Raw genomic sequence first — 57,134 nt, 5'->3', positions numbered from 1 at the left:
TCCGATTTCTCATGGGAGTCGGTAGAAGCTTTTGTTGCTGCAATGGATTCACATTGCTTGTTCTGTCGTGAATCCCTTGTCTTGTCCCATCCTTCCGGATAACCAATTAGCTGATAACACTTTTGTTTAGAGTGTCCTAGACGCCCACAATGAGCACATTTGTTCCGTGAGAATCGATCACCAGTTGGCAGATTTCGTGAGGAATTATTTCGGGCAAGCATAGCCCCAATGTTCTCCCCCTCACCCTTCATGGCTTCCTTTCGATCAAACTCGCGTCTAACATAAGTATAAGATGTCTGGAGATCAAGTGGAGGTTCCTTTCGAAGGATTTCATCACGAACTTGCTCAAGCTCATCATCAAGACCACCCAAGAAGATATATACCCGTTGTCTCTCCTTGAAGTCTTGATATATTTTGATATCCTTGGCACAACTCATAACCACCATACTATGGTGGTCCAACTCTTGAAATATCTCAAACAACTCGCCAAAATAAAAAGAGATTTGTCTCCCGTTCTGACGTATACGGGCAGCTCTTTGGTTCAAAGTATACACTCGTACCTCATTCTTGTCATCCACGAGTGAAGTCTTCATAGCTTGCCATATAACCACTGCAATCGGCAAGCGGATATGGCGCTTCATCAACTCAGGCTTCATGGCGAAAAGAAGCCAACTTTTAACTCGTTGATCCTCAGAGAACCAATCATCATACTTTGGATCGTCTTCGGAGGGAGCCGTAAGCGTACCTCGAAGATATCCCATTTTCTTTCTCCCTGCAATATGCATCTCAACAGGTGGTGCCCATAAATTATAGTTGTCTTCATTCAACATGATACCGATTTGGAAATTGGAATTGTCGGAGTTGCTTCTTGAACCATTAGGTTGAACAACAACCAGAGGTGCAGTGGCAGGTTTGTCAGTCATCGTGAAGAACGAGGCTCCGATACCAAATTGAATGAAAGCACAGATTTGGGAGAAAGATGGATCGAATATTATTGATATTTTCTCACTATTACACAGTCTCAAGGTCTCCTTTAAATACACCATATACAATCCCTAACTACATGGAGAATCATCAATCACAACCTAACATTAGGGAGACTTAATTACAAGATTATACACTGCCTATAATTCAGATATTCCTATCATTAAGGAGCCGATTATAAACAAAGTCAACAAAAACAATATATTTAGTTATTTCATTGATCTTAATATGTCATATCATTGTTATAAAAGAACTAAATTTAAGTACAAACAATGGAATTCGTAAGCCAAAAACAATGGATTTCAATTAAAAAATAATTGATTTCAGTTTATGAAACAACACTTTGAAAATCATCCAGTTTCAAATTTGCTAAGCCATTTATGCTTTGAAAACCATTCCTTTAATTTTCAAATTTTCCTAATAAGTTGGTCAGCTTGTCACATAAATTTGAGATAGGTTGGGATCCACAACACCACCATAAAATGGGGATGTTGTTGGATTGGTGTAGAATAGAAATTACCTAAAATATGTTTTTGGATAAAATAGGAGAAAGCATGTATCCAAAACGGGATACACGGTTGGACATACTCTAACTCGTGACACTGATGATGATTGTGGTTGAACTAACACTTGTCATTCAATGATTGTTCTAAATAAAAAAAAGAGCTTGATTATTCCCTATTGGGCGTCTATAGGGAATTTCTTTATTGAGCGCGCTAGCAAAAATATAGAAAATTACTCCTATTGATCATGCAATTAGAGATATTAGTTCATTTGGTGGAGTTTATGAGCTAATTTAGAAGTTCATCCTCATCATCATCATTCTCCGAGCCTTTATCGCAAAAGTTTACAGTCGGCTAAATGAGTCTATGAGAACATCATCGGGAATCCATCATCACCAACAATATTCTCATTTAGGCTTATGTTCATAAGTTTGTCACAGTTTTACAGGAGTTGCCAACCGACCGTAGCCCTCCTCCTTTATCCGGGCTTGGGACCGGCTACAAGCACAAGTGGAGTTAAGTTCCAACCTCATACCCAACTAAATTATTAGAATAAGTTAGTGTATAAATTAAAATGTATGCTCTACCAAACGTTTTTACAGTTTATAAAATAACTTATATTTCCAAATATGTGCTCTACAAATATTTTTGACAACTTAAAAATTAACTTATTTTTTCCAAATATGTGCTTAACAAACAAAACGATATTGAGAAATTAAATTATCAAGAGTACTACTCATTCATTCAATTCTAAGACATGATGTTTCCTACAAAAATTAATTATTTGGGAACTCACACTATTCTATTTTAGATTGTGCTTCATTTTACCAATTTGCATAGAAAGAGGCCAAATCAGGCTTACTAGTGTATTATACATTGGAAAATGTTAACATTATGTAAGAATAGAGCAAAAATAAATAAATAAAGTATTAAATTTTTTAATTATTCCTTCATTACACAGAGAAAATAATACAATTCATGGAGAAAAATTTTTGGATAATTTTTGAACATGTTAGACAATAAGCTTGTATCATTTTCGTTAGTTGAACCTGCTAATTTCCACATTTCTATCAATTTGGTTCATCGGATTTTCTAACTCCGACTCCTTCAATTTCCTTTCCACTATCTTGAATTTCTTCTCCAATTTCTCTATGCCTGCTTTCAAGTACGTCTCTTGATTGTACAAGTTCTTTGACTGATCGATCTTCGGGAGGTTGAGGAACCCATTTAGAATTTGTTGCACAACTGGTTGTTGTGTGTGCATGCCATAGTGCTGCTTCATGTTCATTTGGATTGTTGATGATGATTACAGTGGTGACATGCCATAAGATGGCCAATTCACCAAATTTTTTCAGCAAGTTTGACCTCCTCATTTTTAAAGTTGCCTTTCTAGCAGCCCTATTTGCTATCCATCCAAGCCTAATTCTTCTTCTTGTCATGGTGGTTGTTTTGTTTTATTTTTTGTGCTTTAAAATACCAAATGTTGAGGGGATTTTTTTAACTAATTTTGTGTATGTAGTCAATCAATATCTTTTCAATTTTGGGTAAGATAACAAAAAAAGAATTGGGGATTTAAAATGTAATCATAAATCTCTTTCTATATGATAGGGATATAATTTGATATTTTTCAATCCAGCAATATATGTTAGGTTAATTAATTTTTCCTAGAGGGAAATGTTTTAAATGTTATTTGAATAATGGTTATTAGGCACCTATTGAATAAGGGTAGATATTATCAACAATATCTACATTTATTTAATTGATGCATAATAACATTATTCATGCATTATTCAAATAAGATTTAAGACTTTTCCTTCTAAAAGAAATGAATTAACTTACCATATATTGTTAGATTGTCAAATATCATATTATATCCGTACCATCTAAAAAGATATTTACCATAACATTTTAAATCCTCAAGTTTTTCTTTGTTATCCTACCAAACATTGGAAAGATGTTGATTGACTTTGCACACAAAATACTATAAAATTCCCCAACCTTGGTATTTTAAGCACAAGAAACAAAACAAAGCAACCACTATGGCAAGAAGAAGAATTAGGCTTGCATGGATAGAAAATAGAGCTGCTAGAAAAGCGACTTTGAAAAAGAGGAGGCCAAGCTTGCTAAAAAAAGTTAGTGAATTGGCCATCTTATACTATGACACTGCTGCAATCATCGTCAAAAGTCCAGATGATTATTAGCAAGAAGCAGCAGTGTGGCTTGCACAACAGCCAGTTGTGTGACAAATACTAGCTGGGTTCCTCGATCTCTCAGAGATTGATCAGGGGAAGAAAATGTTAATTCAAGAGTCATACTTGAGGGAGGAAGTGGTTAAATTGGAGAAGAAAGTCACAATGATTGAGAGGAAGTTGAAGGAGTTGGAGTTGAAAAATCTGATGAACCAAACTGACCAAGATAGGAAGTTAGGAGGTTCAATTTGTCAGAAGAAAATGCCCGCGATCTAACCATCTTCATCAATGGGAAGATTAAGGAGATTTGGAGTAGGATTGATGCTGAATATCCCAATGTAAGGAAAGAACACTAGGAGATTGATATTCATCACAATATGAGAAAGAGAAATTTACCAACTCTATATCCTCGTCATTCTAGTAGCTTCGGCTTGAATACCGATGGCACCCAAAATAATATTCAAAATCCAAGTTCTCCAATGTACAATAATGAAAGAGGAGATGAATCTACTAATAGAAATGATACAGGCTATTTGTATGATATTTTCAAAAATTGCCGAAAAAATTCCTCTCCTTGAATAGTATTATTTTCACAAAAAATGAAGGAATAATAATGAACGATAATTTTTTATATAATTTGTTCAATATATTTTTTTGACTATGTTCTTACATAATGTTTAACATTTTTGGATGTATAATAATGCAATAATCAGCCTGATTTGGACTATTTCTATGCAAATTGGTAAAGGGGAGCATAATCCAAAATATAATTTGTTGGACTTGTTCTAGATCAATGAATGGTGAAATCCCATGTGCGTCAAGTCCATTTTGGCCCTTTAAATGTATGTGTTGATTCGTTCTATTCCCTCAAATCCTCAATAAAAAAGGTGATCAAATTTCATGATGAGACGGGCTTAACAAATTTGATTCTATAGTATTGGGCAGATAAGGTATCACTAGATGGTTTAGGCCTAGCTTAAAATCCCAAATTCCAAACCTGGCCCAAACAAGGCAAGATTAAGCAGCCCATAGGCCTTCCTTCACCAAATTGAAAAACCTAGTTCTCCAACTCAAAAAACAATGCCTTATATATGAACTCTTATACCAATTAGAAAACATACATCCAAGTTCAAAAAATTATGCCTGAAAAAATAATTGTAAATTAAAACAAAAACAAAAAATTGGTGACTTAATGAATTGTAGACCCTAATTAAGCAATTTCTTCATCTATATCAATGGAAGATCAAAAGAAGTAGGGAGAAAATAATTGTAGATATTGATTCACAGATGCAATAGGAAGATTCTTGTGTACCTATATGTGAATGATAATATATTGATAAGATAGGATCAATCAACTAATCTTCCAAAAAAAATTAGTTTTAATCAAGGGATTGCATATATTAATTTTTTTGGTTTTTTTTAAAAAGGTAATATCATGCTCTTGTTAAATCAATTCAAAGTAATGAGGGATACGTACCTCTTTGGCGATCCATTATGGAAGAAATTCGAAATGGATGACTGCTTTCGACTCATGGATTGTATCACATACATACCGTTCTGCAAAGAAATTGCCCACCTTTTGGCCAGATTGGCTACACAGAGGGATACTCTCCTCCATTGATTCTATTGATTGATTATTTCCACTCTGCGAGTCCTTTCCCAATGCTCTTCTTCTTCCCACTTTGATGACACGAAAGAGAACCCTCTCCTAATGAAATGACCTCATGCCAGCGCTTTACGTTATGATGGATTTTGAAAGTGACAAGAGAGGGATGAGAAAGTATTGAAGAATAAGGGTTTCTCATAGAAAGAGTTAATGAGAATCTCAACAAGTTCTTGGGAGTTATATTTCTGGAGATGTTATTTTTGAATTTGTAATTTTTTAGGCTGCTAACCAACGAATGTGGTGTTATGTGTATCGTTTGTTCTCACCAAATGAATTGTTGGGCTTTATACATTTTCTAAAAGATGTTATTCTTGAGTTCATAATTTTCTAGACTACTAACTAATGAACGTGGCTTTATGTGTACCGTTTGTTCTTACAAAATGAGTTGTTGGGCTTTATACCTCTTTCTAAAAGATTTATACCTCTTTCTAAAAGATGTTATTCTTGAATTTGTAATTTTTTAAGCTATTAACTAAAATACTTGGCGCTATATGTACCGTTTGTTTTCACCAAATGAGTTATTGAGCTTTATACTTATTTTTTAAGAATCCTTTCAAGTTTGATTTGCTTGTATATATTATTATATCTTTAGTTGGAATATTTATATTAAAATAGGTTGAAATCAATCACCACGAAAGGGAAAGTGTTGTGGTTGGCAAAATCTTTAAGTTTGGAAATGAATTAATTATATTAAAATTTTCATTGGCCTCTTCAAAAAGAGTTAATTATATTAATTATATATAATTAATATATTAATTATATTAACTACTCCCAAAAATTCAAATCCAAAAGTCTCGGCTTCCTCTCTTCCTATGATTGAAAGAAATAGCCTGATTGATGAGTTTCATTGGATTTGAACGTAAATGGCAGATTAAATGCTGATGATATTTCTCTCTATGGCTCAGTTTTATACTAATCATGTTACGAATTTTGGACTAAACAAGAGAATTTCGATTTTGTCTGTAACTTTTAAGTTATATACTGAGATGTTTGCTGAAAAAAAGAAGAGAATTTAGAAAAATATAGAAATCCTGTTGTCTTGGTGTCAGCAATAACAGATATCATAAAGTCCAGAACTAAGGCACTCTCGAATAAAACAAAAACAACAATTTCATGAGCTATTGGGGGCTACTGTAGTTTTTTTACAACAGTCTCCGTTGTAATTTCATTATAGCCTCGAGTAAATTTTTTTAAATTTCAAAAAAATTATATTTGTATTTTGATCGTTTATACGAATCCCACGATATATCATTTGTACGAAACAGAAATCAAATTCAACATAAAAAAAATATAATAATTATGAACCGTTGCATATAAACTTAAAACTTTTTATGCATTTTTCCCGATGAATTTAATTTTTGTTTCAAACAAAAAATATATGGTTAGATTTTTTAAACAAAATACTACACATATAATTTTTTTATTATTATTTTTAAAAATATAAATTTTAAAAATTGCTACAACGGGGGCTGCTGTAATTTGATATACAACGGCCCCCAATAACTCCTATTTCATCTAAGCGAATAGTGATGAGACTCACTAGAATATGCACGTTGTCCCAACCTTGCTATTATTCATACCTCGGGCTTTGTCCTTTAGGTGGGACTCATATTGTATTAAATATATTGGGGAAGATAAAGTCACAATGATTGTTATTCAATGTACGCAAGGTCGAAATGGGTACACGACAACCGTTGATTCTACAGATAATCCACGATCCCACAGCACTCAATCCCTGTTGTCGTTTCCAAGTGTTCACTTGCTTTCTTTGGTATTATTTTAGATTTATTTGATCAATCTAGGAATATAATTTCGGAAATGTGATCCTTTAGGGATTCATCCGCTAATTTTCTTTTTCTATGCAATCATCACTCTTTGGTTTCCAAGAAAGTAAATTACCAACAAATGACAGAAGATTTGTAAAATCGTGAACTAACAAAGTAACAATTAAGAGGAATTATGATTGGTTGCCCAAAAACTGAAGGGAGAGAAATTGAATGAAAAGTAATTTTTCAAACTGTTATGATTTGCAGAGGTTGACCGGAGTAACATCCCTGAATTTTTTTTTCTAAGGCTATTTATTAAAAAGTGACCTTAAGTAAGCAAATATCTATCTTAGTGCGGTGTTTCATCCTTAGCACACTCAAACTTCCCAAGTAAGAGAAAATATTTTTGTTGATCAGATGGGGGATTGTTGGAACCATTACGTGTGAATGACTCAATAACCCAAAAAGACAAATGTGTGTTGCAAAAGTTCCGCATTGCTTATTTACCATTATATGAGTGTGTATCAATCAAAAATTATAATTTCTATATTAACCATGCATATTAAACACTTATTAGAAAAATATAAGTATTTTTAGTGATATATACATTATACTTATACTTTGATAAACTTACAATTTAAGCTAATTTTTTTATAAAAAAATTTGGGGGCTTATAGATTCGCCACGGAAGACGATTCAAAAGAATATGATAGTCTTGTTGTTTTGGCATCGACAATGACAAATATCATAAAGTCTAGAACTGAGGCGCTCTTGAAGAAAACAAAAAAGCAGTTTCTTCTAAGCCAACAGTAATGAGAGCAGAATATGAACTTTATCCTAATCTCACTATTCATTATGGCTTGGTTTGAAGGAGAGGATAAGACTCTGTATAAGATAATATTAGTCTTTAATGAAGTTATCGGTTGTTTAGAAGATTTTTAAAATACTTGGTATGGTATAACTTTAGGCTAAAATATTATATATATCCTTGGACTTTCACATTTTTCTCGATTATGTCCTTAAACTATTGTTTTTCTTGATTCTATCCTCAAACTATTGTTTTTCATATCGTTTATATCCCGAGTCAGTTTTCTGGGGTTGACTCCGACGAAAACTTGTTGTTCCATTGCTGAGCCTGTTCTTATGTCAGTTCTATTGAAGTTACACTCGTTAAGGTAGTTAACCATATGTGGGTGGATCCTCCCAGCTACTTCCTGCAATTTGGGGAAAAAATGTCATACACCATTACACACTAAAAAAGTTAAGATAAGGTAATAGTATTTTGGCATACCCTAAATCTGCTAGGATTATTGGCTTGTCCTGCATTACAAACTATATCTGGACCTCTGCCACTTCTTCCACCTGACCCTCTCCCTTTTCCTCTAGTATGTCCTCCTCTTGTTCTAGGTCCTCTATCCCTCCTTCCACCTGCCTCTCTCCCTCTTCCTCTAGCATGTCCTCTTCCTCTATTTTGTCCTCTGCCAATCACAATTCCACCATCAACTTGGTTTGAAGCTGTAACTTCAGCCTTGCAAGTCCTTACATTATGTCCTGTGATCCCACATCTATGACATCTCATTGGTGTGGCAACTCTACTTTTCTTCATTGTTGATCTGGTCTCATCTTGTTCTAGTCTTCTCCTTTTCTTAGGCCTGCCCAGTACTTTTTTGGTTCGTGGTGGCAAATGAGTCATCTTCACTATCGTACGTACTATCACAATCATCACTCTCATCATGGTCACTCTCATTGCCCAATGCAAGTGCACCCACAGACCCCACATCTACCATTATTAAAACCTAGCCACATGCAACTGTTAGGGAAAAGGACAACAAAACATAACCCAATATAATTACACAGTTGGAAAGCGATATTATAGAACCACCAAATAAAAAATTGCGCACCACTCACCGAACTTTGCAATGGGTGACAGAAATCCCTAACAAATGATTTGCCTCTTTGCCAGCAACTCTTCGTTCAATATTGTCGACGTCTGCAACGTTTCTCTTTCCTGCTTACGAAGAGCAAACGATGTCATATAAAGAAAACCCTAAAAATTGGGCGGAAAAGCAATAGACTTTCGCAGGCAATTGCATATACGCGTGTTAATTGATTTTTTTTAACTACACGTGGATGCCACGTCAGCGTTTTCGCTGGAGTCAACCCCGAAGAGCTGACTCAGGATATAAACGATGCGAAAAACAATAGTTTGAGGATAGAATGAATAAAAAAAATAGTTTAAGGACATAATCGAGAAAAAAGTGAAAGTCCAAGGATATATATAATATTTTAGCCTATAACTTTATACAAAAGTGTTTCTTATACGATGTCGGTCGTAAAATATTAAAACACGTCCAACTTTTTTTACAAAGCCTCTACATAGCGCGACACTTTTAAGAAGTGCAGTTAATTTACCCATTGACAATGCTTATATCCAAAAGTGTCATAAGTTATACACGACCGTTTCAACAAACGCCATAAAATTTGTCAATTACAACACTTCTCATTATAAGTGCCATATATTGTTCCGACAATACAAAATATAATACTTACAATACCTTTCATATATATATATATATATATATGAATATTATATGCAGATGCTTGTATAAAAAAAGGGGTTTTTATCCATAAGATCAAAACTTAAAAGTTATATTCCAACAAAGACAATCTAAAAAAACCTTTAGAAAAAAAGACAAAGCCTAATAACTTATCAAAATACCCTCCCTCCTTCCTTCTCCTCCTTTCTTCTTCTTCCTTGCGCCACCATATTGGAAGTTGGTCATCCGATCATCATTTTTGACAAACGAACTACCAAAACAAAGCTCTAGGTCAGCCCGATCAAAGCCAGTCATCACCAACAGTAGAAAATCACTTGAGTCCCCGAAAAAGCTTCGTGAAATCACGATCACCATTTGGAAAAGAGCTAGATCCGGCCAACGTGGGCAACCATCAACACCTCCAATCAACTCCACAGACCAAGGCGCATCACCTTTGAGGTTTTATTGCTTTTTTGAACTTTTTTTCCATCTGAAATCGGATTTGAATCTGCAGATATTATATCTGTTTCGTATATGATATTCTATATGTTTTGTATATGTCAATATTATATATGTTTTGTATCTATCAATATTCTTCTGAAATCGAATATGAATATGTAAATATTATATCTGTTTTGGATCTGTTATAATATGTTACCGGTTTTGGTCCTTTTGAAACTTCAAACAGATAATATTTCATTAAGGACAGATAACGTTTTAACAGAACATATAACATTATGACAGATATCAAATTAATCGAAACAGATAACATATCACATGCAGTCTGTAGATCTCACATCAGAACCAAAAAACCACGAAAATCACCACAGAAACTGTCGAAACTAATGATGTGATGACAGATCGAAGGAAAACAACAAGATCTACAAGTCTCGTGGTGAGTATGAGTAGATCTAGTTCTAACACAGCAAAAATCCGGTTGAAAAATCACTAAAAAATGTCATAGAACTCTCGAATAAGCCACGAGGGGTAGAGACGAAGCTTCTGGCAGTGAAGACGAAGCTTCCGGCGGAGGTCCAAGATGAATCATGTGCAGGATGCATGTGTCATGTTTGAGGATGAAGATAAGGGTATTTTAGACAATAAAACCGTATATTTTGACTTTTTGTCATTCTTGGAATATTAGTTCAAACTATATGAACTTTATGAAATAAAACTTTTTACAGTGTCCATATTAGAACAAACTTTTCCATGAGGGACTTATCCTTAATTTTCCCTATATAAAATGACATTATTGGTTGACATCAATCACAACACTTTCTTCCACAACTGCCATCATTACTAGAACAGCAGTGCTAGGTAGCCCATGGGAGCCCAAGTCTCTTAAACAAAATTTCAAAATATTTTAACTCTCAAAATACATGTTAGATTTAGAAAAAAAAATTATATATTCGGAATCAACCTATAAAGCACTTTCTAATAAGATTCATTGTCGATAGGTTTTACTAGTTCATTCTTAATTCCATTATTTTTTTTCCAATGGAATTACAAAAACAACAGATTCAGAATTGAAAAACAATGAATTCTGAATTGTGTTTTAAAAAAAATAATGGAATCTAGACTAAAAAAATGGATTCTGAATTGTGCTTTAAAAGACAATGGATTCTGCATTGTGCTTTCAAAATCAATGGATCATGGACTATGTTTTCAAAAAAAAAACAAAATTTTGGAATAAAATAGTGACATTGAAGTTTCAACTATGTACCATTGTATTTGATGCATTGATGAAGAAATTTCATTATTCAAAAGCAATGGAATACCAGTATAGACTATGGAATTGAACTTTGTGAAGTCTAATTGCATTAAAATGATATATTAGAACATATTTGTAGTTGGTTAAAATAATGGAATTGAGGTTAAAACACTGAACCAGAATGTTTTATCCATTCATGAAGTAATTCCATTGTTTTTGAAAACAATAAATTAGGCGCAAACTGAGACGAAATTTAATAAATTAGTTATTTCATTGATTAAAGCTATTCCATTGAATTTCGACTCATGCATATGGTTATTCAATTGATTAAATCAATGGAATAACTTTATTAACACGGCAATCTCAAGCCAAATCATGTTCTTGCAATAAAATGATCTTTACCTAAATCTCAAAATGCAACTAAATCAAACAAGAGACACAAATCATACACATAATCCATACCAATGTAAACACTAATTTAGTAAAGCACAAAAGAAAATAATAAATAGAATATGATTCTCATTTACACTTTCACAATTTGATGTTAAAAAAAAAGAGTAAAACCCTCTAGCCCACCAAATCAAAGGCGGTAGAACTTTCTCATTTACACTTCCACTTGACAACTAACACAATCAGAGACAGAACCATTGAAAAGCAAAAAAAGATCAAGACCAAGAGAACCGAAATAGATCAAGAGTTGCCAATTGAAAACGGGAGAATCAAAATACAAATAGTTTAATCGTAAATCCGACGAGCGACAAGTCAGATCTATAATCGTAAATCCTATACAAGAACTAAACAGGAGCTTGATCTTCACAGATCCAACTGAAGAGATAGTGAGTTTTTGAAACCTTTGCAGCCCACGATGGTTAATCAACAAACTTCCTTTATCACCGCTAGATTTGCCTTTCTAAAGAACAGTGGAAAGAGAGAGGGATGGAAGAGAGGGAGAGAAAGAGAATGAGGGTGGAGGACACAATAGGGTAAATATAAGAGATAAATATGAAAATTTTGAATTTTAAAATTTTTACAGCTTAACAATGATATGGATATGCCACTTGGACGCCATGTAAACTTGAGTTGTGTTGGATTGCCACGTGTTGGGCTCTATATCATTTTCAATCGATTTAGAAACGGTAAAAGCTTCTCCCCACAACACTTTTTTTAGTCATTCATGGTTACTTTTGCATCCTAAGAAATATATTATTATCTGGAATTTTAAAAGACAACATGCAATGCAGCCAGACCCCCTAACGTTTGATCTGATTTTGTAAACACAAGCTCCAAGAATTAAAATTCTTAGAGCAACAATTTGAAACAATTGCTCTCTTTTTCCCTAAAAGGCTTCTATTTCTTTTAATCTACTTTTCATATATAATCACTGCTGCATTGCCCTAAAAATATTTCAAGATTTCTGTTTCTTATGACTTCACATAAAACGAAGATTTTTGCTGAGACATCCATAATAAAAAATTCCAGAATCATTTAGATATGCATAACTGCTGAACAGATTAAAGGAGAAGAAAGGAGGAATGTTATGACGAAGCCATTCTTGTTACTTCACAATGCCTTTGAAAATTCAGAGCTAGCAGTGCGAATTTCTGAACCGGAACATGAGCCACATTGTGCCAGATGATAAACTTTCAACTGTTCTGTGCATGTGAAATGCCTGACGACGATGCACCAGCTAGTTTCTTAAGGAAAGAGACGACATCATCTGATGATCCAAGAAGAAACCGAGCCTTTGTCTGAGGGCGCCCAACAGCACAGGAAAAGTAGTTTTCTCCTTTGAGATCAAGGACATTCCACGACATCTTTTCTGGCGATGCCCGTCGCCCAGTTCCAGTGCTATGATTTGTATATTTCCTCTCACTGTTTGAAGAAGGTCGTTGCATCCTACCTTGAGATGATTTTGACCCGCTTCTACTGGGTGGAAGCTTCAAAGCTCTTCTTTCACCGGGCGATTTCAGTCCATCAGTTGGCTTTGCTCTTCCAATACCACTGGAATCAGAAGGGAGCTCAGGCTCGAAGAAGCTGTAGACATCTTCATCCTGAAGCAATGAAGGAACAAAAGAATCAGGTGCAAGACAACAGAAGTACAGTGAAACACGATTCCTTGGTTACAATGATTGAAGAGCAGGCAATAAGTCAACTAATCTCTGTGTTATCAAAAAACAGTCCACTAATCTTTAATTAGAACCAATTAGTTTCAGATACAGAGTAAAAACCTATGCTTTGCCCAATTTAGAGTCTTACATTGAAAATTATCTCAATGTGGAAAACTCATATTGTACATTGTTCCAAAAGTAAACAATTATCATTCCAACGCCCAATATGTCCCATGTAACTTATTAAATGGTTGAAAAAAACCTTCAGACCTGTACTTTCATAATTACAGTGATAAACCTACATTCTGCGAAAAGAAGAATGATCAGATGAGATAAAACTTCCTCCAATTGACTCATGCACTTCAATGATATTAATGTATTTTATATTCTAAATAAAAAAACAACCAAACTGTTGAAAATGGATGGAAACACTGGTTCTTGTTATCAGCTGTTAAATCCATTGAGCTGCTAAACATGTCTGACAAGCGGCCACATGCTTCACCTGTTCAATACCAAGTTATTTCTTCTATCATTCCATTACTATATTACTATATTGTGATCTCACGATATAGAAGAATTTGTGCGTATATTTCGTATTACAATGATGTACAATATATAGTACCAAGTAAGCCCTGATTAAGGGAAACTAAATCAATCAAGGAAACCTAATTCAAGGAAATAATCTCTTTGAATCAATTCCTAATATACACTGCTTAATTAGAGGCTACATATTCTCCTAATTCCAACATTCCCCCTCAAGCTGGTGTGAAGAGATTGACAAGAACCTGCTTGACAGGAGATGATTGAAGTAAAGAAGGGTCTATCAACTTAGTAAACAAGTCCGCAATTGAGCCGATGAAGGAAAAAAGCTAGGGGTGATAATGCCAGACTGAACTTTTTCATGAATGAAATGAGTCGGACGACAACATGATGATAGACTTGTTACCACAGAAGAAAGAAGACAAGTCTGTCAAAGGAATACCCAGTTCAGTGAGGAGAGAACGGAGCCATAGGAGTTCACATGTACCATGAGCCATGGCACGATATTCAAACTCGACTGATGAACGAGAAACCACTGCTTACTTCTTGCTTTTCCATGATATGTAGTAGTAAGAGAAACAAGAAGACGAACTATAGTAAGTTTAGCAACCGGAGCAAAAGTGGCTCCAAAGTCTTTTCTGGGAATCAGGGTGAAGCCATTGGCCAAAAGACGAGCCTTATAGCAATCAACTGAACCATCAACCAAATACTTGACATTGAACACCCACTTACAACCAATAGTGCGCTCTCACCAGAAGGAAGATCAACAAGGTCCCAAGTGTGATTATGCTGTGGGGCATCCATCTTCACTTCCATGGCAGACACCCACTTAGGATTCTAGAGGGCGGAGTGGACTGAGCGAGTAATAAAATCGGAGTCAAGTTGGCCAAGAAAGGTCTTATAGGAATCTGAAAAACAATGATAAGACAAATACTTGGCAATGGGATGGTCAATATTACTCGGAAAACCACAACGGGAAGGAGGTGACGATCATGAGTAGGATAATGAGGGCAGAATTGGAGAAAGGGAGGTATTTGATTCCGGAAAAGATGTTGGCGGAGGGGCAAGAGCAGACAGGCACCGAGTATAGACCTAATCAAAGGGAACGAGAGGCGATGCACCACTAGCAAACATGGAGTCGGTGTAATGGGAAGGTGAGCGAGACACGGGTATAAGAAGTGATCTTGGAGACAATGAATGATGTAGAATGACGAGAGAAGGTTCCAAGGTCGGTTTTGATATCAGAGGACTACCTGAGAAAAAGGGATCAGTCTTCAAAAAAGTAACATCCAACGAGTGATAAAAGCGGCGAGAGAAGGGATCATAACACCGATAACCTTTAGACATAGATAAATACTCGACAAAAATACAGCGAATGGCTCTATCATCAAGTTTGGTACAAGAGGGTCTACGATTTTGAACAAAGCAGGTACATCTAAACACAAAAAAAGGAAGGGAAACAAAGTAGTAACTGGCCAAAGGACATGAACGGGTGCGCGCCTTGAAGTGCCTGACTTGGAGTACAGTTGGTAAGGTATATGGCAGTAAGAACAGCAAAGTGCCAAAAAATTTTGGGGACATTCATACCTCGAAGAAGACACCGAATGATAGACATGATGTGATAGTTTTTAAGTTCCGTGGCACCATTTTGTTCAAGTGTGTAGGGGCACATTAGCTGTTGAAGGATCCCATTTTGACCAAGCTATGTGCGAAACGTATTGGTGAGATATTCACCGCCATTGTCAGACCCAATGTTGCAAAAATCGCTAGTCAACCGCTAGGTGGTTCACGGGGACTAGGGATTAATTGGATTAATCGGGGACTAGTCGAGGATTAATCGTTTTGAGTTTTTTTAATTATATATATATATATATATATATATATATATCATATATAAATGTGTAAAAAAAACAATATAAATGAAAAAAATCATTTAATCAATATATCATCTAAGTTCAAAAAAATCATAAACCATATGTTAAAGTTCAAATATATCATCCAATCAACATGCTCAATGCTCAATTCATTTCAGGAAATAAGTATGTTCACCAGCATTCAAATTCAACACGCTCAGTGCTAGACAAACAACTAAATGGAAACCATGCCAGACAAACAAATTCAACATGCTCAATGCTCAACTCAAAACAAAAGAAACCTTACCTAGTTACCTGAGTACAGATTACAGAGTACCTCTTCGAGCCCCTCCCTGTGTGCTGCACTGACCCAAGCCCTAGCAACTCCTTCAATCTCTGACCGATACCACTCTAACCGTGCTACTCAAGCTCGAAAACGGGAAGGAAGAACACTGGTTGTGCCCTTGTGCCGCGAAAATGGGTTATGGGGAGGAAGCACTGGTTCTGTCGTGAAAATGGGAAGGAAGAAGCGATTTTAGGGCTGCATTTTTTTTTATAAAAAATCCATCCAAAACGACGTCATTTTGAATGGAAAAATTCAAAAAAAAAAACGCCTAGCCCCAACTAGGCCTACTAGTCAAGGCTTCATCGAGTCACCGATTAAATGACCCGATTACAGGATGGGCGCAGCAGCCAGCGACGACTAGCAACTAGTCGTCGACTAGCCCGATTTTTACAACAATGGTCAGACCGAATGGCACGAACAACAGTATTGTATTGAGTTTTAACCTTATGAATAAAATTAGTGAAATTATCAAAAATTTCATATTTGTTCTTCGTAAGATAAACCCAAGTACAACGAGTGTAGTCATCGATAAAGGTAACATAATAACAGCATTGAGAAAAAGCAGTAGTGGGAGATAGTCCCCAGAAACCAGAATGAACAAGACCAAATGTAGCAGGAGAACGATGCATGCGAGGGATATATGAAGTGCGGGTATGCTTGGACAATTTACGAACCTCACAATGAAAGTTAAAGTTTTTGCACGCTTTATTCAAAGGCTAAAAAAGCCAACATAGATATTGAAAGTTTGCATGGCGCAAAAAAGTATGCCACAAATCTAAAAGAGCAATGGAAAAAACAAAGGAAAATCAAGTGGAAGGATCGAAAACTCGTAGTGCAAAAGCTTGAAGACTAGACAATGAGAAATCAGATGAAGGGGCTCCCCAAAGCAATAGAGGCCGATATGCTCAAACCCCCTGCCAAAAATCTTCTTCAAAGTCGAGTCCTATAAAAAACAATGGTCAAATAAGAAGACAATAGCACAACTCAGGTGCTTGGCAATCCGACTTGACAGAAAGAAGATTATATGTAAATTCAAGAACATAATAAACAGAAGGAAGAGTAATATCTGGGGACAAGCGGGCACTGCCCTGACTACAAATAGGGAGAAGTACCATCAACAGTACGGACAGATTGGTTGATAGGAGTAGCAGAAGAGGTGAAGGTGGAAAGCTCACCAATCATGTGGTTGTTAGCCCGAGAATCCAAAATCCAAGTGGGATGCCCTGACTTACCATGGAAAGCAAGAGTACCTACTACGATAACAGCTGATGACTGTAGCAGTGTAGCTGAGCAATATGGGACTGGAGTTGGCTCAAATATGGTGAAAGAGGACTATAATCCATCTCGGCAAGGGCACCAACAATCTTAAAAACATAACTCAAACAAAATATTGTACCAGCAAGCTTGTATGTGATGATAGGTCACTAAAAAAAACGCTGGCAGAGACCACCAAAGACGTGCTTCTGACAGAAATCACCAAAGGAGAGGCAGAGACCACAAAATTAACAGAACTGTGAATATTGACATCAGAGACCACCAAAGGGGAAAGATGTGCGATCTAGGTTGTGCGACAGCAAAGTGAAAGTTGGATTTTGAAGACCCACGCAGTACCCACGGAACTTGCGAGAAACCTAAGATTTTGAACAGTAGCACCCATGACAAACAGTAGTTGTGCAAAGGTGTGCGATCTGGAGACGACTCAAGACCAACAGAGATCAATGACTGATACGTGAACGAAAGAGACACGTGACCAAAAAGATGCGAAGCGATAGAAACACGCTGAACAGAGATCGATGACTGTAAAAGGGACGCTATCAGAGATACGCCGACCCAAAGGGAGGGGCGCTTATAGAGATCAAAAGACAACCATACCGAGATGAAGAGTAATATCCGAAAGATGGTCTCTATGAAACGAGACCAGAAATTGAGGCCAGAAACAACAAAGGTCTTTGTTAAGCAAAAGGAAACCAGAGAACTCACGACTAGAGTTTGAGCACCACCGGAGGAGACTCGCGGTAAGTACCCTTGCTCCGATACTAAGAAGAATAGAAGAATTTGTGTGTATATCTCGTATTATGATGATGTACAATATATAGTACAAAGTAAGCCTTGATTAAGGGAAACTAAATCAATCAAGCGAACCTAATTCAAGGAAATAATCTCAGTGAATCAATTCCTAATATACATTGCTAAATTAGAGGCTAAATATTCTCCTAATTCCAACAGATATTAGCTCATATTGATTGTGGCTGCCCATCGCGAATATTGTACTTGCAGATTAGTTTAAAGGTTTAAAATCAAAATAGGGAGGTTGTACGCTCCTTTGGCTAGCCCATGAACTTTGTCGAGTGTTTCTATCCCCTTAGAACTAAAGGACACAGATGTACGAGCCTACGGCGTACACTCCATTTTTGGTTTGCTAAAGACTGTCAGAGATCATGATACTAATTCTTAGTAGTGGCTAGATTTTCCAAGAGGCATCCCACTATTCTTTTAAGCAAAATAACTGATGATGTTCTTAGAATGGTTAGAGCTCCTAAATTCCCTATTTCCATGGTCATGTTTGTACTCTCTTACAAAAATAAAGAACATCAATAGTTTAGCTGCTGGCTTATTTTTTTAACTCTAGAGAGGGTGACGAGAGGAGGTTTCTGGACTGATATTACTGTGACACTGATAGTTGTCTTAGCAGCTAGCACTACAATCAAATCTATATTCCAGATCAAACTAACTTTTCAATCTGCTTTTGCTAAACACTTTTATTAGCCCTAATATGTAAAATGATCACCCAAGCCCCCTACGTTCTACATCATAAAAAATGCATTCGACTTAAACGTCAGAATGCGAATGAGTTGCAGAAGATTTGTGATCACCTTTCCTAAGAAGTGTCCAATACAAAGGACATAATCAATTGGTGTTGTCATTGATTTACTGTGAACAATCTCTCCCAATATCCGATCAATTGCAGCGCCCTGAACGAAAATATGAAACTGTCAACTATGGAAGCAAATATCAAATACCAATCCATACAAGGTAGATTGTTACCTTGGTAACTCCTACTGCTCGAACCTCAACTGATCGGCTACCCTGGACCACATCAACTGATGCGTTAGATATTGGACCTGTCCACAGATGCTGTAACATATCCCTCGCTTGAAGTCTTCCAAATTCAACATCTGCAACCGTAATAACATGAAGACATTTATGAAGAATGTATCAAGAAGGGGACGTAGCACAGAAAAGAGGGTGAAGGACAGCAAATACCTGCATACTTGTAATTCCATACAAGTGATGTTTCATGTTTTTCAAAATGTGATCGAGGTGTTCGATCCGTGAAGTACTCAAAGACGTGCTGGAAACAGATAGTCAATATGGGGACTTTGAGGTTGGAATATTCAATTGATTTGCAATCTTAAAAGAAAAAAGAGACAGAGAGAGATACCTTCACACTCTCAACCCATTCCATATTTAAGTGTTCTGGCATTGTTGTCATCCATTCTCCCTTGGTATGACGTAAAAACATCCCATGTTCGGCTGCCAACCACATGTCAAACTCCCTGTAGTTCTGCAAGGACACACAGTTATGACATTATAGATAGTGCGTAGCAAAAAAAAAAATGCATGAAAAATTAATCAAGCTCAATTACTTCATCTAAGACTCTCCTCTCACTCCCACTGAGAACGACCACAGTTGTCTTTCCATCACTACAAAGTGCAGTCAAAGATCCTTTCACCTCTGGGTGCAATTTGAGTTCCATTTCTTTAATCTGATCACCTCTTCTCCCTAGAGTGTCAACTGGTTCAGTCAATGTTGCATTAAATCCCTGAAGTAAGAAACAACCATCATGATGAGGAAATAAAAGAATTCATAAAACAATTATCCACCAGTAAAAATTTAAGTATAGAACCCAGTAAAAGAAGAAACATGCAAAACTATATCAAATTTCAATTTGTGACGAAGAAAGGTTGAAAAGAACAAGCAAAAGGGATGTTATCCTTTCACAAAATTTGACACATCAAAAGCACAAATTCACAGATCTTACATAAACAAATTTCTAAAATTACTAACAGAAGATAAAATAAAGAGTCAAATGGAAGATCATGTTCACCAGAAAATAAGTGAGCAAATATGAAGATATGACGCATCATAGAAACCAGATGTCGAAAAGTAGGTAGCTTAAGAGGAGTTAACTGGGAGAAGGAAAAAAATCAACTTGAAGCAATCATTTTAGATTGGAAAGCATAAACAAATGCACTTGCTTATGTATGGTGAAGAGCTCTAGGTTTTGCCTCTCTCTTGAGACTAACAACTATAAAGGTAATAGGTGGGGGTGGATTGAACTTGATAGGATTTCACGACCATCCATGCTTAAAAAGCACAAAGTACCAACAACTGAAAAAAAAATAGAATCCAGAGATACCATGGCAGTCGATTGTAAAATGCACAAGGTACCAACAACTGAAAGAAAAATTATTATAACTGTTCTAGCAAATGGCAGGGCAATTCCACATTTGATACGATGAAGAACCAAACAGTACTTTATGCAGGCATCTCCTCGTTGCTACATTTAATAAATTTCTTTTGCATTCAAAAACAGTACTTCATTTTACGTCCACATGAGCGAGACCTAAATATTTTAGTACCATTGCATTACAGGTTACAATACTGGCAATACTTGCTCCCATATACAATCTAGAGTGACCCTCACCCATCCTTCGGAAAGCGTGGTTTACAAAGTTAAATATTGTAAATTATCCACTCGAAAGTGAATTACGACCTTTCATCTCCAGAGGCCAAGGATAACTCGTGGAACAAAGATTCTAAGAGGTATTATGAAGCAGCGATTACATACATTAACGCATAAACTACCATGCAGGTACATTATTAGATTGTTTACAAACAACTTTAACCACGGTTTCTTGGCTAAGAATCATAAGCACAGGCTTGAGCTTACCAATATGAGCAGTCGGTTACAGGACTGGAAGTATTGTTCAATTGCCTTGTTCTCTGGAAGACCAGGTGGAACTTGCCTTGTCCTTAGTTGTGCCTCAACAACAGTGTCATTAAGTTCACTGTCAAGTAATGAAATATAATTGAAACTAGAAATTGTAACAAATTTATATGGAGTTTCATATTGTAATATTGTATGAAAGATGAAACTTTATCATCAGTTTAAGATATGGCATGCTCAGCGAACTTCTCTTTCTTAAGGATTCTTTTAATATAAAAAGAAACTAATATCAAACTAGCCACTCCCTAGATGCTATTATGTTGCGCTACAGACATATCACCAAGGCTGGATATTATGAGTTTTCTAAATTGTGCTGAGGAGAATTTATGGAGCCCAAAAGTCAGCAAGAGGACGTGAGACATAACAGAACACTACTCAATTCAGGAACCAGATATCTAAATCAAGACCAAATATAGTTATCAAGACTATTATAGTTATTCATCAATATGTTCTTCATGATGACGCAAGAGCTACTTCATCATCAAACCCAAAAGTTTCAGCAGTTAAATAACAGGCCAATGATTGGTATCAAGAACCCTCATTATTTCTGAGAACCAGACTTGTGCGAGCCCCAGATAAAGATGGGCTTGTGTGTGAACATGAATCAGGTAACTGCAGAAACAAAAATATACTATAAAACTCAGAACATATCAATAAAAGTTCTACCGAAATAGGTACTGCTAGGATTCAAACGCATTGTAACTGACACATGTACTTGGACTTATATAATGCCTCTATTGTTGACTTGCTTAACAACAGGGGTATAATGTATGTAACGTTGAACATATCAGTCCATATCATCCCCAGAGCTAGACATGAGCTACTATTCAGACGGCAAAGGATAGCTTACTTCCATCCAGGAAACCTTGGTTCAAGGCCACCCCCTCCCCCTCCCTCATAAAGGCCTTAAGTATATAATTAAATATATATACATATATAAATATATATAGATCCCGGGACTCAGATTTGTCCAGGAGTAAATGCTTCCAGCGAGAGACCCTAGTTCGCATCACTGTGGCAAGAAAAACGATGGGCCCGTTTGGATCAGTTTTTTTAGGAGCATTTATACTACTTACTAGTATAAATGCTAGTTGACAACCTGTAAAACCCCAAATTTTTGAAAATGATATAAACGAAATTCAATAAAAGAATTGGGTTAAGGATTTAATTTAGAAGAAAGTGGAGGGGTCGAAAGAGAATTTTAGAAAATATAAATACCTAGCATACGAGTATATGTATCCCTATATTCTTTTCATTGTAAAAAAAAAAAAAAAACTAAATACGTATAATTACAGCCTCTCACGAAGAACAGAACTTGGCTCACCCTCAGCCGCCGGAGAACTTTACCGAAGGAGACAATACAAGTCAAGGTGTGTGATGTTTGGTGGATTGAGCCGAGGATTAAAGAAATTGTAGGGAAAATTTTACTGGTGAGTAAACAACTCTAATAGGACTCGTGTTAATTGGGTGGATGAGTTGGTTCAACATGGATTGATTGTTGTCTGTTGATTCTTGATCTGGGTAAAATATGATTGGCAGTGTGTTAGGGGAGGCAAATCGGAACCGTAAAATACGTCGTTGGGCTGTTTTGACGGGGATCTAACAGGTGAGCAACTCACCTTGAAAATTTATGAAGTAGTATCTGTGACGACTTGGGATGACTGGGTGTCACCACTGTGATGCCGACCACGGTGGAACTCCGGTTCCCTTGATGATGGCCGTATGGTCATGTTAGATCCAAGTCACCGAAGTGGCTGGAGAAGTTACTGAGTCACCACAAGTTGCAGGTGAGTCGTGACTCACTATTGGTGTGGGAAAGACTTGGATGTTTCATCCCTGTAGAACATGGACCTGACTCCTGAGCTGGGAAATTTTCCTTGGCCCAAGTGTTGTCACATGCATGACAAGGCCCACGTTGGCCATAAGATGAAGTGTGGCCATTTGGCCTCTTGGCCATTAAAGTGTGTTAAAAAAAGAAGAAGAAGATATTCAGCTCTTATAGGTCATCAGCTACATAAAGGTCCTTTGACTAGATTTTGACTTGGACCATGTTTACTAAGGTTGACCAGTAGTTTTGACTAGTTAAATACTGGAAAAAAATATTCAAATAATCAGAATTTGTTTGAATTATTTAATGACTGCTATACGTCGGTATATTTTTTTAGGAGATTGAAGAGACGCAGTAGACGGTTTAGCTTTATTTGTACTGCTATCGAGGTAGGGGTTCTGATTATCTTTGGCTTCTAAATACCCAACTTTTCGATTCATTATAAATTTTGGGATATTATTCCCCTTGTTATATGCTTGCTTGTTGAACTCCTTAATGTCATTTACATTGGGAAATATTATCATTTTGTTGTCTCCGATTGATTCGTCTAGAGCTTGTTTTTGATGTTGGGAGTTTTGATTCCATGATATGTGCCATATGCTTTAAATTCGCTTCATTGGATTATTACTTGATCATATTATTCATTGAATCACCCTATACATGAATCAGGTTATATGGTTGATTGTATGTTTGGATGGACTGGGTTGTTGAGTGGACGTGTGTGAAACGTGATCACTGTTTGGGATTTATCCCTTATAAATATATTACCCATTTGATAGTACGAGGTATCTGATCACTATTGGGATTTATCCCCTTATTTGTGCCCATTTGATTGTACGGGGCATCGTTGTCGGAATTTATTTCCTATTCTATTACCCATTTGATAGTACGGGGTATAGAGCACCATGACCTCCGTGGAGGAACCCGGACTATCGTGTGGTATTGGTTGAAGGTGAATATTTGTGATGTTATGCACATTGGAATGAGATGTGTGTTAGTTTATTCATTTGTATACTTATACATTCATATGGATGGTGATGGTGGCATGAGCATGTTCATATTATTCCTACCTATTCTTGCCTTACTCTTGCGTTGTTTGTCATTGGGATTTGCTCTTTCAGTATTCCACATAATGGATATCGGAGTCCTTATCGGGTATTATACCCCTACTGGGCTATTTAGCTCAGCCTCTATTTTCTTTCTTTTCAGGTGAGGATGGGGATGGCGGCCAACATCCCGAGGCGTGAGCGGTTTCCCATGGATACAGTTGTGGTTTATGGGTAGCATAGAGTTTGATTATTAAAGACTTCCGCTTTGTTAAAGTTTAAAGAATTATTAATTATGTCTTAATGGATTTCTAAATGCATTTATTCATTTTTTGGGATTATATTAAATGATTTTGGAGGATTTGCACCGATGGTGTATGTTTTGGACAAATTGGTAATTCCGCAGACCCCCTCCGAGACGGGTCGTTACACAACCAAACAACATTTTCATTGCACATAATTTGAGGCACTTTTTTTGAACATTTTCTACAACTTTTCAAATGCTACTTGTTTGAAGCATTTTTATAGCATTTGAATGGTAATTGTCTCTTTCGTCCCCAGTAAAACTTCTTATGCCTATTATACCCATATGCTTTTATTGATAAATTAATTAATAAACAAATTAACTGTTATTAAAACTTTAACTAATTAATTACCTTTTAATAAATTAAGTATATTTAATTTTTATTTCATTATATTAAATTTAAGTAACTTTAAATTAACTATTATTTAAATTTTATTTGATTATATTAAATTTATAAATTAATTTTTATGTTTCGATACAATTATTTTTCTCTATTACAACTAAAATATATAATACCCCTGCACGTAATTTATCACAATATGCTACACAGAACAAATGTTTACAGCAAAAGTTCAACCAAACACCTACCTAGCATTCAAGCAGCATATCTGCTACTAAAATTGTCCAGCATTTCTGCTATCATCATTTCTACTGGAATATCTGCTACTTTACAACTGCTCTATCAAACTAGCCTGATGTTAGTTATGCTTGGAGGACCCATCCAAAGTGTCTGGGGTTTAATTCAAAGCACAAGGTTTCCCTTCAAAAAAAAAAAAAAAAGAGACCACTAGCTAAACTTAAGGGAGAAGAGATTATATATATAATCAGGTTGTTTCTAGTTGAGAGTTGGTTATCAAAAGTGTCTCCTTAAGTATAAAGACATTCACTCCTCAGTTGCCAATAAAAACATAAACAGTTTTTTTACTTTTTTTTTAAATAGGTGGATGAGTTTTTCCAAGCTGTCATCTTGGTGGAAATGTCCTGGGACCATGAAAAGGAATGCCATAAAGTTTTGTTACTAATACCAAAGCATAAAATAGGCACACAATTGATGATGGGGAACCTAGCTAGAATTCTATTGATGAGTCCTCATCTTAATTTAACTTGGAGATTTTACGTCATTAAAATACCCTGCTGTTTAATTTAGGGTTGTAAACAGTTGGTTATGGTCATTTTTTTTCGGTTTTTTGACACGAATTTAACTGTACCGACAATCTGTTATTTCAGTTATCGGTTGGCTCTTATCAAAGAAATATGTATTCTTTTTGAAAATATCCGACCAATTGAGTCAGCTATTGACCGTTACGGTTATTCGATTATTTTCTTATAGCCAGCCCTAGTTTAATTTACATAGCAAAGATATTTTGGACAGCCTAAAATTGTAGAATATTTCTGACTTTATATTATGCGTCTTTTGGATTTATCTTTACAATGCTCGGAAGATGATTATCGTCAAAGTAGTATTTCTTTGTTTTCTCTATTAAAAATTCAAGCGCTTAAAATGAAGAGAGAGTTACTAGAAACAAGAACACCTTAAATGATCAGGATCACCAGGAAATCCATATGAATATGCATGTATAAACAATAATATAACACATGAATGCGCACCTTTGGAAAAAAAAAATTCAATAACAAAAGGCCACCACTAGACGAAAGAGCTCCCTCTAACACCACCAACCTTAATCTGTGAAGAATTCTAGTAACGGAAACGAACAACTAAAGTCCTTCATTTTTTCTTTTTCTTTTTTTGGGAATATCCGAATAATTTCCTATTTCCTCTCTAAACCAACAAGCTCAGTAATTTTGCAATGACATATTTCTCCAACAACCATCATTGATCTAGAAAGTGTAAAAAGCACAAAAACATATTCATAAAATATCATGCAAGAAGAAATCCACAAATGCAATCCAGAATCCCGTAAATGATTTGCCACTAAACCTTTATATTTACCTAACAAATGTCTCAGCCCATTCTTGAGCAGTATGGTTTGTCACATGAACAAAATTATGCCGATGTCGCTTCTCTCTGTCCTCGGCCGGCATATTCAGAGCCAGACCAATTGAAGCAGCAACCTCTGTAATGTTCCATGGGTTCACCAGAATTGCTCCAGCACCCAGAGACTGTGCTGCACCAGCAAACTACAATACACATCTATTAAAGTCAGAAAGAAAATCCTAGGAAGCAGCGCACCATAAATTTTTTCTAATAAATGATTAACATTTGCTAGATCAGGTCATTTAAACTACAATAAACATCATAAGGTTTGGTTATAATCATCTATGTAAAACAGTAACTAAATTAAACAAGAAGCATTATTTGTCTACATGCTATGAGATGAAGTATCCTCTGCATGATGTGGCTGTCCAAAGGAATGGTTGACTCTTAATAGTCTTAACTACTTCGTTTCAGTACTTTCGTAAATTAATCGAGTGGTTAATACTGCAGCGTAACCTTGATTTCCTATAATTTTTAGAGTCTTTGTTGTTTAGGGTGGTTTAGATATTAGGATATTAATGTGGATTAAAGATTGCAGGAAGGGCTCCAGTTTTAGAATGGTTAGTGAGGAGTGTCCCTTTTAGTCGGTATGTAGTGCCATTTGAATACCAGTAAATAAAAATATTGAATTCTAAAATGCCTTGCTTAAAAAAATCATAAGAAAATGCATTATTTGTCTAAATGAAATTCATCAAGCCATTAATTATTAAAAGGGGCGCGGGATAGAAATACAATCTATGAAAGTAAGTTAAATATTCTGTTCAACGTTATTCTCCTCATTTTCTTACACAGCATCATAAATCATATAACAGTCAATTTTTCTGCCAACCTTTTTGAAAATTTCATTCTTCTTAATTTGGACTCTGCATCTGAATTAATCAGAGGGGATATATCTTGACAAATCAGAATAGTAGATATATCTAGGGAAAAAAAAGTTATAGATGTAACTCTATCTCGTCACTGACTAAAAAATCAGAAGTGATAAATAGCTAAATGACCAAAGTCGAAAATCTTTAAATGAGTTTAGCTTGTCTATGCCATTAACCATTAACTACCTCACGACCATCTTCACATACCTTTGATTTGAAAACCTTCAACCTTCCCAAAAACTTAGTCCTGTCAAGTCTGACTGAGATAAATCAGAATTATTGTTAATCTTCCTGGTAAATTCTCGTCTGAATTTGCTGGTATGTAGGAATTTTGAATATTATACTAATAAGTATTTCTATTAATCTTTCAATAGGTTATTTTCCTAAGTCAAGTCATAGTTATATAATGGGAGTCTTATTAATTTATTTTTTGGGAATCCTACTTTTGTTAGAAGGAAGTTTTTCTAGAATTAGTATTAGTAAGAGTCTATAAATATATGTGGTTTTAATCTCTCAAAAATGATGAATGAATGTTTAAGATTAGTTACTTTCTCATTCAACCCAATAAGGTAACTTGTTGGGTTGTGGCATTTCACATCATTATACATATTCTAACATTCCCCCTCACATGTGGGCTGAGCAATCCGACAGCCCAACACATGGGCTACTCTTACACAAAGCCCTCACTTGGGGCAACAACAAATGGGGGTTTGAATTACATTACATAAGCTAGGGTTTGAACCCAAGACCTACTGCTCCAATAACATATTAAGATTGTCATTCAACCCAATATATTTTTACATTGTCATTCAACCCAATAAGTTAACTCGTTGGGTTGGGGCATTACACATCACTGAATATATAGTTTTGAGAGAGTTAGCTAGCATGTGATGTGCTTTCGATTCTAGCATCTGATGTGCTTTCGCTTGTGTGATGCAATCTTCCTTTGGTGTGATGCCAAGGGACCTAGGTGTGATGCTTAGGTTCTCCATCTTTTCTTTACTTCATTTTCTCTAATCTCCCTGCGATTTCGGGTTTGTTTCTACTGTTTTAAAGCCCTAATTGCAAGTTGATTCAAGCCCTAATCATCCAAAAACCATGATTTAACCCTAATTGCCTAAAATCCCTCGCAAGAACCCTTAAGTACGAGGTCAGCGAAGTTTTCCTACATCACTTAACCTTCAATTCCTTGATGCTCAAGTGAATTCTTAATATCCTCATCACCAAAATATGAAAAAGGAAGTGCTGGCCGAAATGAAGTTCATAATCTCTCCTAAATTTCAAATTTAGACTCTTGATCTTTCCATATACAGCATAATGTTCTAAGTTTTAGTCCAATACTATATGTAGTTAAATGTCTTTGAATCTGTGACATTAACCCCATAAAGCCACAATGATAGGAAGCATCAGATCAGATTCATGTCTATAAAACCAACTCTTTTGATTCACCAAAGTATAATGAGGTGAATAAGTAATATTTATTTAATTTGACTTGGCGAGTGCTAGAATTCTCGTGTAATCATGCTAGCAATGATACCCACGAAATCATCATCATCTGAGCCTTTATCCCAAAATTTTGGGGTCGGCAACACGAGTCTATGAGAACATCATTGGAAATCCACCACATGTATTTGTTTTCACCATTCATTTCTATCATGGATCATACATTCATCCACTCCTATTAAATTCATATCATTTCTTATAACTTCAAGTCATGTCTTTTTAGGTCTACCTCGCTGTCTCCTACTCTCTCCTATAAAAATTCTCTCATTCCTCCTCACTGCTGCACCACTATCTCTACGTTGGACATGCCCAAGAAATAAATAAATAAAGTACAGCTGATTTGCTTACGAGCATCTAGAGGGAAAAAAGTATGCATAATCACAGTTTTTCCAAGTTCGGTAGTTACCTCACTGAGAATGAGAACCCCTTTCTTCGAGTCTTGGCATGCCACAAACTCATAACTTACAAGATTCATTCCATCCCGCAAAGAAGTAACAAGTGCTACATCTGAAATAGCATAAACTGGGTTATCATTAGTGAACTGTGGAAGAAGGGGAAAACAGGATTGTAACTGAAATTTACAGCAAGACTTCTTATGTAATCATGTAACACTAAATCAACGTACACGAGAGGATATAACTGCTAATATTCTTAGAATCAAAGTCAGGTCTGAAATTTCAACATCTGAAATTTAAGACTCCAAATGCAATTAAATTGATGAGTGCATTTCAAAATTTTCATATATAGTTCATCAACTACAATATTGATTTGAAATCCACAGTGATAGCACTTGTATAGCTGAGTTCTTAACATATATAAAAAGGAAGAAAACTTGAGAAACAATTAGAGGGATAGAAAAAACAAAGTGAGAAGTGTCTGTTTAATATATTGTGGAGGTATATTGTGGAGATTGTACCTCATCAAAACACACACACACACGTAGATCTAAATGCATGTGTATATTGTGGAGGTCAGCATAAACCCCTTACAAACATAGCAGCACTAAATTATTTCCTAAACTCCAAGTTTAATAAAGGTAAAAAAATATGTGATTTCATCCCCTCACTCTTCAACTAACTTCGCCAATCTTTGCATGTGCAGTATCTACAACCGCAGTCCTAACAATTATGTCCACAACCACTGTTTACCCTTTACCTTATGGCATATTCTCAACTATTGTATTACAATGCTCACTTACCAAAAAAAAAATCTTCTTAACCACTAACAGGGTCAGTGGCGCAAAAATAAAAGAAGAAAAAAAAAAAAAGAGAAACAACTTTCTATAATCAAAATTGAGAGCAAGAAACTTATCCCATGATGTTGCTTTTTCATGAGAGTAAGCTGCAGTACTTTCATGCATTATATAAATCAAAGTGAGCAGGTTGCAGTTTTTCTAGCATATATATTTGTGTGGGTGAATGTATGTTTGAATGAATAAAAAATATATAATTGTTAAATACATCCCACATTGATTAGATGTGGGTATTTGGTGCATAATATAAGCAAAACCAAATTCCTAACTAACAACAACTGGTATTCCTGGACCTCGTGGAAAATATGCATTAAAGGGAATACATATCAGTTCCATCAAATAAATAATGACAAAAGAAATGAGTCCGGAAATTCCAAACAAACAAAATAATAAGAGCTCCTTCCATGGAAACATTAAAAATTCATTTTCTTATTTTATTGGAAAAGAAACAATAAAAAAAATCTTACAATTTGAACTGTGAATTGAAGGCCTAGAGCCATCAAAGAAGGTGGAATGCCGAAAAAATATGTATCAGAGAAAGAGACTCAGGAAGTTAAGTTAAAAACTAATACCAGTAACAGCATAGAGCGCACACAATGCATGGAAATCGAGGGAGCGATCCTGTGGTACAGAAGAAAAGCCAATTTAGAATACATGCTTGGCTTGTCGATTATAATGCTCAACATCAAAACATGGAAGAGAAGGCACATAAGATGCGAACACGTTGAAATTACAAAACGCAGCTCCCGACTCTTTATTTATTGAAAAAGTTAATAATAACTTATATATAAATTATAAAGTCAAAGACAGACCAGGTGATGTATTGGAACAGCAGTCAATGTTCCAAATCTTCCATTAATGCGCCCAACAATTTCATGAACTTGGCTTGTAAGTTTTTGATCTGTGAATATGGCAAATGAGATATATTGATACAACAATTGTAGGACATAATAGCTACCTTGTGACAAGTGGCAAAAGGCTGCGTCAACTACTTATGACTGCACGACCTCAGACTACATGTAAGCATTTGAAAGTCAATAAAGCCTACGGCTAGTCAGAATTAAACTGTCGCAGAAGAAGCAAAAGTGTTTATCAGGATCCAAGGGTCCCCGACATCCCACCCTTCCCCTTCTCTCAAGGAGTACACATGTATTCATCAACAGATAGACCGTTTCATCAAGATCGTGTTGAATCGACAAATTAACCTTTGGTAGCAACAGGTAATGGATGTTCCTCATTTTTCTCCTTAAAGCTTGTAAACACATGAAACTACAAATCAGAATGTAGCTCCTTACACGGAAGAATCAATTTCCTATCCTTAACATGTGTTGAGCAGTTGAAGCAACACACAGCACCTGTAGCACAAATACTCCAGCAAGGGAATATCATTTCAGCCTCTGCTGTTAGACTGCAGATTAATCACACAAGTCCTGTTGTTTTTCTAACACTGACCAACCATATGACAGCAAATAGAGTAATGCAGCTACCCTAAAAATTCATTAGCCAATTCGAAAAATTGTAAAAGTCAACTAACAAACCTCTAGCAATCCATTCCACTCATATATATTTGCTTTCGCATGACACATGGTAGACTATATCCAACCCAACCATCACTTGGGAACACTATATCAATTGGAAAAATTAGATGTATCCTTGCAATTTAACTTTTCTATTCACTATTACAACATAACTAATGCTACTTGATTTATTTTTTTTATCGACAGCACAACTTAAGCCAATAGAATATAAAAAGAAAATAAGCCAAGAGGATATAAAAAGAGATAAATAAGCAACGCACTAAGCACTATTGTACAAAAAAATAGATAAAGATGTTAGCAATCATACACTCAGGAACATCAGTCCTTGTAGGCACCGCAATTTGCAACAGAACAACCTTATCACGCCAGGTAGGATTTTCCTCAAGAAATTTCTCAAAAGCCAGTATCTTTTGAGGAATTCCTTTAATCATGTCGAGCCGATCAACACCTAGCATCACCTGCCAATTCAGAGCAATATAATATTCATGTCAGATACTATATATAACTATGAAACATCAATCAATGAAGTAGCCAAGTACTCCATATTAGAATTTAACAAAGTAAAAACAGTAACTATAATAGCTGACATTATCGCTGCCTCCATATTTAGCTCTTTTTGTGTTAACCAAACCCTAGACCATGCATCATCATTAATAGGAATATCTACCCAATCAAACAGAGTGTCTACCATTGAAATTTTTTGCATTATAACCCTCTGCATTATTCTAAAGTAAAATATACAATTACTTTAGTGCATCTCCTCCAGTCCAATCCCAGCAAACCAAAAATAAAAAAGAAAACAACATGCTGCTGCTACTCAATAAAGCAAAATACACAGTTACTTTTGACACCAAAAAAAAATTGACAACAAAACAAAAGACAACCAAATTAGAGAAGCTTAAAGCATACAGAACAAAATCTAGACAAGCAATGGAGATATTCTTCACCACCCTCCTTTTTATTAACACCAATGCAACATTTATTCACACAATGGCCATGATTCTGTTGAGAATAGAGTACACCACACATAAGATAGCAAACAATTCTACAACAAGACGAAGGCAAGAGATCTGTACAATAAAACAACAAGCTCAAAGAGCAGGTGACCAAAAACATATTTAAAGATGATATAGATGCAAATTTCACCAACATTAATTCCTCCTCTAGCTTATTAGATTCCTCGTTTATAAAACCCATCGACAAAGACCCACCATCCTTCATAAGAATCAGACGCCACCAAATCGGAAGAGTACAAAACATATCCTCATATTCCTTGTCTTTGCAACTATAAGAGTTGAAGACAGTGGAGGATGGTCAGAGGGGAGCATAGAATTACCTCATGATGAATGACAGGCACAGGTATGATTCACTACAGAAACTTAGCCAGGAATCAAATCACAATAGGACTTAAGTTAAGAGTTGGTTGCATATGCCTTATATTAGATATTTAGATTGCCATAAAAAAGATCAACTCAAGCTTCAAAGTTTGTGGATCAATATGGAAGCTTCATGCTGCTAAACAAACCAGGGATCATAACTCTTTTATCATGTTGATCAATAGTAGAAATGAAAAAAAAAACAAAAACAAAACAAAACCAAACCAAATTGGTCATCTGTATAGCTTAAGAAAAGCTCAACATGATCTTGACAACACACATATTATCAAAAACTTATTTTTGCATAGAACATTAGTGTTAATATTTGCATCAGCAAAAAATGCAGCCCTGTTGCAGAAACTCAGCAAAATAGTCTATGCTTCACATAAAATGAATCAAAACAATACTTCCAAATCAAGGACAGTATGCAGGAATGGCAAAATAGTTAAATCATATTTAATACAACTTATAGGCATAAGTTGCAGAACTTTATAAAATGTCAGATATTTATAAAATGTGACAACATGATTAAATTAAGACTATTCTACCTTGCGTCCAGAAAATCTTTCTTTTAATTCTCTGATGTGTTCCTGAACTTGAGGAAGCTTAAGCGCTCCTATGAACCGATCCGAGTCTATCCCAATAGGAAACTAATGTTACAACCACATGAGAGCAATATAATTAGTCTTACAAGATTTTTTTGATAACATCCAATTGCAATGATCATGTGGAACAGTAGAGGCAAACACATGAGGTCACAAGGGAATATTCTCAGAAATGAACCACGCAAGCACAAGTAAATGAGTAATTGTATTCGTACACACCGCAGCTACTCGAGTCAGCCTTCCTTGGTCCTCAACTCCTTCAGGGGTGCCCTCTAGTCCAAGAATACGAGTACAAGCACTAACAAAATGCCTTGCATAGTCATAAGTGTGAAATCTGAACAATAAAATAGATAAAATTAATTATTGCATTCTTGGTACAACAACACAGCTTAAGAAGAAGCCGATTCAATCGGAATGCAATCCACTCTATTCTCTAACGAAACAAGCAAAAGGTTCTTGCAGGAGAAAAAAGAGAATCAACCAAAAGTTATACATAGTATACATTCCTTCTATAATAATTTTAACAAGAGAAGGAATAACTTAGCTTCTGCTTAGTAACAAAAAGTGTAGCCACTAAAAGGTAAAAGCCATATAATAACCTCTTTCATCTCTCTCATTTTGCTGAGCAGGTATCTTAATGCTTTCAACTACTCTGCCTTCCATAGGTATATAGTAACATATAATTATGTATTTTCCACAAAATATAATATATGGAGCAATCTTCCCAAAAGTTAGAGATTTCTATAAGAGGGCAAGATCATCGACAAAATATTACAGATATATAAGGAAAATTACAAGGCATCGGAAAGTGATTTAATTTCAGAGGGAAAAACCAATAGGATTCCCAAACATTTTTATCATCACCAAATCTTAATCAAGCAAATCAAATAGACAAAAAGACTACCCAAACAACAATTCACAAATCTTCCAGAAGCTACATCATGGTTTATATTTGCAGATCAATATTATATCATGTCCCATAAAGAATATAACAAAATTATCATGAAACTAAATCCATAATCGAATCTGGCACACCAGCACTCAGTGAAAATACACCTAACAAGAGTCTATCAGACACTTCTAGAATTGTTACCTTAGCATCCATAGAATGTGCACAACGACAAACAGATCATACTTTAGGCACAAAACCTACTTAGCATTTGCTACCCTCTCCTAATTTCCCGACTCAATTGGATCTGCAAGGATTACCATCTCAATCCACACACACCATCAAAACATTTAATGATGCAACATTTATCCATTTTAAGAGAATTACTATATCCGAAACCTTTTCTCTATCGCAACATAGACTCATCACTATCTACACATACTTCAAATAAGATAAATGGATTCCGCTTAACCACATAGAAACATACCATGAATGACTTGATGGAAAAAGTGCTGTAAGATGTGCAAAGAGGTTGAAAATAAGAATAAGAATTTGAGACAGTAAACATAATTAGGGGGAGAGAGGAGGAACAAATAGAGAGAGAGACTGAGAGAGAGAGAGGCAACTTTATCTAACCTGCCTTAATAGTCTCAAGTTGGGTTTATATAGCCACCCGAAAGAAAACCTAGACTACAAAAATAGAAGACACTTGTCCGGATAAATAAATAAATTTAAATGAAAAACTAATTAATCAAGATAAATTTCTAACTTCTAATTCGACGGCTAAGATCCTAGTGATTGTCCCTCATTAAAAATATATTAAGATTTTTGAGGGATATATGGGGCAAATGTCAACTCCACCTTGTTGCTCAGTCCGGAGCCTGGACAAAGGAGGAGGTTGGCAGCTAGCATGAAGCTTTTACAAAACTTTGTTTGCTAAGTGCTAGCAAAATCTTTTTGTTTCTCATATGGATTCATGTAGCCTACGGCAACATTGCTTGGAATAAAAGCTTTGATGGTGAAGGTGATGACGAAAAAGATCGTGATAGAGGAAAAACTCAAGTCCAATTCACGTGTTCAATACAACTACTTGTACGAATATGAAGCCCAATGTCACAGCAGCAGAGACCAGGATGCATAAGTTTATATAAAGAAAATATAACAAAAGGCCTACCCAACTAAATCTGCAGCAAGAACAGAGCACAGCAGCTCTGACCGAGATGGCAGTGTCCTGTGAATTTCAGAAGAAGGAAAAGGTGTGTGGAGAAACCACCCTACTTTCATTTTGCTGTTGTATTCCTTCAGGCATTTTGGTAGGAACATAAGATGGTAGTCATGGCACCAAATAACATCACCTTCTTCATAGTGTTTATTTACCACATCCGCAAACATTTGATTCGCTTTCTTATATGCTTCAAACTGAGACTGGAAACTTCTGGTGGTGGCAAGGCGATCTTCTTGCGGAAGTCCAAGGTAATGAAAAAGTGGCCACAAGATATTGTTGCAATAGCCATTATAATACTGATGAACAATCTCTTCATCAAGAAATACAGGGATACATCTCTGCTTTTAGTAAGGTACAGGAAAACACTTATATTAGGACATTAATTCTCAATAAAACTACTCACTTTACAAATTTGGAACAGATTGTAAGTTAAGAGAAATTTCAAGTTGGAAAAAAAGGGGTTGCAAATATATACCTTCTCTGCCAAAGCTGTTGTAAGTGCCTTCTGTCCAATCTCATCTGGCACATTAACACCCGCCCACCCTATCCATCTAGCCTCAAAGTCCTTTACACCTTTCATAAAATCATCAAAGAATGCATCAGACTTAGCATTGCAGCGAAAAATAGCTTCAATAAAGTTAAATCTTACAACATAAGAAAATAAACAAAGGATACAGAAGGACCATAACATGTACCCTCCACATACAGTTAAATCTATGTATATACTGATTAAGGTACATATGCATGAAACCATGTTGATTTTTCTACTAAAATGGTTAGAAATTTGAAAGAACAAGTGAATATTTAAATCGCACATACCCAGAAGAGCGCTGACTAGACCCCCTGCGCTTATCTCTAGAGACCATGCATCTTCACCTCTCCTAACTGCAGATACAGGCAGCCTATTAGCCACAACCAACAGTCGTTGCCTGAAAGGTCTACCTTCTTGCTTCTCACATACTTCAGCAAGTGCATTTGCCAAGTTATCGCCTTCTCTAAATTTCAGGTCATTTTCATATACTTCATTGCCCCTGTGATTATCAGTCACCTCATTTGAATGTGTGGCTCTACTGCTCTTCCTTAGCTGAGTTAGCTCTCTTTCTCTCACGAGCCGCCCAACACGACCAGGGATATGAGTTGAATTGCCGTTGTACTTGTTTGTAGGCATACGCTCGCTCTAAAACCAATCTCTAATGTCAATTTATGAGCTCCAGGCTTCTTCAGAAGAACTGCATGTCCCACATTTGTTTAAAAGCAAATAAATGTCATTTTCTTCATAAAAACACAAATGACAAAAAAAGCTCAATCTTACTCAATTTCAGTTCTCAATGAACAGAAATAAAACCACCAGTGACCCTAAACACCCTCGATAAGTAATATGTACCATCAGCAGAAGAAGCAAATCCCATGCACATGGTTCCCACAATGGGCGGAGTCAGGGTCACACGATGTTCGTAGACCTTACCCCTCAAAATATGTGGTGACCATCAGCAAAAAAAACTCTTAAAACTAACACTACAATTGTAAGGAATAAGCATCAAAGGCATACCCATCAGAAGACACGCAAACAAAATGACAAAGGGGCAGTGCGAAAAAGATAAGAACGAGAATGGGATCCACAGAATTGCATTAGGTAAGAGAATGGAGTCTACCTTGGAGTCAACCTTATTCAAGCCTAAAATTATAAAAACTTACATTTGTAAACTTGGATGAGAAATACAAAAAGAAAAGCATCACAACCCCAAGCGAAAATTTATGAAAACAAGAGAAAGAAACAGAACGTACGATTCAGTAATAGATAGGCAAATATGAAGTGAACACTCAGCAAAGAAAATAAAATCCACAAAAGTGTCTCACGTGTTGCCTCACTGACCTCTCCCAAATCAAAATTCCAAGAACCCATCATTCAGAAGATAAAGCAAACACATTGTATGCACTAAAGGCAATGAAACCACTTATCCCACTTCCCACATAAATAATTAAATATTGATGTTCAAACACCTCAACAAATCAAACAGTTGATAAGCGAGCAAATAAGTAAGAGAAATTCAAAGTCCCACCTTAAGAGACACCAGAGAATCGGCACCAGACGGTCGACACCAAACCAAGATTCTGGGTTGTTAAGAGACTGGTTTTAGCGTTAAGAAGCGGGATGTTGGGGGAAGGAGAAATAGGTAATTCTCCAGAATTGGAGTGGCAGAGGATTGTCATAATGAGAAAGACATAGGGTGAGGGAGCAGCAAAATCCTCGTGTGAGCCTTATAGGGTACACAAAGAGCCTTACAGGACCACAGGTACACATAAATCCTTACAGCCATGCAGATGAAACCAAGAAAAAGATCGAGTTCTTGAAAAGCACTGAACAATTTACTTTAACCCAAAAATGTAAATTAGTGAGTTGTACTCTAAAAACGTGTTTTTGGCAAAATCGGTCTGAAGTCTCGTGTACCAGCTAGCGACGTCTACGCTACACGTCACATGGTATTAGCAATCCAAAATTTCTTCTTTATTTTTAATTCAAAAATATTAATTTCCAACCAACTCAATTACACGTCACATGGTATTGCATTCCAAATTTTACATTCAAAGAACACCTCCAATGGAAGGTGCTATCACAAGTGTTATATAGTATAACTGTCAAAATACCACCCCACCAGTCATTCGATGCACTCCAACGGAGGTGCTATCATGGTGCTATTTTAAGGTGTAGTTTTTGTGGGGAATGGGGACTATCTTTTTAAAGACCGTTTCACAAGTATAAGCAATTATTAGAATCCAAAATCCTAATACTTTGCAGAGACTTATCATGGACAACTTGCTAACAAACTAACCCTTTACGTCATAGACCTAAGGTGTATTTGAATGAAATTTATACTCTTGTCATGCTCACACAAAAAAGATGGTAAGTTCCACATAAATTCAACTAAGATGAGACAAACACACTGTGAGAGGATGGCATAGATAAAAAAAAATATGCAATTAGTCACACCCAATTTCTTCAAGGTACAAGTAAAAGATATTTACTTAGCAAAAAAAAAAGTAAAAAATTATTTAATGATACAATAAATTTACCAAATACGAGAAGGTTTGATTGCATATTATCCCCAAAAAAAAGGATATGAGTAAAAAATAATAAGTTTAATTTATGCAAAAAATTTGAATACTAAATTGAAAATACAAGTTTTAATACGTGGAATATATAAACCATTTCTTTCCTTTTTCTTCTTTTGTCTTTTATCTAATAAATAATTAAATATATGGAACTAAAATCCCAATTTAATTGAAATAAAATTTTAGTATATATATTGATGTTTCTACACTTGCCAATTCTAATTTGTATTGATATTTTTCAAGTACTTATTTATCTTTTCAAGTATATATTATATTAAAAATAATAGAACATAATAAAATCTAAAATTTAAAATTTTTAATACAAGACATGTAAATTTTAACACAAGATATATTGTTGGAGAAAAGTAAATTTTGTAAATTTTAAATAAAATTATATTAACATCTTTTCTTATTTTATTAGGATGTACATAAAAAGTAAATATAAATTAATTGTTTGTATGTATTTTTTTAAAAAAAACTATTCATTTATTATAAGGAATTATTAATTTATTTCTTAATATATGAGTTATTGGTTAGCTATTTATAAAAATATTTAATAAAATAGTAAACCTAAAATTACAAATTTTCGTGATGTGTGATGTAAAATGAACCAAATATGTAGAGAAATATGATCTACAAACATACATAATGTCTCATGTCGAATATAATCTTATTTGAGATAGTATACGAACTCAATAGAATAAAAAAAATAATAACAAATCACCTTAACCATTAAATTAAATTTGAATAGAAAAACTATCATCTCATGTACCGTACAGGTTAATGACTAATCTATTATAACAAGAACAATGCTAGAAACCATCAAAATTTGACCCCAAAAATCCCCTAAATCTATGTGGCATTAAAATAATCATTGATTAAAAACACATATGTAGGACCCACTCCACATTCAACACTTCACATTAAATGCAGGTTTTTTGGGGTCACTTTTTGAAGGTCTCAAGCATTATCATTATATCAAAGGTGTCGGAGATTAACTTTCTAAACATCTATGTGATGACTGTATCAAAAAAAAAAAAAACCATTAAATTTGACAAACAAAAGTATCATCTCATGTATCACAGGTTAACGACTAGTCTATTATAACAAAGGTGTCCGAAATTAACTTTCTAATCATCTATGTGATAACTGTATAAAAAAAAAACAAATTGCCATTAAATAGAAAGGGAATGAAAAAAAAAAAAAAAAAACAACCAAGAGATTTCGTTTTAAGCAAAATATCCATTTCTGAAAAAGAGAGACAACTTGAACGAGTACAAAATTATAATCCACAAAAAAGACAATACACTTTCAAAAGTTCAAATACAAATGGGTATAGCAAATCCAAACCAAACCCAACAGACTGCAGACACCGATACACGTTTGTTAAACAAGTCACAAAAAGAACCTCTCATTGACCTAAAATAGATCATTCGAGTACATGAGAGATTCTTGAAAATGACATGTTAAAAGGTTTACTTCACTGCCACATCATGCATGGCAAATGTAAGCTTCATAGTTAATATTAATTATATTATTAGTGATAATAAGTTAATAACAATTCTAGTAGTACAACACGACACATAAGGTGGACCCATATCTCACATAGTGTTAGAGAATCTTCAACTTTAGAGAGAAAGAGAGAGAGAGAGAACAAACAAACAAACCAGTTACGTCATTACCATCTTCCCATCATGATTGATTGTTGTATGTTGAGCTACAATTAGTTGATCAACGCAGAAGTTCGAAATTCTGGAAGTACGTCTATATATATATATATATTATCCGTAGTATTTAACAGTTAACACAGTATTATAAACTAATTCTAATTTAATTACTAAATTCCAATTCTTTCCTAACAATACATAAATATTCGGTATGTCAATTAGGTTGATTAATTAACACCATCAATATTTTTTAACAAAGCTTCACTAACTAAGAGATTATTTGATTCATGATTTAATTTGAAAATTCTTTATATTTTCTTATAAATAGAGATATCCTATATATATAAAAATAGAAATCAAATTAGGAAATCATGCATTACAAAAACAGTAGCACTTATCATAGATTCTCAGCAAAAAAAAAAAAGACATTTCCATTCCCTCATTGTTGAATGAATCAAAAATATTTGCCTAACCAAGGAACCCGAAAGGCATAGTCTCTACGTCTCTTTTATTTTTATTTTTTGCTTTGTTTAAAATTATTTCTCAATAGTCATAAGGATGAGGATAAACAATAATTGCAAAATGCAAATAACTTGGATTTTTTAACAAGGTAACATAACTTGCAAATTTGGAAAGAAAAAATAACTTTGACATTTATAAAAAATAATTTTTATAAAGCACACACAACACTCCATTGATATATATATATATATTCTACACCCTAGACCCTACAAGGAAGCAGCAACAGACATGCAAATACATCATACTCCGAAAACGTAGTTAACTTTCAAAATTTGGACTCGATTTATAAACCACATCATATAGACCACTCGTTTGGAAATGTCTGGTGATAATAGGTAAATAGTAAGGGTTGGGACTGGATCGGGTCGGTTGATTATCGACCGATAATGCAACCGACCCGACCAATCGATTTTGACCAAATGTGAAAATCATTATCGGCCCGACTTTTATGAGTCGGATGTCGATTGACAACCGACATTTTCGGATCAGTTGATAGTTGATTATCGATCAACCAGTAACGGGTCAATTGGCCTGTAACAATAACAAAACCAACAATTTTATTTCAATAATAATAATCAACTACTAATATGTATACTATTTTTTTTCTTTAAAATAGTCAATTGGTCGATAATTATCGGCCAGCCGACAATACGGTATTTTAAAAAAACCATCAACCAATTCATCTATGCATGGGTCAGATGATATTATCAGCCCGACTATGTGGATCTGTTGATGGTTGATTATCGATCAATTGGTAATGCCGATAAAACCGACCGAGTCCCAACCCTAGTAAATACATTTAGATATTGGGGTCATGTCCCCTTATCTTTTCAAGAAAATGCAAATATGTATAAATTTTTATTTGACAGGATGATATTTCATATCAAAATTGCGCACCCTCCAAACCCCCCAACCCCCGAGCTCCAATCCACACAATATATATATCTTACACCCAAAATCATTTCTCAAATCATTGTTGTATATTTCTATTGCACATTTGCACCATTAAAACAACCTCTTTTTTCCCAAATCATATCTTCTATTTATAAACCCTAAATTTATAGATTATATTTAGTAAAATGACATGGCAACAAATGCATAGTTTTTCTATTTAGAAAATGTCAATTTGCTACCTCACTCTCCTCTAGGTTCTAACATTGAATTCTTAATTTCTGAAAGCGAATAAAATATCTCAAAAAATGGCTAAAAATCTGGAAAAAAAATGATAAGCAAAAAAAAAAAAAAAAAAAAAAAGAAACAGAGAGAATATGAGATTGAGAAGGCATCTTAAAATCTACTAAGTAAACACACACATATGAAATACCATTAAAGGGAGAGAGGAGCAAGTACCTTGATTGACTTGTTGAAGGGGGGAGAACTTTATGGTCTTCAACAATATTAATGAGAGTAAGCAATGAAATATCTCTATTTGAAATATCCTTTGTAAGGATGATATATACAGGGATCAGATCTACAGAGCCCACCAATCCTTGTATGACTGAACCATGTAAAAAGTTAATTGAGAAAACAACCATAACACATGTGACTAAATGGAGGAACACGCCAAAGGAAATACAGCAAAACAAGATATTGTCCCATAAAATACCCGCGTGCAATTTTTTTTTCTCTGCTAAATCAAGGCAAGTGGAGTTGGTGTTATTATTAATATTGCTGTGGTCAGGAAAAAAGGAGTTTCTAGAGGGTTAAAGCCCGTGAAGGCAAAATTTGTCATAGACTCAGAGAATTTGCAGAACCACAAAATTTGTCACACAGGCAATTGCATGGTCCCATCCAAAGAGAATCCCAATTTGTGACTCTGAAATCTGAATAGAATCCAAAGAGAATCCCAATTATAACTATTGGGAGATATTTAGTTTACAGGAATATTAAACAGAATTCTCTGAATAGAAGCTTTGCCTGTAAATAAAGGGGATTTATACAACACTAATTACAATCTAAAAATAAAGGCAAGTTTAGCAGGGATTTGTTTTTCATTCCACATTAATCACTAGATACTTGAACTGTCTTAGTCTCCCCAAATACCTTGATAAGTCACGGAGAGTTAATGTGGCAAGTCGAATTTGAATCCCCCCGAAAAAAATTATCCTTGGCCAATTCAACTACCCCCACGAGACTGATCAGCTAGGAATTTATGGTGGATAAGAAAGATGAAATCTAGAAACTAATATGAGGTCGAAAAGCAAGGCTGAAACAATAGGCTGTTTTGTCAGTACCATCAGCTAGCTATACTTGCAACAAGACAATAATTACCATGAACTTGTATTGAGGTTATTTTTCCTTTGCACTCCACATTCAATATGATTATTTCATTCTTCAAATTAACATCAGGCATTTCCTCTCCGGTCATTCTCCTTTTCTTCTGAATATGGATTTTGATGGTAACATAACAAACAGGCAAATTTCTAAGGCTACCCCAGTAAATGAGACCATCAGTCTCCATCTTTGAAGTCCGCATGCGCGTTAACATTTCAAAAGGAACTTAAAATCTTCTTCTTTCCTTTGCAGATATACCTAGAAACACCATATCCAAGGATACACTGCGGTATGACTAACGTATCAAGAAAAGGAAAACTTTAAAATTCACTAAGGTTCCTGTTCTACCATCCACTTAAGCTTAGTAACATCTTTTTCCTTATATTTATCTTGATTGCAATATCATGACATATTTATTTTAAAATTCACTAAGGTTCCTGTTCTACCGTCCAATTAAGCTTAGTAACATCTTTTTCCTTATATTTATTTTGATTGCAATATCATGACATATAAAAACAACTCTATATTCTCATCCATTGATGACCATTCTTCCAACATTCTGTAAAGCTATAATTTCTTGAATTCTAGAAAGTGTAATAACCCTCCTGATAAAGGATTCTGCTCTCACTCAATGAGCTCAATTAATTACAATTTACATGTCTATATCTTCTCTCTACCTAGTCGTCTGTCCATATCTGGATACCATCAATATACAACTTGCAAACAGGTTATCCAAAAATCTGAGTATAGCATTAACATGCATTCTGATACGTACACTTCAAAAATCTGTACACCCTGAACTCCCGGGCCTACCAATTAAAGGCCACTACTTATTCCAATTTCCAACTCAATCTTTTTTCTCTCTCTCTTGCCTTCTTTATGCAAACTGATTATTTCCTTCTCAAACTGATTATTTCCTTCTCAAATATGTTTGATTATCAGTGTTAATTTGTGACGAAAAACAATCCATCTTCCCTTTAATTCAGATAAATCAAAATTTTAGGCACACATAAGCAACACTTCGGCAAGGTAACATCGTTGTCCGTTGACCTTGGCAATGGCTATGTTGAAAAATGAAGAAAGAAGCATCGTCAAAAGTGGGTGTATACTGGATTATTTTCAAGCATGGTACCATGACAACAACACTAAAAGTGGTACCGAATAACAAGCCAAAAAACTAGGCATAAGAGTGGTGGCATATGGGTTGACTTCTAGTCTTTGCAAACTAACCTTCAAGAGATCTTTAATATTGGTTGCTTGATTGGTTCAACAGAGAGTTTATCCACTTTTGAAAGAAAATTGAGAAATAAACTCCCTTTAATTTGGATTTTGAAGAGGTTGAAAATAGCACATTATCATTCTTCCAATGGAAATTAAGGTGAAATATAATACCCCCAATTAAACAAAAATACCAAAGGAAGTCAATTGGTGATTAAATTATTAGTATTAGCAAGTTTTTTTCTCACCTGGCAAGAGTAGAACTGTTTACCATAAGAAACATGACCTTATTAAATGGTCCAACAATTAGAAACAAATGTATTTGAAAAGCACAAAATTGCACTATTACACACTCTGCATGAACATCTGCCTCAATCTGTCCAGTATTGAGAAGTAGCTGCAGAGATCAAGTTTATACATCACACAAAGAAATTTACACCACATACATACAATCCACATTATGCGTTTGTAATTTTCCAACTCAAATCAATCCAATCAACAATTTACGTTACTTCTAAACAACAAAAGACTCTAAAATCGGATCAATTCATCATCGACTTCCAATCACATATGCGTTTGCTACACGAATTCATATAACTAGATCCAAAACACATCCAACTCAACGATTGATACAATAGATCGCAATACGAACCGAATTCAGACCAAATAACGTGTGTTTATCAGACAAATATCGCAATCGAACCCAAAATTATGGACAGACGATCTCAGAGAAAGAGAAGAGAAAGACGAACCTCGGCTTGGATGATCGAATTGCGGAGAACACGCGTTACGAGAGAGAGAGAATTTTAGATTTAAACAGAAGGGAATCGAAGTGGCAGACATGGATCGCTTTTTCTGGCGGGGAAGAGAACGCAGAGTGGTGAGAGTGGAAAAGGAGGGTCTTTCCGTTTCGCCCAATCAATATCATTTGGACTTTTGGAGGGAATTTTTTCCTCTTTCCACGATATTTTTTGAATTTCGTCTAATTTTAAAAATATATTTAATATTTAAAAATCAGAACAAAAAAGATTAATAAAAGCATATTCCCACGCGTATGCTATGAGGCTGCTGAGCTGATCTTGCCTTTCTTTTCATTCACTTTTTTATTTTGGTCTCTTTTTTCTTTTTTGGAAACAAATGTTAAGGATTTTTTTTTTAATTCCGCTGAAAAATATTATTCTCATTAGAATCGAATTTTGGACACACATATGCCTAATCCAGTCGATTGTCAATCAAACAACCTTCGTTGGTCAAATGTTAAGGATTATTTGTAGAGGATTTATAGTATTTATTTTCTCTCTTAAGCTATGTTTATTCCAACGAAAAAATTCATGATAAAAAAAATTTGTTGGATTTGAACTAATAATTTATGTCTTAACATGACGTCACACTATGATAGAGTTTAAATGACCTATTTTATTTTTCAATTATTTTTAATGAATATTACTACACAAAAATGATAAAAATTATAATTATAAATATATAAATTATAATAGAAAAATATCTAAAATATTTATTATTTTTATTATGATTACATTTTTTAAGGTATAGAGGGTTGAAGCGAAAACTATATATAAGAAAAAGAGACATTCTCAAAACAGTATTGATAGTTGGCCCAACTTTTAGGAGCTCAACTCAACCCAAGTCTATATGGCAATGTTGACTCATCATGTGACAAGACAAATTTGAAATATAATTTTTTGAGACAAAAATACCCTCATTATTTTAGAAATACACGCTCAAATATGGTGATGACATCACTATTTTTTAACTTTGCTCTTTCTTAAACAATATTTCAAAAGGTTTTAACTCTCAAAATACACGTTAGGTTTGGAAAAAAACTTGCATATTCAAAATCATCTCATAAAGTGTTTTCCAACAAGATCCATTATCGATAGTTTTCATCCGATCGTTCTTAATTCTATTGTTTTTGAATTACAAAAACAATGAATTTTGAACTGTGCTTTTAAAAAATCGTGGATTTTGCCCTGTGTTTTTAAAAAACAATGAAATCTGGATTAAAAATAATGAATTATGAACTATGCTTTCAAAAAAAGAATGAATTCTAATAAAACAATAGAGTTAAATTTCCAACTCTAAACCATTGTGTTTGATGCATTGATAAAATCAGTGGAATAATTAAATTCCTTGGTACAAATCAATGCAATAACTAAATCTAATGGTAAAAATATCTGTGAAAAAGCTAAATCTATTGTTTAACATCAGTGGAATAGCTAAAATTCATTGTTTAATATCAGTGGAATAGCTAAATTCATTGTTAAAATCAGTGCAGTAGCTAAGTCCATTGTTAAAATCAGTATAATAACTAAATTCATTGTTAAAAATCAGTGGGATTAGCTAAATTCGTTGTTAAAAATCAATGGAATAATCAAATTTAAGCTTTAAGAGGTCCACTTCATTGTTCAAAAACAATGGAATATCAGTATAGATTATGAAATTGACCTTTGAGGTCCAATTCCATTAACATGAGATATTAAAACATAATTGTAGTTGGTTAAATTAATGGAATTGAGGTTAAAACACTGAAACCATAATGTTTTATCAAATTCATGAAGTAATTTCATTACTTTTGAAAACCATAAATTAGGCATAAACTGAGACAAAATTTAATGGATTCCATTTATTAAATCAGTGGAATAAGGCTATTCCATTAAATTTCATCTCAAACATATAGTTATTCAAGCAATTCCAAATAATCGTATCAAGATATTAAAAAAACGCGAATCCAATATAGACATTAGTAACTGAAGTTGAAAAGGGATGCACATGTTAGGACGACACCAAGGTGGAACTTGCAGAGGTAGTGATCCAGCAAAGGTAGCTGCAGTGATGCTTCGATCAGATAGGGGAGAGAATGAAAGGGTAAACTATACTTTTAAATAAATATATTTTTATTAATTACTAATTACTATTTTTAGTAATAATTTTTTATTTTTTTGAAATGACACTACGCACAAAAAGTGATATAAAGTTTTGATTATCTGAAATTTGATTTGTATAGAAAAAAATATTTAGTTGAAATTAAAGAAATGGTTAACAAACTGAATATCAAAAAAATTTAACAATTTTCAAAAGTTAAACTTATCATTTTTAATTAATTTAGAACACGTTTCAAACAATAAAACACTCAAAAAATACACATATGAAGGAATTAAACATTCAAAAAATACACACATCGCAAGTGAGTAGTTGGTTGAACGATAATCACATTACATGTAAAGGATTGACTCATCCACTAGGGCATGGGTTCGCGTCCCATCCCCTTCCCAATTCCATGTTTTCAAAAAAAAAAGAAAGAAAATACACACATCACATTAAGTCGGTACTAGAGCTTGGTTTCCCCAACTTGAAAAAGTTGATTGATATTGATTAATGTACGTGGAAAATTCCTAATGGGAGTTAATACAAAATGAAATTACTCCAATAAATATAATAATTTAGGATCATTATTGTGGTATGGCCGTATGGTTCTAGTGTGTTCTTTATAATAAATATATTATTGAAAATTATATTTCAATTATGTTATTTTTACTATTCGTAAGAATTAAATTTTACATAATCTAATTAAGATAAATAAGAAAAGAAATGGTAAACAAATCTCGAGCATTAAAAATTATATCTTAATTAAATAAGGATTCTAATTCTTTTCATAAATTGAACTTATAATATTTAATTAACTTAAGGACACATGTGAAACAATTAGGTACTCAAAAAGTATGTGTGTCAAAAAAAAAAACACTTATGCTTAAAACACCTATGCTAAGAATTCTACATTTTAAAGAATAATATACATAGATTGCTTATGTCCTCTCTCTTTTTTTTTTTTTTTTATAATTCGCCAACTCATGTAATACCAAATTGTACCAAATAATTTAGTTGGTTATATTTTTAATCACTTTGGTGATAGCATAGTGATTAATACTTTTAGGGCTAAATTGTATAAACTTTAAAGTTACTGAATTCTATTTTCGCTGAGAGCAATACCTTTGTAGTCACTGGCTATGTTTTGGCTCAATTTATCCTGTTGCGAGATGAGAAATTTTTGTACTTAAGGTCTGGCAGCTCTAATTTAGGCTCATATCGAATATTTAAAGGACAAGATGTCGTTCTCCAAAAAAATATTAAAAGAGTACCAAATATCATATTCGAGTGGTTTGCTTTTTTAAATTCTTCACTTTCTTATTTTAGAATTTTATATTACTACTTACCTTTTAACTGCTTTTTAGAAGACATAAAAGGTGCAAGATGTGGTGACCTAGTAGTGCACTAGTGCCTATAAGAACTTTCCCTCATAATAATAAAAAATTCCTGAAATTTAATTTATATTTTCTATATAATTATATTTTTCAAGTGGAAAATGAAATAATGTTATAATTCTTTTTAGTTGTGGAATTGATAATGGTACACTACAGATAAGATGATTGTTACATCTTTGGGTTCTAAAATTGCCTTGGTTTCACTTTATTTGTGACAACACGTACATATTGACTACTTTTGACATATCTTTTTGCTTAGGAAACAAACCCCCTTTTCTTTTTCCTCTTAAACCACATGAACAATATAAAAACTAATAAACAAAAAGGGGAGCATCAATTACCCAAAAATGTATGGTGTCATTATTAATTATTGATTAATCAAAATATGCATACCCAACAAGAAATAAAGAAAAAAAATATTCCCAGTCTAGTGAAAGGTGATCTAGTAGACCACACATGATCACAAACAGCTTTATATATTATTGTCTTTTTATTACACATAGAGATCTCAATAATCTTTCTTTTGTCATCTGACCTCATATCTTTATTTTTTTGTTTTCAGCTTTTGCCAAAAAAGCAGGTCATGAATAATTAAATAATCCCCTTTGTTGAGAGATTTTCTAAAACTATTTAGGATTATTTTTTTACTTTCTTTTTTTAAATCATACCAGAAGGACCAAACCCTCAACCCAACTCGCTGCCCTGAAATCCAAACCGAAAACTTTAGCGGATATTTCATTGGGATATATAGGGTGAAATGAGGGCGACAATTACTCATTCTTTTATTTAATTGATTTTAAAATGGTGAAATCTCAAACTCATTACACTATCTAGACTTTTTTGTAGAGTATAGTCAAGCTCGTCAAGGATGGTGAGAATGTCTATTCTTTACAATGGAGAATGAGTTTTAATGTCTAAAAAAATATTATTCTATCATTATTTTAATATTATTTTCATTTAAAAAAAGGAATGTTGAATTTTACTATTAAAATTCTCATATGCATACTCACTATTTATTTCATACCCACACTAATTGTCACACTCACTTCACGTTCATCTCACACTCACACTCACACTTAGACGCACACTCATTTAATTATGAACTAAATGCCATGTAATATTCTAAGCAGAATAGTCTACTACTGGGGGACCCGATCTCCCTAAAGCTATATAGAATATAGCTAAATAGCTAAATAAAGAAGAAAGCATGCTCGTTGTACATATATTCCACTCATTCCCTCCACTTGGTAGTTTGTCCACACATAGAAAAAGATATATATGTGTGTGTCGAAAAAGGCCATGGGTGACCTAGCTAACTAGGTTAAGCAATTTTAGGGTTGGTGTTGGATTCCTAGAGGCCAGAGGAGGAGACATAATGAGAAGTTTTTGAAACCACAAAGATCACGTTACAGGCACGTATCGACCGGCTCGGCTTTTTCATGCCACTGATGGAGGACTCTTTTTAGGGTTTAGGTTTACTTCTCTATAGTAGAGTCTAGACATTATCATCATCATTTCGAGTTGTCTTTCATGGTGTGGTGTTTTGGTTAATATTTTTTATTGAATAGTGCTCTCGATATTAAGACTTCTACAATTTTGTGACAAAATAATAATTTATAAAGAACATGTATATTTACATATTTATATACTATAATATAAATTTTCACTCTAAGATCTATGATTGTCCTATGTGTCATATTGATTTCTAAACGCTAATTATGCTATGTATGAAGCTATCTTATATATGACAATTATGTCTTACGTACTAATTAAGAAAAGTTCACTCTAATTAAACCCTATAATTATATCAATGTGACATATTTCTACACACTTAATTTTGTCATGTGGCAGCATATATAATCATATGAATATTATAACTTAATAATTAAGAGCCATACATAAATGATTATAGTGAATTTAAGTATAATTAATAGGTTATGCAATTAATCTATGGCTTCTTCTCCCCTTCTAAAAAAACTCTTAACTCTCATCTCATCTTCAAAATCGATTGGAAAGGAGGAGAGATCCGACTCTCCTCCTCCTCCTCCCCACCTCTTCCTCCTCTCCCCTCCCTTCTCCTATGGGTTTGATGGCAAAATTAAAGGAGATACGAATGTTCTAGACAATAGACATATCTCGTGAATCGTGATTGTTGGCTTGATCAATTTAGGTTAACGGAGTTACCTTACCAGAGTTAATTTTGCTATGTCAAAGTTATCTCTTTTGGTCCACTTAATAAAGTGCACCAGTACACGCCATGGCACCAATTTTACTTGTACACACCGTTTGATTTTGTATTTCGAACATACCTCTATAATCTTTTATTATTTATATGGTCATGTCATCATTTTTTTTGTGAAACCTAGGGTCTTGTCATTATGAACCATATAAGTATCTATTACATATATATAGGGCCCGTTTGTATCAGCCTTTTTTGGAGCATTTATACTACTTGCTAGTATAAATGCTCCATGTCAACCAAACAACAATTTACGACACATATTCCGAGACAATTTTTTGCAGCATTTATACTACTTTGTGAAATGCTCCATCAAAGAACAATTTTACAATTTTTACCCAGCTTTTTCCAATCTTGCCCCCAGTATATTGTTGATTTACCAAATATACCCCTGGATGACCTAATAAAATTTAAATAACTTACCAAATAATGTATACCCTTTCCAAATAATGTATTAATTAAATTTAATTAACTTGGTAATTTATTAATTATTTTATAATTTATTATTTTCTTCAATTAATTTAAATACATTTATTGATTTTATAAAATTTATATGTTTGTATACATGTATACAATTAAAATGTCTAATACCCCTGTACGTAATTTATCCAATATGCTACACAACACAAATGTTAATAGTAAAAGTTCAACCAAACACCTACCCAGCATTCAAGCAGCATATCTGCTACCAAAATTGTCTAACATTTCTGCTACCACCATTTCTGCTAGAATATCTGCTACTTTGCAAATGCTCTACCAAACTAACCCATAAACTTGGAAGAATTGGGGTGATTCTGCGGCGAGTTGCCGCTTTCTTCCATACTCTCTCGGCTGGTCTTTGTTTTGTCGAGCAACTGGTCTAGCAAAATGACGTCATTTTATCTATGCAAATTTTTTTTTGTTGTGCCATGTGGTATACTCACGTCTGCTTCGTCCTTCAAAATGAATGGCGCTCAAGTTGCCTCTATTTTTCTTCTCACATTCGTTCTTTTTTGTTTCGTTGTGTCATCTCAATGCGTGGGTTACGATGTGTGCATTTGTCGTTTTTCCGTTTTTGCTTTGCTGATAGGGCCTCGAACCACGCCTTTTCTTCCTTGAAACTAGCTTCGGATGCAATTAATGCATCTGCTTTGACATAGATAATTGATTGCGGAAATACATCGATTCAGTCTAGACTCTTCCATCCTTGCGTACTCTTGGCTCAAGTCTGTTTCTTCGTCGATCTAGCTTCAATCGAGATTGTTGACTGCTACGCGTTATTGGTAATATAATCGAGCCCTGACCCCAATGCTTTGCTCGAGTCCGTTTATTCATCGATCTAGCTTTGATCGAGATTGTTAACCGCTGCTTCCACTTGGCGTCAACGATTTACTGTGGGTCGTTGGTGTTAGCTTTCGTTTGCTACAGGCTAGGAACGAGTCTTTGGCGTCGTCTTCAATTTGCTATGGTACGTAGTCTTCAATTTTTAACTGGTTATTGGGGTCGTTTCTAATTTCAGCTTACGACAAATGCCTCGCAGGTTCATGTCATGCTATGGGTTATGTTGTCTCTCAGGAATCGGGCCTGGGTTGTTATTTGTATTTGGTTACGTTGAATTTGGACAGAGCTTTGGAGTTTTTTAAAGAGATAAAGTTGATTTGTTTTATAGACGACAAACATTACCATTTTTTGGGTCTTGAAACGACACAATGTGCCGTTTTTTGAGGCAAGAAACAATATAACATGTCATTTCTTTGAAATAATATTGGCACATTATGTTGTCCATAGAGGGAAAAATCGATTGGGTCTGTCGTTTTCGGTTGCAAAAAATGGTTACTGGATGTGGATATATTTAATAATAATCAATAATGACTTGTCGATTTTTCTTTGTAGTAGGCTATAAAAGAGATTACGATAAGTGGTGAATTAATAAAGAATGATCATACCAGTGAATTTATCACATATGATGTGACTATGTTCTTACGATCATAGCCTCTGATTGTAGTGGATAGGGGTCACCATTTGACCCATGGGCCTAGGCTTGGCTTGAACCCGTAGGCAAAACCCCTGCTCAGCCTGAAATTATATCGGGTCTGGGAAGCCCGGTCCGATGCCTCGGGTGAGCTTGTGCTCCATTTCTGGGTATATATATATATATATGATGTATATGTATATATATTATAAATATATATGTATATATATACGTCATAGCCATCTATGTTCCATTCATAGATCGTATCGGCATTGTATTTCATCTGATTTGTTTGTTTTTCTTCTAAGAGAAGATCTGGTGCAGTTGTCTTTGAATAATAAAGTTTTTGTGGCGACTGCCATGTCATTTTGTTAATCTCGAAGTCTGAGCTGTCAATGTGACAATCAGTTTTTTCAAGATTGTGTAGTGCAGGTTTGGAAGATGGTTCTGGAGTATCTGGAATTTGGAGAGTAGGGAAATGAGAGATCTCATTTCTCAACAGATTTAATTTGTTATCTAAAGCTTCTATGAAATCATTGTTTTCTGGTTTTAAGGTTTTGACTAATTTTTGAGGGATTTCATAGGGTTTAAAAACTGGTTTATCCAGAGTAGGATGAAGAATTGGTTTTTGGACGTAGTCCTCAATCCTATTCAACTGTTGTCCTATTGTGGATAAATGTTGGTTTGTGAAATTGTTTTGTTCAACTAAGTTTTTGAATTCCTTATTGGTTTTTGCTAACTTAAAAGGGGTAGCAACGATAGGGGTATTCTTGTATTCTAACTTGAGTTGGGTTAAAGGCGAATGTTCAGACTCCACGATAATCTCGCAAGTCAGATCATGCCATGTTTGGGTTCTTTCGGTAATATTAACCGAAGGTAAAAAGATAACGACCGAAGGCAAGGCGTTATATAAAATAGTGAGTCTGTGTCGCTTACGGTCTGGGTTGGTGTCTGGCCGATAGTTGTCAGATATAGGACCGTTCATGCTAAGGTTGATGGGTGAGGTATATGGCAGTAAGGGCCGACGGATAGGCCGGTAAGCCTGAGTCCTTTGAAAGTATACCACAACAGGCATTGTTCAAACCCTATAGAAACAACTCGTAAGTCACCGTACCCAAGTTCAGACATGAGCTCACTCTTTAGATCAATGTCTACCTCCAGCTCAGTTGCTGGCGATGGCATCGTCAACACTGAGGAGATTAATCTTGAAAACTTAGATAGATCAATTGATACTTGGGATATTCTCCGAGTAGAAATTAACAAAATCTATAAAAAAGAATCTAAATTATCAATTTTAAATAGGATAGATTATACAATTAAAACCGAGGAGCGTGATGTGCCTCTCTATTCAAAAGTCACGAAACAATTAAATTGTTTACTTCAAAATCAATTTTAAAACATAAGTCCAAATATAATTATCTCCATATTGGCCTAGTCCAAATAGGTGTCAAACCCTTAACCAAAGAAGGATTAGATACCTCAATCTTATTATGTCTACGTGATTGTAGACTATTAGACTTTAATGATTCCCTCTTAGGAACGGTAGAGACAAGTCTCTGTAGTGGTCCAATCTATTTTGATTGTTACCCAAATTTCACCGTCTCCCTAAGTGATCAAAACCTGTTAGATACTCTAACATTAAACATCAAAACTCACAATTATAAGATGGCAAGTGGATCACTTCCACTTTCTCTTATTTATCGAATCCATTACAAAGCAATGTCCTCTGCTTTCGGATCGAAAGCGCTGAGACAATCCCCGAGAGATGAGACTCTCTTAATCCAAACCGATATTGGTAGATCCAATATGACAATACCAAAGTCCATTAAATGGAACGAGGTTACATTACCCAAAACATGGGAGCTACAGGATGCTGTACTTCCTACAAAAATACAAAATACAAATATTGAGTACATTACTCAATCCTCCGACAGAAAGGTCGAAATCACTTTCGGCTCTCGACGTCACCCAATCGATCTCCACAATCTTCACATAGGATCTTCTTCAAGTTCCTTCAAACCACCTCTTAGTCAACAAAGTAGAAAATCCTTGTCTACATCAAGTGTTTCGTCAAATACTAGACCTCCACCAAGTACCTCTTATCGTTCTGATATACGAGGCGTGGATACCTCTAGTACAATACCAAAAACCTTCTACGATGTTCAACAAACCGAATCCTCATTGGATTCCCAAACAGAACAAAAAGACTCACCCCCAATGTCACCAACTTATTCTCAAATGGTAGATGACTCAGCCATTCCTGAGTTAAATGTCTTGGAATGTACTTCTGAGTTCGTCATAGACAAAAAATTCGTTCAAAAAGAATTTTACTCAAAAGAAAACACCCTAAAACGTGATTGGTTTCTTTCCAATTACAAAGGTCAAAAGCGTGATACAATCCAAAACCAATATTATACCTTCATGACAGACATGAGGTTTCAATTATTATTCTTTGACTGGTTCAAAATAACATTCCCAGACAGAGGTGATGATTATCCTGAAGATTTACCTGAGGATATTAACATCGAGAAAACCCAAAACTCAGTGAGTAATAGTATTACTCCAATTACACCAATTTCTCAAATTCCGGAACAAACCCCAATTACTCAAATTACTCCAAAACCTCTTTTACAAAAAGAAGAAACCTTACCTAAGGTAATGATTACCGAAAATATTCCAATCCAACCAAATCCTCCATTGACTGAGGATGATCCCTCTTTAAACATAGAGTGGGGGGATTCACTGCTTCTAGACACTGAAACAACAACCAGTAGTGATCTAGATAGCACAAATCACCCTTTATCTTTACCTTCGGTTAATATTACCGAAAGAACCCAAACATGGCATGACATGACTTGCGATGCTATCGTTGAGTCTGAACATCCGCCTTTAACCCAACTCTAGTTAGAATACAAAAACACCCCAATCGTTGCTACCCCTTTTAAACTAGCAAAATTAGAATCAATTCCTTTAGATACTAATTCTGATACGGCTTCTGGTTTTAGTGATAGCGGAATTCAAATTGATGAAATCAGTTCCTCTTCTCCTGAATGCAACATGCTTTCTCGAGACCAGGGTTTCTTTCTTGATGTGGTCAACCACATTGAGAACCCTAAAATTAAATTAGCCTATATAGAAAAACTGAAACAAAATTTAGATAGGACAAACAAGGACATAAAAACACCCGTAACAAAATATAATTTGAAAGACATTTTGTCTAAACATGACTCCACACCCATAAAATATGATGATAGTCTTTCAGGACTACAATTTGAGATTTTTGAAATTAAAAACGAAATCAAAACTCTAAAAACAAAACAAATCAAGGATCATTGACAAATCAATGAATTAGTCCAAATTATTGACAAGGACAAAAGTTTGCTTAAGTCAGAAACTCCTAGTGAGTTAGAAGAAATTGAAAGAACAAATCAAATAGAGACTGAAGGAATTATTGTTGATAGTTCATACCAAGAAAAGAAACCATTTCTTGGATCTATATCTCGTCTAATCAGTAGTCAAAAATGGTTTATTAAAATCACACTTAAAATAAAAAATTCTTATTCTTTTCATACAATTGCTTTAGTTGATTCTGGAGCAGAATTAAATTGTGTCAGTGCAGATTTGGTCCATCATAGATATTGGGAAACCACTATGGAAGGAATAAAATCTGCCAATGGCAATAATTTACAAATAAAATTTAAATTATCTGATGTTATTATCCAAAATTCTGAAATCGATTTTACAACAGATTTCTGTGGTATCAAAAACATTACAAAAAATGTTATTTTGGGAACGCTTTTTTTTGATCTTATCAAACCTTTTCAAGTTGATTATGATGGCATCCATACATCAGTAATGGGAAAAGTAATACATTTTCCATTTATTAATCAATATGTTAGCTCTAATATTAACATACTAAAGAAGCAGGCTATACATTGCTATAGCCTCAACACTTTAAGTTCCCATGCAGATACAATGAGTGGCCGCTCAGACAGCAGCCGTCCCTGCCGAGGTAGAGCCTCTACGCCAATGACAAGATTACAACAACAAATCCAATCCAAGGCATCATATGCTATGGATGCCTCAATTCTACCAAAAAAGTCTTGGGCTGACATAGCAGATGAAGAAGATCAACAAAAAACCCTAAAGGGTAAATCGGTAGTATCTCTTCCTCAAACCAAGAAATTCCAAAACAAATTTTAGAAAATCCAGAACTCCTTGCATGGATT

The 57,134-nt window shown here is 34.7% G+C and overlaps 3 protein-coding genes across 10 annotated transcripts; 1 reads left to right on the top strand and 2 right to left on the bottom strand.

Annotated features, from left to right (window-relative positions):
- Window positions 1-2,557: 2,557 nt before the first annotated feature.
- Window positions 2,558-2,926, bottom strand: LOC119985501. The gene has a single exon (XM_038829793.1). The coding sequence runs from the start codon at window positions 2,924-2,926 to the stop codon at window positions 2,558-2,560; it is 369 nt and encodes a 122-aa protein (XP_038685721.1).
- A 600-nt stretch (window positions 2,927-3,526) lies between these two features.
- LOC119985500 lies at window positions 3,527-3,952 on the top strand. The gene is made up of 2 exons (XM_038829792.1): window positions 3,527-3,671; window positions 3,762-3,952. The coding sequence occupies exons 1-2, from the start codon at window positions 3,527-3,529 to the stop codon at window positions 3,950-3,952; spliced, it is 336 nt and encodes a 111-aa protein (XP_038685720.1).
- An 8,754-nt stretch (window positions 3,953-12,706) lies between these two features.
- Window positions 12,707-45,346, bottom strand: LOC119985672 (alpha,alpha-trehalose-phosphate synthase [UDP-forming] 1-like). Of its 8 annotated transcripts, none has more exons than XR_005465114.1 (20): window positions 45,191-45,346; window positions 42,297-42,444; window positions 36,466-36,875; window positions 36,122-36,219; window positions 35,596-35,984; window positions 33,752-33,866; window positions 33,476-33,577; window positions 31,859-32,009; window positions 30,826-30,914; window positions 30,586-30,634; window positions 29,168-29,283; window positions 26,345-26,532; window positions 21,159-21,276; window positions 19,851-20,027; window positions 19,646-19,768; window positions 19,468-19,555; window positions 19,249-19,379; window positions 19,077-19,175; window positions 16,173-16,361; window positions 13,273-13,407 (listed from the first exon to the last, which is right to left on the bottom strand). XR_005465114.1 is itself a non-coding variant. In XM_038829979.1 (19 exons), exons 3-19 carry the CDS (start codon window positions 36,812-36,814, stop codon window positions 13,000-13,002), a joined length of 2,790 nt encoding a protein of 929 aa, XP_038685907.1. In that variant the 5' UTR covers window positions 36,815-36,875; window positions 42,297-42,444; window positions 45,191-45,346; the 3' UTR covers window positions 12,707-12,999. The 8 variants fall into 8 exon arrangements, 5 of the variants coding, with proteins under 5 accessions (XP_038685907.1, XP_038685912.1, XP_038685911.1 ...); XR_005465113.1 differs by having other exon boundaries at window positions 13,274-13,407; window positions 16,165-16,361; XR_005465115.1 differs by having other exon boundaries at window positions 13,274-13,407; window positions 16,165-16,355.
- Window positions 45,347-57,134: the final 11,788 nt, after the last annotated feature.

This window comes from Tripterygium wilfordii, chromosome 19 (genome assembly GCF_013401445.1).
Source record: "Tripterygium wilfordii isolate XIE 37 chromosome 19, ASM1340144v1, whole genome shotgun sequence".
Taxonomy (NCBI): Eukaryota; Viridiplantae; Streptophyta; class Magnoliopsida; order Celastrales; family Celastraceae; genus Tripterygium; species Tripterygium wilfordii.
This window is presented reverse-complemented; position numbering and strand designations above follow the sequence as displayed.

Excerpts from the sequence above, each read along its gene's own strand:
- LOC119985501 (XM_038829793.1), bottom strand. The coding sequence starts at position 2,926 with ATGACAAGAAGAAGAATTAGGCTTGGATGGATAGCAAATAGGGCTGCT.
- LOC119985500 (XM_038829792.1), top strand. The coding sequence starts at position 3,527 with ATGGCAAGAAGAAGAATTAGGCTTGCATGGATAGAAAATAGAGCTGCT. Across the intron at positions 3,672-3,761 it reads TGCTGCAATCATCGTCAAAA|AGATTGATCAGGGGAAGAAA; the intron begins GTCCAGATGATT and ends TCGATCTCTCAG.
- LOC119985672 (XM_038829979.1), bottom strand. The coding sequence starts at position 36,814 with ATGCCTACAAACAAGTACAACGGCAATTCAACTCATATCCCTGGTCGT. Across the intron at positions 19,769-19,850 it reads AGAGGAGAGTCTTAGATGAA|AACTACAGGGAGTTTGACAT; the intron begins GTAATTGAGCTT and ends GTGTCCTTGCAG. Across the intron at positions 19,380-19,467 it reads ATGGAATTACAAGTATGCAG|ATGTTGAATTTGGAAGACTT; the intron begins GTATTTGCTGTC and ends TTACGGTTGCAG.